Source organism: Zea mays, chromosome 9 (assembly GCF_902167145.1).
Source record: "Zea mays cultivar B73 chromosome 9, Zm-B73-REFERENCE-NAM-5.0, whole genome shotgun sequence".
NCBI classification, from domain to species: domain Eukaryota; kingdom Viridiplantae; phylum Streptophyta; class Magnoliopsida; order Poales; family Poaceae; genus Zea; species Zea mays.
The window spans coordinates 160,057,942-160,127,932 of NC_050104.1; the positions used below are offsets into that span (position 1 = coordinate 160,057,942).

Here is a 69,991-nt window from a genome sequence, read left to right on the forward strand (position 1 = left end):
GAAATAAAAATGAGCTTTTAAATATATGTATTTTCGTTTTGATATAACCATAAATAAGCTCAACTCTATTGGATTAACAAAACTAGGTGAACTGAACCTTGTGAGGAAGATCCCCTCTATGCTTCCTAAAAACAAATATGCAAGCATCATCACCATCATTCATAACATGGAGGACAAGTGAAATGATTCCAAGGCTTATTATTAACAATATTGTGGCATTGGAAATGTCACAAAAGATGGGTCACTAAGAAGTCACTTCATCAAGCAAAGGCATAGCTCTCATGCGTGAAGAGTGCAAGAAAATGAAGGTCAAGAAGCAAGTTAAAAGCTTAAGCTCAAGCTCCTCAAGTGAAGATGAAGATGAGGAAGATAGTTACGATGATGGTGAAGAAGATGATCAAGCCTCCACCTCATCCTCCAAAGTTGGTAAAGATATAGTTAGATAGTTGGAAAGATGATGAGTGTGATTTGCAAGGTAAACCTCATGGATGTGCCCAATCAAAATTTAAGACAACCTATTCAATATTGATAGATAGAAAAGAACAAAGAAAGAAAGAATGTTATATAGATGCAGTAGAAAGTGGAATTTTGTGGAGGATTGTCCAAACAAGCTCACACCCAAGGACAAGAAAAAGTGGTGCAAGCACAAGGCTCTCAGAACAATCAAGGATAACTAATTTTTCTCCTATCTACTTTTGTCATAATCTCTCTTCTAAATCCTATGTTGTTGTTCATTGTTTGACCCGATGATCCGGGATGACGTCTTAGTCTTGCTGGCTAGAGATGACAATGAGTACCTGAAACCCAAATAATCTGTGGGTTTTACTCGTATTGAGGTGGATATATGATAATTTCTTTACCCATAGGCATGTTAATGGGCAAGAACCTCTACTCATCAGGTAGTCGAGTACGGGTATGATTAGGTACTAGACATACCTAAATGCCCATGGGTGAATTATAACTGCATCATGCCACTATTACCATTTATAAAGCACATCTTAACTAAAACAAAAAATTTTCTTCGGCTATCATTTATTTAATTATCAAGTTATATAATTATATGGTTTGTTATATTCGAAGTTAAACTTATTTTTATGCATTTGTTTGGCATTTTGAGTGATTAACATATTAGTATTTAATACTTTTCTGGCGGGTACGGTACGCCGACGAGTAAAATTATCCGTGCGGGTATAAATGTGGGTAAGGTTCTATATCCGCAAGTAGATATGGGTAACCTAACTGATATAACTTTTTTGATAGGTACGGATATTAAATGGTATAATCTGACAGTTATATACTCCGTATTATCATCCCTATTGCTGACCAACCTTTGGACAAGAGCTTTGATAGTTCATTTACTAGTTCACCTGAAAACTTGTCGTTCTTTATCACACAAGTATAATTAATTGTCCTTTGATGGTTTGGTCGTAAACATCTCTATTCTTCACCATGTTGGTGCTGTTTGGTCTACTAGGTACTGTAGTGGGAATAATGGTATATTGGGATCAGCTGCAGGCCATGTTTTGCTTGGTTGGCTGGTGAGAGAGGCGGTTGACTGCGGGAACAGATGGCTCTGAAAGATGAGGGTCGTAGTTACTCCATAATCAATGGCACTGTGAACGGTTGCTGCATTCTGGCCCAAACAAACAACAATCAGGCCTTGTTTGGATAAAGAGGAATTGAAGTGGATTGAAGTGTATTTTAGAGATTGAAAGGAAAATTAGTTTATTTCAATACACCTTATACCACCTCAATCCACTCCAATCCAAGATTACCCAAACAAGCCCTCAATGGGATCAAATAATGTGTGTCATCTAATTTGATGTCAACAAAAATCCTTGAAATATAGCTAGTGCGTGAGAACTAGGAAACAATATTGGTGACATCGTCGTTAGTTGCTAATGACGACGAATCCATTAGTAACAGCCACACGTACGTGATCTCAAGGGACTTAAGAAAATAAATGACAAGCTGGTCGATCTGTTCTTGTTTTAGCATTTGAGGAACTTGCTTTACCGAACTTGCATTGGTCAAGATCGTATGTTCTTCTTGAAATACGTGTTCAACTCGTTTGCTTGTGTGCCTAATCTCGATTATGCATCTTATAGACTGGGTGTCGACGTACAAAACACGATAAAAAGTTAGGTAAAAAAAAACGTGCATGTGCAGTTCCACAGGTCCAAACAACAAGATGAATTATGTAATGCGTGCGTCATCCTCCTATATATATATATATATATATATATATATATATATATATATATATATATATATATATATATATATATATATATATATATATATATATATATATATATATATATATATATATATATATATATCTAGGTCTGCTGAGATTGAGTTTTTTATCCAAAACAGGAGGGGTGATTCGCTAATGTGCTTTGTTCTAAAAAAAGTACAGTAGTACAAAAGAGTCTACAACCATAACCACGAACTCAAACTTGAAAACTGATTTGTGGTATAGCATCGCTGATTTGCATAAATAGAGCGAACTCAAACTTGGAAACTGATTTGCATCGCTGCACTGAAGCGGGAATATTCGTGAGTATAGCATCATTTTTTACAGTCCAAATAGACCAGCACATGTCGATGATAATCTCAATGAAAAAAGCAATCTTAGTTGATTTCTGAAGCTGGCAATGACTTATAAAAAAAAATCAACCGAATATGTCACGTAGGCTCTGGAGGGAACGTAAAAGGATCGATATAAAGCTAGATTTGTGGTCAAATGGTTCACACAAAGAAAATGAGTAAATTATAATGAAATCTTCTCACCTGTCTCAAAAAAAGTTTTTGTTTCATTCGGAACATTCATGACATTAGCTACTCATTATGATTTAGACCTCCAACAAATGAATGTAAAGATAACATTTTTTAATGGAGAGTCGTTAGAAAATATTTATATGACATAACCTAAGCCTAAGGATTTTATCATAAAAGGGAAAATAAAATATTGGTTGCTACTTTAGAAAATCCATTATTTATGGATTAAAGCAAACTTTCTATGCCACGGTTAGGTGCTTGTTTTAGGCTATACAGAGATTTTAATAATTTACACACTTTTTCTCTTGACTATTTGCTACAAAACCATTAGGATAATCCATATAGATCTCTTCCTCAAGCTCTTCATTCAGAAAAGCTCTCTACTTTAGTAGCAAATTAATCCAAAAATGAAAATAAACATATTTATGAGATCAATTATTTGAACATGTCATATAAGCATGATGATAAAACTAACTAATATGAATTTGATATATTGAGAAAGAGAAACGTACCTAACGGTAGACAATGCTGATTAGTAGTGTAGTTGTCGTGCTTGGTGCAGTGTAGTGAGGTAGTTGTAACTATCGCCACCGTTCACCACTAGCACTAGAAAGAAGAAGACAAAGCAAGCAATCGTGCTGCTTGCGGACACTGTAAAAAGTGATTGTCGGTCTTTATGCAAGTAGGTGAGTTCTTGGACAACACTCGTTTCGAAGGCAAGAATCAGAATGAGGGTTGTTGGGGACCTTCTTCCTCCGAAGGTCCTCAAAACACTTACCCAATAATGGTTTTCTATCTTATTTCACATGTTGTAGGACTAATGTCGAGGGTAGGATTCAATCGAAGCTACCAATAGACACACTCCCTAAGGAGGAAGCTTCGGGCAGTTACCATGAAATCATGTACGACGAAGAAAAGTACGAAGCCTCCGAAGCTTAGTTAGGAGGTCAGAAGAAGGAATGGACACCCTCGCTGTTAGTATGTATAATAGACTAAATGTATATGCTTAAGAACATAATTGTAACTTCACCATGGTTGTACTCCGTGTCTATAAATAGATGAACAATGTCATGCATTATTTAGACTTTTCAACTTTCTCTGTACGAAGCTGTAATTTCCCTCTTTCCCTCTCTCAGTGAGTTTACGAAGGACAAGGTACTTGTACAAACCTTGTCTAATAATAGAAACATACAATGATATATTTTATTGTATATTTGAGTTATATACTTTCTTGTTATGCATTATCATTATTTGCACATTAATGTTTTATCAGTTTGTTTTAAAGTTTTACCTTCATCCTTTCTGTTTACCTCCCCTTCGAGGATGGTTGGCTAAGATCTAATTGTGTTTCCTTGACTTTGTGTTTACCTCCTTTTTTCAATTACTCCATGTAGACAGACAAAGTTCAACCCGATAAGCTATGTTAAGATTTTTAAAATCTCGTATGGTGCCAAACTATAATGTACACCTTATTTAATACGAGCTCTTATAATTTGTTTAACTATTAATATGGGTCAAGCACAGAAAATAACTATTTTTTGTGTGAACTTAAGCTTAGATTTATGTAACTTAATATAGCACTTGCATTGATAACCTCTCTAAGAGCTGTGGTATGGCGGGTTTTGTTTTGCGTGATTTCTTCGGCCTGGCTGAACAATTTTTAATATATTTTTCTTCTCTATCAAAATTTGTGATAAATTGTAAAGTGTTGAGTGTAACTCAAACATTTGATTCTGATCTTTGTTGTCCACACCGGTTCAAGTTCTCGCCTTGGCGTGGTTGTGTTAATCTTGAGGGGACAATGTATTTTAGAGGTGCTGATAGCAATAAAATAGATGCACGTCTAAACAAAAAAAAAAACTCGGCCGGAGAGGGAAAGACCGCCCTCCCGGTATTATATTAAGAAGAGACTGAAACATGGTCCCGGCCGAGAAAATCCCCGAACCCTGGCCCCCCATCACTAGCGGGCCGTCACCGCCCACTCTGCAACGGCCCAACCGGAGGGTGGCGCGCAGGACGTAACCCGGGAGCGGGCGGGGCACAGCAAAGGGATTTTTTTTAACCAAGCCAGAAATTCGTCCCCGAGGGGGATCGAACCCAGGACCTGGAGGTGCTACTCGAAAGCCTTAACCATTACGCTAGAGGCCCTTTCGCAAATGAAGTAAATTTTTTGATGTCTTTTGAGAAAAGAAAAGGGCGATGGAGTATATTATTCATTGCGGAGTCAAGATCCATGAGGATAACGATAATATAGCTTATCTAGTACGTACATCATGAGGAAAAATTAGGCCAACAGACTACTAAAACAAAACGCGCCCATGCGCCGCTTCACACCGTAAAGGAACAAGTGGACGTGACGTAGCGTTGCATGATCTTAATGAAATAAGTATGTGCTTAGGCACAATCTTATATATGAACAAAGATGTACATACACACGCTGCCGATAGAAGTCACCAAACTTTTTTTTTGGTTGACATGATAGGTCTATTAGCCATTGCTATACTAGAAAAAAGCGCGCGCTCTGCCATCTGAATCGCGCCATGTAAAGGCAAACAAACCAACCTTAGAGTATTCAAATATACCTGAATGCATGAGAAATTATTCAGTGTCCCAAACAATATTCAGACTAAAGTAAAATAACCACTGTTAGATATAATAATACCTTCTATTGCCTCCCAATCACTTTCTTCAAGTTTCTTCATGTTGTGATCACATATATCTAGAACATTACACAAGAGGATTCAAGTTCTAAGTAACAAACAGCAGCATGCCACCAATTGTGGATTAACCTGTGAGACAAAAATATCTAAAACACTAAGCTCATAGCTGTTGATTTGCAGCGGGGCCTGTTCTTCAACCGGCAAGCCCCAGAGATACTCTGGTAGCGCATCCATTGCCTGCATGATCGACTCCGTTCTTAATTCATGCAGGATCAACTCAAACATTTCAATGAGCAAATCCATTTCAGTTCCCCTTGCTGGAAGCACTTCACTTCTGCCAGCTAGAATATATATCAGTCCCATTTTCAAATGAAATGCTAGTGTTTCACAGGGCTGTTTGCACTGACTATTTTGTATATCTACTCAAATCTTGCAAAATCTATATGCATGCATATATTTTACTCAAAATATATAGGTCCAACAATCTAGAAGCAGCAGCAAGAAATTTTGAAAACATGAAATAAACTAATTGCCAAGAGACTATGTCAAATAAATTCAAGTTGACTACTTAAAGCGTGGCTGTAATGGCTATCAAGCATATTTGACAGATGAAGGTATTTAAAATGAAAATGTTCAGGACATCCATCAAAAAGGAAACCTGAACTGCATGGGTGGCCATCCTCGTGCAGAACCAAAAAGAAAATGAAAGAAATGGTCCACATAAACTTTCTTGTGGCGGAAAAAGAAAAGGCAGGATGCGGACAACGGGACATGAAAACATTTTCGATATTGTCACCAGTATTCAAAGCTACACAGTTTGCTCCCAGGACAGAAGGGCGTGGTATGCTATTCCACCTGTAGTTACTAACCTATTGCTAACAGTCAACAATTAAAATGGAGCAATTTCAGCAACAAGAACAGATGACATCATTGGCAGATTGTGGAAGTTTCTTGCATAACACTCACAAGGCCGTGTGGTGATCTCATAAATCATCACAGTATTGCGAAGTCTCGACCAAATAAGATGTCAGCTAATCACCATTCTATTTCTAATAAGCAAACAGATTGGCAAACTATATACAGAAGCAGAAACATAAACTGTCATGATCTGAGAGTGAAACATTATTGTAGATTGTCATTACTAGAGCAAGTGATGAGAAACTGAAGCGATCCACCCTTCTGGCTGTCAACAAGTAATCTGCAAATGGCCCCAGTAGCAAGAGTGACCCAGCTTGGGCTGGAGCAGTGTGGCCCCGTAGGTTAAATGAGTTCAGAGAGTACACAGAGTTCAGAGAGTACTTGTGTGTTGGGACACACGAAGTACTTCGCAGTGTTCTCACATGAGACAACATATCTTCACAATCGCACAAGAGTCTGAGATGGAGCTACAATTGTCTTTCTGTGGCTAAGTTCTTATTCTCATCTATCATTGGTGGTGGGTTCGGGATGTATTCCTTCCGCACAACCAATTAGCGAAAATGAGATATCGAGGGTCAAATTTATCATAACCGTCGATCCACTGGAAAAAACCTTTAAGTGATCCTACAGAAATGGAACAAAACATTAGTACATATGTAGTAAACATCAATAACACACAAGTCATAAACTACATACGTTAAAACCGGCACAAGTGTAGAAGCAGCGAGCAACCGTGTCTGGATGTTTGGATTGACATACCCAAGCCGGTCTGCCACAGTCACAATTAGGGACAGAAATATCAGGAGGAACAGGAGCATCCTTATTAGATACATCTGGATATAGCTCCCGAGAATGACCTCTCTTCTGCCACAATGACTCTCGATACATGTCTTTCATCTAACAAACGATTATATATTACCACAACTATATAGAAATAGCATAAATGATATTAACTTATAAATACATGTCTTTCACAAACTATCTAACAAACTGTAGTCATCATATGAACCATATATCCTAGGGATCATAACTAATAGCGATATGTGCAGCAATCAAAACTAATTGATCGAAACCATACAACGTAATATACGTAACAAACGAATCAATGAGACACTATACCTTGGTATACAAAGTTTTCCAACTCGAATACGAAGATTGGAACACCTTTGGGCGGTATGGAAGAAGATTCAAATGGTTGGGCGCAGCTCTAAGGAAACAACTGATTTATAGATCTTTCTAGCTCGGCGCCACAGATCTTGGTGTCAAGCTAGGTGCCACGCTGGTGTCGCGTCAGCCCTCGATGTCAGCGAGGCAAGTTACTCGACGTCATAGTCTACTGCGCCAAGTTGTGTTACCTCCGCGCCGTAGGCTGTGGCGCCGAGTAAAAGGTCCAAATATAGAAATAAGTCATTCAGGATTCTAAACGTGATTTTTTTCCAGAAAAGAACCAAAATACAAAAAAAATCGATTGATTTCTAAAGACTAATTTTTAGTCCTTATATTTTAGTTCATAAATTATCAAATGTATAGACTAAAATAAGAATTCTCTCTATTTTAATATTTATGTTTAACATTTTAGATTAGGTACTAAAATAAAGACTAAAAATTAGTTCCTAAAAATCAAACATACCCTAATTCTCTCAATTTCTCTCAATTTGTAACCATCCTTTTCCCAGACCAAAACAGAAGAAAGGAAAGTGCTACTGGGCATTGGCTACTGGCCTACTGCCAACTACCCGTGGGGTCCCGTGGAAGAGAAGAGAGCATCGCCGGAGTTGGGGTCGGCGCGCCGACGAGGAACAAAAGAAGACGGCGGTGGGGCGGAGATGGGGAGTCCTCTGGGCGGGTGGCCGTCTTACAACCCGCACAACTTCAGCCAGCTCGTCCCGGCCGACCCATCCGCACAGCCCTCGGTCAGCAACTTGCCCTTCCTGGCGATCTGGCCTCTAATATCATGCTGTGCTGCTTGGCTCCGTACTTCCTGATGAGCTTACACAAGCTTGAGTATGTTTAATTGGCCGTGCTCATCTGCGCTTGGCTTATTTCTTTTCTCTGGTTTATGGCGTCGTTGAGGAAAATATCTTTAAAAAAAAATCCGTAGTATCGTTTTCGGGCAGGAGGCAGTAATCGGTGATTCGGTGCCCGTGTTGTTAGTTTTTGCTTGGAATTTTAGTATGAATGGCTAGAGAAATGGAGCCTCGCTGTTTGATTTTAGTTCAATTGCCAGAGACCTGTTCAATTTGAGGGGACTGTCGGCCCAATGTCCAAATATCTGGTCTGGTTTTCTCATGGTCATGTCATGTCTACCTGAGTATATTCAGCTGATGTAGTGCTGATGGACTAACGGTAGTTCAGTATTTCAGTTCATGGGATGCTAATGCTACCAGTTAATTTTTATAACGTCAGAAATTCGTGCTAGCAACTTGTATTATGAGTGGTATATTCATTTAACATGGTGCTAATGTTGGTTCTTTTTTCTTTCCCTGTGCATTTCTCATCAGAATGTCACACCAGCCACTTATGTTGCGACCCACAGGACTGATCCGCCACCCAATCAAGGTAACCCCTTTCCATGTCCTTAAGCGGAGCCAACGATATTCTGCTCCACCCATCAGCGAGTTTGCCCCATCTGATTTTCTAGGTATCATTTGCATAAAATCCATGCCGTGCAATTGCTTATTCGCATTAAGCTAAGAATCCCTTTTTTATTATTCTAGTGCTTTGCGTGTTACATTGCAAAATAGGTTTCCTGGGCTGTTTCATCTAAGGCAACGACTGCTATGCAAGCAGTCCTTCTTTGCAAGCGTGCAAGCAAATCATCTGATCCATTAGATTACGATTCAACCACAGATACAACCATGATTTGTTAGGATTTTTTTATAAAGATTATTGAGCTGGTGGTGGAAGGGTTTAAGTGTTAAATGTGACCTACGGTTGGATCACGATCTAATGGATCAGATGGTTTGCTTGCACGTTTGCACAGAAGGACTGCTTGCATAGCAGTCGATGCCTTCATCTAAACCGACGTTCTTCAGGTAGATGACTCTCTTTGCCTTCAACGGAGCATTATTAGCCATAAGCTTTTGTGCATGGGGTTGAAATGTAGAACGTGTCTGCAAGTCACAGATTGTGGTATCAGCCATAGTGACAGAAGCTCTGAATACCGTATCCTACATAAACTGTGCCTCTGCAACTCTTCTGTGTTTAGTGTTTAACTGAACCCAGTAGCTCTAAACTTCCTCGTTGTTGTCAGTAACCAGAACTCAAAAGCTAATAGATATGGTAGATAATTCAGCAGTTGCTGTCTTTAGACATGTACTCCAGACAATAAATGCATAACCTTCCTTGCTGGCAAATTTACCAGTTCCAAGAGCTAACAGTTCCAGGCTACCAGCTTTGACTATATGGTTCTTATAACCTTCTCTCTTTGTTGCAAAATCCTGTACTAATTCTAGCCTATGCCTTCAAAACCACAACTAGAAAACATGGTCTGCTGTATTCAGAAAATTTTAGATTCTGAAAGCTAGCTTTCTTATTTTACTGAAAGTCTTCCGAAACACTGAATATTTAATCACAGCCTAAAATTCGCTCCCATGGGGAGTCGAACCCAGGACCTGAGGAGCGTTACTCAGACCACCTAACCAACTCGGCTAGATCCCCTTTCGCTTTTCAATGCCTCTCTAACCTTAGATTCTTGTATCACACGCACAAAGTACCTATTGGTATCATCAAAAGAGTCACAACTAAAAGGTCGTGTCCTCATCCTCCCCGTAACCCCATTGACCAGTTTGTCAAAATACTCTTGTCATATATATCTGGTCTCATCTGCCTTCACTAAGATGTGCTCTATTTTATCCTTAATGCACTTAACTTTGTTGAAGTCTCTTGTCTTTCTCTCACGGACCCTAGCCATCCTATATATGTCTTACTCACAAGTTGGTAAAGGTTATCGTATGCCCTATTCTTTGCCACACTTACAAGTCGTTTTGCGGTCTTCCTTGCTAGCTTATACTTCTCTATGTTGTCCACACTCTTGACATGGTACAAACGTTTGTAGCATTATTTATTCTCCTTAATAGCCCTTTGGTTTTCCTCATTCCAACTTCAAGCGTCTTTAGCTTCACCTCCACTCTCTTTGGTTGCTCCACACACCTCTGAGGCCACCTTCCGAATACAGGTTACCATCTTCTCCAATATGTTGTTTCTGTCATCTTCTTGCTTTCAAGTGTCCTCTTTGATGGCTCTTTCCTTGGAGACTCCTGATGTCTCTTATTTCAGTTTTTACCACTTTGTTCTCACAATCTTGGTTTGTTTATCCATATGTGCACACACCTAAAAAATGGAAGACCGCAACCACAAACTTATGTTGGTAGACATCACACTCCTTTGGTATCACCTTGCAGTCTAAGCATGCTCGTTTATCCTCTCTTCTTGTGAGGATAAAGTCAATCTGACTAGTGTTCTGGGCTTTTGGCCACTATTTTAGGTCAATAAATGGGATTCTCTCTTCTTAAAGAAACTAGTGGTTATCTGTCGAGAATCTTTCAACAGTTAATTTGTGTGGTGGTGTTTGCGAGATCAAAGAACTAAAAGTAAAAGCACAAGAGACAATATTTAGACTGGTTCGGGCTCTCGTCGTGAGATAATACCTCACGTCCAGTATTATGGTGGCTATGCTTACGATCTGTTGTGCTCTGCCCTCTTGGGGCGCCTCGCCCCTCCTTTTATAGTTGGAGGGGTGCGGTTACAAGAAAACGTGTGGTCGTACTAGACAAGGACTCGGACCTAAAAGTCCTCGGTTACAAGGATCCCTATCATCGCTATAATGGCTTCCCTTATAAATCGGGTATTACCGTTACAATGAAGATATGACCCATATATCGTACAAACCCTACAATCTTCCTTATTTGCTCGACCACGTAGACTTTATCCCGACATGTGGATTAGGTTCTCCTGAAAGTCTGAGACCGAGTCCAAGTCCTAGACTGAGTCCGAGTTGGGCCCACAAGCCAACACCTTTAGGATCAACGTACCTATGGTACCCCTTGTATATATTGTTTACACTATCAATAGGTCAAAAGCTACTACAAAGTTTAAGATTTCCTCTCCCTCTTGGTTTGTACTAGTATACCTAAAACCTCCACCTACATGTTCATTGTGATCTCCTATGCAAAGCTCCTCACTAATATGTAGAGCTCTAAACATGCCATCGAAGTCTTCCTACCACTCTCATCGTCGTCTACTTGAGAAGTATACTCGCTAATTACATTTAAGACCAAATCATCCATGGTAAGCTTGACTAAGATAATTGTATTTCCTTCCCTTTTCACATCCATCACACCGTTCTAGATGCTCTTATCAATTAAAACTCCCTACTTCATTTCTATTTGCAGCTATCCATATGTACCAAAGCTTAAAACCGGTATTGTCCACCCCCTTCGTCTTCTGACCCTTCCATTTAGTCTTATGGACACACAAGATATTTACATGTCTCTTAGTCATTATCTCAACTAACTCCTTTATAGCTCATTACCTGTAAGCGACCCTATATTCCAGCTGCCTAAAAAGATTATAGTTTGTTCCATCCACTAGCTTTCTTCCCCTTTGCACCTACGATGATGTGAAGACCCTTACATATTTTTTTACTATATCTGGGCACTTATCATAATCTTCCTTTGCCATGGTTTGGGACCTGCTATATTGAGACAACATAGGCGGATTTTATATACTTAATCTCCAAAAGACTTTGAATCTTAGAACCTGAGAAAGAGGAAGAAAAGTTTGAGTTAATTGGTTCTTTATGGGTCAGGGATGTTGGTGTTCAAAATGAACCCAAGGACCAGATAATGCATCCATCAAAGAGTGGAGCATCTAAGGCTTCGTCATAATGATCACACTGACTAGAAATTTTGCTTGAGCACTCTGGTTGTCGATCTCCGTAACATATGTCGCTGTTTGTTGCGGTCGTTTCCCTGGTCCTGAACAATTTACCAGGTTAGGCGAAGCCACAGGAAGTCCTTATTGAATTTGTGCCTTTTGGCACAGTCGATTCCACATCCTGTCGGTGGAAATATTATTGTGTGTGCTGCTGCCTACCATGTGCCAGCTGCATAAAAGGCCCCGAAAGGAACAAACTCTGATTGTGCCTTTTATCTGCGGCTGATGACATGTTTTTGGAAGATGTTATTTGTGAACAATTGAGTATATCCAAAACATCTGAAGGGATACTTAGGGGCTGTTTGGTTCGTGGCTAAATGTGCCACACTTTGTCTAAGATTAGTCGTTCGAATTGAAGAACTAACCTTAGGCAGAAAAGTTAGTTAAAGTGTGGCAAGTTAGCTATCAAACCAAACAGACCTTTAATCCTGGACTACCGCCGGCACTTGAGCCACAGACTTCTGGCGAATTGCAGGGATATCCCAATTTGTAGCAGAAAAATGAACTGAACAGATCGTTGGGTCCTTCAACTATATCCCTGAAAATTCTCTCTCTTTTAAATTTTCTTGTACCTATCAGTTATCACGCCACTGCATTGTTTTGTTTATATAGGCCCGTAGTTCACAGTAGTTCATGCTCAATAACTGGTTCCTACCAATTACTGTGGGGGCACTAATCCGTTCCTGTGGAATTGCAGTGATAACAACGGAGTCGAGGAACATCCTGCTGAGGCACTTCTACCAGAAATCCGAGAAGGTGAGCTGGTACTGCTAGCAAGTACCATGAAACCAGATGACCGAAACGAATCTAAGCTTGAAATCCTGTCCTGAACTGTAGCTGAGGCCCAAGAGACCTGCCCCGGACAACCTCGCTCCGGAGAACAACAACAGCAACAACAAGCAGCCCAGGGGACCGGTCGGCGACGTCGGTGGGCAGTCGTCGAGCGCGAGAAGCTGAAGCCACAGCTGGTGGCCGTCCACTCCTCCCCCTGCCTGCTTGTTTCTCATCTCTGGGTTTCGTCATGCAGAGGCAGAGGCAGATGCAGCCCTGTGTTGTCCTCTTCGCTCCTCACGTCTGTACGTACGACCCAAAGAGCTACTAACCTAATCTGAAGTTAGGGTTACATACATGGATATCGGATAGATGGGTGTACATAAGCACCTGAGAGCAGTGTTGTGTTATCCTAAATGCTAAACGGTAAACAGTCGTTCAACATCCTCTGTGTTTAGCGTATAATCGGACTACTCAGTGTTGCGCTGCGCTGCAGCCTCTCTGTGGAATCGTAGCATTAACGCATGCTGCTATATGCTAGTACTGGCCGAGGCAGCCGCAACGTAGCAGACAACGAACAGAGACAAGCTGCGGCCCATCCATTTCCGAACAGGTCACCGGGGGTACTCACAGTCACAGGTCACTCGCTACTAATACTCCAAACGATAGGGAGCGTCGATTGCTCTCGGCTCATGCTGCCTTGGTCCAATGTGATTTTACCATCGAGCTGGCATGAAAGAACTCGCTGGTTGCCTCCAGCTACGTTGTTGTGTGCCCCCCTGCCTGTCGTTTTCTTTTCTGCAAAATCCTCCAGGCCCTTGTTTTTGGACCCATCCACATCCACATCCACATCCACGACCAATCTGGAATTATTTTTATATACAAGCAAGCTAGCCGTTGAAAACGAAGGCGACTTCTCTTCTCTGTCGTCCATGTAAACAAACTGTAGGTTTTCGGCCTGGGCATGTTAAGTCACACAGCACCATCCTACCACTACATTGTGTGTGTGTGTGTGTGTGATTCAAGTATCGTCACAGAATGATGGTTGCTCCACATATATAATACAATCGAAGACCATTGAGAATCGATGGAACGAGTTGGGAAAGAATGTATTTACTGACGGGAAAAAAATAACATGGTTAATATCGCTACTCTCTAATGACAATCATCTCATCTGTACCGACGCTGGTGCTCGCGCTTGCTGAGGCTCCCTTCCTCCACCTAGCTTGGAGCTGTACCTATCCGGACCCTGGGGACGACGACCATCTCTCCCGGCCCCGGGCCTCTTATCCTGTTCATACCAACGCAATGAACAAATGTGAGACTACAAACTCTTCGGGGGAGGACGATGAGATCGTGAGAGAAGAAAAGACGGTTCATGCATGGTCCAGACACATACGTCTCGGAACTGGAGATCGTCCATTTCGAGCATGTGGATCACATGCCCCATCTTAGGCCGCTTGTTCGCGTCAGGGTCCACGCAGCGGAGCGCCACCAGGAGCGCCCGCTTCAGCGTCTTGGGAGGAGGCCTCTCGGCCATCTTACTGTCCACTACCTCCTCCGCTTTCCTCTCGGCCACCATGTTCTTGAGCCACTCCACCAGCTGCACCTGCACACACACATGCATGCATGGTAGTAGAGTTACTGAGCCACTCGACCCGGACAGATCAGAGTGAAGCTATCTATCTATAGAACACGGCACGGCACCTCTCCAGCCGCCCTTGTGTAATCCACAGGACATCTGCCGGTGATGATCTCCATTATCAGCACGCCGAAGCTATACACATCGCTCCTCTCGTTCAGCATGCCGGTGCTGGCGTACTCAGGCGCCACGTAACTGCAACACCACCAGTAATAATAGTTCAGTAACGATCGACGACGATCTTAGCTTCGTTTAGCGATATGGATGGATGGATGCATCGATGGAAGGAAAGGAATGTCGTCACTGCCGCACCCGAAGGTTCCCATGACACGGGTCGTAACGTAGCTTCTCTCCGAGCACAACAGCTTTGCGAGCCCGAAATCCGATACTTTGGCGTTCCACTGCTGGTCAAGAAGGATGTTGCTAGCCTTGATGTCGCGGTGGACCACCTTCGGTTCCAGCCCCTCGTGGAGGTAGGCCAGCCTGGGGGGATGTACACAAGTTGGATGTCAGTTTTCGGATGTTTCACTATCGTTTGCATCAATCAAAAAGCTAGGCTGTGATCGTTTCTGCAAAAGCCAATATTATTGCTTCCACGCATACATGTTTTGCTACTGCACACGATGCTTGAGTTTTAATTTTTACTCATAAGCATTTACAAAAGAGTGTGCCTATATGGACGAACCACAACAGCCCTGATGCTCTGGATAAAATAAAACAAGCAAGCAACAGGAAGCCAAGAAAGAACCATTCAAGATAAGCACATGCATTGCTACAGTAATCACATATTTTCTCTCTCTGTTCAAATGGTTGACTATAGGAATTGTTTACATAATCAAAAGAGTAATGTGCATAATAGAAAAAACTCTTCTTCATTTTTTTTTTGCATATGTACCAGACAAAGGTTGCAAATTGCAATGCACTGTCTCTTTCTATAACTTCTTAAAAGGGAATATGTGCATGCCAAGTAATATGTCCTAACAAACATGACCCTGTTTGTTTCGGCTTCTGGCAGCTTCTGACCACCAAAAGCTGTTGCGGACTGCCAAATGCTCAGCTTTTCAGCCAACTTCTATAAAATTCGTTGGGGCAAAAACCATTCAAAATCAATATAAACACATAATCGGTTGACTCGTTGTAATAGTAGTAATCCATCACTTTCTAGATCCTTAGCCCTATGAACAACTTTATATTCCTCCACACGTAATCGTAATGATAATCAGATTCTCCCCACAGCCATATTTTCAGAAAAGCTAGTCAGAAAAAAGCTGAACCAAACAGGCCCCATGTATAGCGCGCCGCGAAGCACCATAGTTCTGTCGACAACGAACTGTCACCTTAGCTAGGCTCCATCACCCCAACCCCAAGACACGTGACCCGTAACTGAACATGACATAGCTAATCATGCCAGCTCAGCTAGCGCCTGACGACTTCTTCTAAAATCTAAACACAAGCATCGCCACGAAGGATAATGTTACAAGCTAAACTAAGGAATCAATCTGAGGAATAAAACAAATTACCCTTTAGCTGTGGCAAGCATAATGTTCATCCTGATGTCCCATGTCAGTGGGCTCACTTCGCCAACATCACCATGAAGCCACTGGTCAAGATTACCATTGTCCACATACTCATACACGAGCATCCTGTTCAAGCATAGACCATAGTAGTGATATACAGAAGCAAGCTTCCATCATTGAGAACCCTAAATTGAGAGAAGCAACTAGGTGTCCACCGAACGAAGAAGAGATTGCAATGTGCCTGCCAACACACATACCTGTAAGCACCCTCTACGCAGTAGCCGAGCAACCTGACGAGATTTTTGTGCCGAACACGACCGATTGCTTCCACCTCCACCTTGAACTCCTTCTCGGCCTGCCCCCTAGTGGAAGCAGAATTTAAGAGAATGTTATCACTAGAAAGCAGGATGAAGCAAGGTGAATAGTGAAGGACATGAAACGGCAACACAATCCTAGAAAACAGTGTACAGTATTCAAATCTGGAGTGTCACAGAAATCGAGAGCAATGGAACGGGTGCGGGCACACAGAAAGAGAGAGGCCATTATTACAGCAATTTGAAATTTCTAGAGCCCACCACAAACCAACCTTTCGTCAGCAAAGCATCTCAACTCTCAAGAGCAGCAAACTTGCGAGACACGATACTGCCAGTATAGTAACACGATTGGAGTCGTTTCACGTTCCAATCCACAAATCTGCAGATTTTTTTTTTACTCGCCCGACAGTACCATCCGTTCGAACCTCACTAAGCCATGCCATTCAAGGAACGGTTAGATTAGAACCAGCAAAGAGATTGTTAGTTTTTTCCCTTCCAAATCAAATCCAGCATCTGAAATGCAAAGGTGCAAGAAGTGACTGACGTTCCTAGATCCTAGTTCAGCCCCCCAATCACAACCTTCGGTGTCGAAAATTCAAAAATCAAAATCCAAGGCAGCATGAATCGGAAGACAACACCCGAAGCAGCGTACCTATTATTGAGCAGGTTCTTGACGGCGACCAAAGTGGAGTCGTGCAAGGTGCCCTTGTACACGATCCCGTACCCGCCCTCGCCGATCACATTCTCCTCGGCGAGCCCGCCGGTGGCCTCCTCCAGCTCGCGGAGCGTGAACCAGTGGCCCCACCCGAGGTGCGAGACCTCCGGCAGCCCCGCGCCGCTGCCGGTGCTCCTAGGCGTGGCGCCGTCCCGCTCGCTCCCGCCGCTAGTCGTGGCCGACACGCCGCTGCCGGGCGTCTTCCGCGCCGGTGGCCTGTGCTGCGGAGGCGGCGGCGGCGGAGGAGTCTGCGGCTGCGGCTGCGGCTGCGGCACGGCCTTGGCGAGCTGCACCGCGGGCTCCTGCTGGCGGCGGACGATCTCCTGGATGTCCTTGGTGGGCGTGGGCGTGGGCGTGGCCTGCTGCTGCAGGTGCTTCTTGAGCAGCTTGGTGTCGGCGGGGTAGTAGGGGTTGGCGGCGAGGCGGCGGCGGCGGCGGCGGCGGGAGAGGCAGACGAAGATGAGGAGGAGCACGAGCACGATGGCGGCGCCGACGGCGATGCCGATGAGCACCCAGAGGCGGAGGCCGAAGACGGGCGTCGGCTGCGACAGCCACCCGTTGAGGTACCCGGCGCTCCAGTCCGGCGCCGGCGCGCCCTGCCTGTGGCGATGCCCCGGCGGCGCGTCTGCCTGCAGCCGCCTCCGCGCCCCCATCGCCGCCCGCCGCACCTGGTGGAACAGAGATGGGGGGAGAGACCCTTCCGCTTTGGATTCTTCTTGCCTGCTGCTGCTGCTGCTGCTGCTGTGCTTGTGCTGCTTACATATGCGATGCGACTGAAGAAGCAAGAGAACTGCGTGCGTGTCGAGGGAGACTTTGATGGGTGCGCGTAGCATTTTTCTGTGGGAAGGGGTGTGTGGGGTCGCGCGTTGCGGTGGCCGTTATCTCCGGGCCTCTTTTCTCGGCGCCGTTCCTCTGCCAATGGGGCCTGTTACCGGGCTGGCCCACCGACAGTGAGGCGTGAGCGCGGAGAGCGGATATGGCTTTGCCGTTGCGGAGCCTGGTCCACTCCAACTCCAACCTTGAGTGCGTGCGGCACTGAAATAAATTTGATAGTATCTTTATCTTCTTTTTCAGAAAACAAATCGTATGAAGAGTTTCAGGTTGCCAGCTTTATCGCTTTGGTGCTTTAGCAAAATGCCATGGCACACCAGTGACCACTGGTTGCTATCACGTCTTGGTGAAACGGTGGCTCTTCATAATAAATCTAACCGAGCTACGGTTCAGTTAGATGGATCGGCTGCATGAATTCATCGTCCGTCTGCCAACCTCGATCACAAGCGTCAGTCAGTCACAGCTATGCATGCAGACGCCAAGATTTGCATGGGATGTGTGACAGACAGCTCGGCGGCACGGGGACGGACGGGCTCACATGGAGATGGAGACGGAGAGGACGCGGCCACGGTCACAGTCACCGCGCGTCCGAATGCCAGGCCCAGGCGCGCTGCCACGCCATGGAGTCGAGTTGGGTGTGTGCTTGGGCTAGGAGAGAGACGACGACCTCGGTCTCCATCGCCGGTTCCCTGCCAATTGGCGTCTAGGCGCCGGCCCTCCAGGAACGAATTGGTGCGCGTTCCCCTCGCCAGCAGCGAAACGCCAATGAGGCCGACGAATCGCGTGAGGCAAGCACACGGCTGGGCTGGCTGGCTGGCAGCAATTACTACTACTACTACTAATCCCGTCGGGCGTCGGCAAGCGCTAATCAATCCCCGCCACCATTCCCATCGCTACTGGAAGTTTAGGCTGCGGCAAAAAAAAAAAAAAAATCACCAACGTACTACAAAAGCAGGGTGCTGTGGGTGCCATGGCATCAGGGGGGGCAGGGCGCTTTGTGACATCAACCCATCTCTCATCATTCTGCTTCGTTAATTTGTCAAGTAAAACAACGGGGATATGTACTCCTGATCCTGATCCCGATCCCTTGAGTGCTGAGTGATTTTTTTTTTTATGCTGAGTGATTTTTTTTACGGCGGTGACGAAGAGAGCAGTTTCTCTAAAATCTCACCATACTGAAGAACCCGCACATGTTCGACAAATCGGGTTTTTTTACCGATCACGCTACTCATCGCCAAGTTGATTTGTGCTCCAACATCTACAGAATTCAAAAACACCACAAACTCATATTCGATCAGGCTATACCGTTAGAGCAAATTCCCGCTAAGAGAATTGTTGCTTTATTAAGAATTAATTTAATCTTAAAAAAATACACAATTATCTGGCACCAGGAACCAAACTAGAACATAGAGCAAACAATCTACAAAGGGATTGGATTCTGATATGTTGCGGAGAGGCTTCTTTCATTGGGTCTAAGGCCTTCTGGACTGGACTGGACCTGACCTGATAACATCGATCAATATTTGTGATCAGACGGGCCGAAGCTTGTAAAATGCGTAGTCACCTATTTTCTCTCCATCCTAGTATATGGGAGATTGTAAATAGTGGAATGCACTTTAATAGTTCAGATAGTCCTATATTCATTAATGAGCAAATCCATAAGAATGCACAAGCTACTACTGTTCTTCTAGCTTCATTGTGCAGGGATGAATATAACAAAGTGAGTGGCTTGGATAACGCCAAGCAAATCTGGGATACCCTCAAGATCTCTCATGAGGGAAATGACGCTACCTTGCTCACCAAAATGGAGTTGGTGGAGGGCGAGCTTGGACGGTTCGCGATGATAAGGGGCGAGGAGCCAACTCAAACATACAACCGGCTCAAGACCCTTATCAACAAAATAAGGAGCTACGGAAGCACGCGATGGACGGACCACGACGTCGTCCGACTAATGCTAAGGTCCTTTACCGTTCTTGATCCTCATTTGGTGAATAATATTCATGAGAATCCCAGGTACACCAAAATGTCGCCCGAAGAAGTCTTAGGAAAATTCGTCAGCGGGCGAATGATGATCAAGGAGGCAAGATACGTGGACGACGCCTTGAATGGACCGATCAACGAACCACAACCTTTTGCTCTCAAAGCATCAAGAAGTAAGGAGGCGCTACCTAGCAAGGTGGCACAAATTGAGGCGGTCGGACTTAATGATGAAGAGATGGCTCTCATCATCAAACGCTTCAAGACGGTGCAAAAGGGTCACAAGGGGCAGCCAAGCAAGACCAAGACGAAGGGAAAGCGCTCATGCTTCAAGTGCGGTAAGATTGGTCATTTTATCGCTAACTGCCCCGATAATGATAGTGATCAGGAAAAGGGAAACAAGAGGGAAAAGAAGAAGCATTACAAGAAGGCAAAGGGCGAGGCGCATCTAGGCAAGGAGTGGGACTCGGATTGCTCCTCTTCCGACTCCGACAATGAAGGACTCGCCGCCACCGCCTTCAACAAATCAACCCTCTTCCCCAACGAGCGTCACACATGCCTTATGGCAAAGGAGAAGAAGGTATGTACTCGCAACTCTACCTATGCTTCTTCAAGTGAGGACGAATCTAGTGATGAGGATGAAGTAGATTATTCATGTTTGTTCAAGGGCTTAGATAGATCTAAGATAGACAAAATTAATGAATTAATTGATGCCTTGAATGAAAAGAATATACTTTTAGAAAAGCAAGAGGATTTGTTGTATGAAGAACATGATAAGTTTGTAGAGGCTCAAAAATCCCTTGCATTAGAAATTAAGAGGAATGAAATGCTTGCTTGTGAAGTGTCAACATGCCATGATTCTATTTCTAACTTAAAGAGCATAAACGATGATTTAAATGCTAAACTAGTAGAAGCAAATAAATCCAACTCTTGTGTTAAATATGTTGAAATTTGCACTAGGTGTAAGGATATTGATATTAATGCTTGTAGCGAACACTTAATTTCTATTTCAAAATTGAATGATGAATTAGCTAGTCTTAATGCTCAACTTAAGACTAGCAAGAGTAATTTTGATAAACTAAAATTTGCTAGGGATGCCTACACGGTTGGTAGACACCCCTCAATTAAGGATGGGCTTGGCTTCAAGAGGGAAGCCAAGAACTTAACAAGCCATAAGGCTCCCATTCCCACTAAGGAGAAAGGGAAGGCCCCTATGGCTACTAGTGCTAAAAAGAACCATGCCTTTTTATATCATGATAGGAGACAAACTAGAAATGCTTATAAGAGTTATAATGAGTACGATGATTTTTCTCATGCTATGTTTGCTTCTAGCTCTTCATATGTGCATGATAGAAATGTTGGTAGAAGGGATGTTGTTCATAATATGCCTAGGAGAAATGTTGTTAATATTCCTAGGAAAGTTAATGAGCCTTCTACAATATATCATGTTTTGAATGCTTCCTTTGCAATTTGTAGAAAGGATAGAAAGGTAATTGCTAGGAAGTTAGGGGCAAGATGCAAGGGAGACAAAACTTGCATTTGGGTCCCTAAGAATATTTGTGCTAACCTTGTAGGACCCAACATGAGTTGGGTACCTAAGTCCCAAGCCTAAATTTTCCTTGCAGGTTTATGCATCCGGGGGTTCAAGCTGGATTATTGATAGCGGATGCACAAACCATATGACGGGGGAGAAGAAGATGTTCACCTCCTACGTCAAGAATAAGGATTCCCAAGATTCAATTATATTCGGTGATGGGAATCAAGGCAAGGTAAAAGGGTTAGGTAAAATTGCGATTTCTAATGAGCATTCTATCTCTAATGTATTTTTAGTAAAGAGTCTTGGATATAATTTGCTATCTGTTAGTCAATTATGTCATATGGGGTATAACTGTCTATTTACAAATGTAGATGTGTCTGTCTTTAGAAGAAGTGATGGTTCACTAGCTTTTAAGGGTGTATTAGACGGCAAACTTTATTTAGTTGATTTTGCAAAAGAAGAGGCCGGTCTAGATGCATGCTTAATAGCTAAGACTAGCATGGGCTGGCTGTGGCATCGCCGCTTAGCACATGTGGGGATGAAGAACCTTCACAAGCTTCTAAAGGGAGAACACGTGATAGGTTTGACTAACGTGCATTTCGAAAAAGATAGACCTTGTGCAGCTTGTCAAGCAGGTAAACAAGTGGGAGGAGCGCATCACAGCAAGAACGTGATGACCACTTCAAGACCCCTGGAGCTGCTGCATATGGACCTCTTCGGACCTGTCGCCTATCTGAGCATAGGAGGGAGTAAGTATGGTTTAGTTATTGTTGATGATTTTTCCCGCTTCACTTGGGTGTTCTTTTTGTAGGATAAGTCTGAAACCCAAGGGACCCTCAAGCGCTTCCTCAGGAGAGCTCAAAATGAGTTTGAGCTCAAGGTGAAGAAGATAAGGAGCGACAACGGGTCCGAATTCAAGAACCTTCAAGTAGAGGAATTCCTTGAGGAGGAAGGGATCAAGCACGAGTTCTCCGCTCCCTACACACCACAGCAAAATGGTGTGGTAGAGAGGAAGAACAGGACGCTAATCGATATGGCGAGGACAATGCTTGGAGAATTCAAGACCCCCGAGTGTTTCTGGTCGGAAGCCGTGAACACGGCTTGCCACGCCATCAACAGGGTCTACCTTCATCGCCTCCTCAAGAAGACTTCGTATGAGCTTCTAACCGGTAACAAACCCAATGTATCTTACTTTCGTGTATTTGGGAGCAAGTGCTACATTCTAGTGAAGAAAGGTAGAAATTCTAAGTTTGCTCCCAAAGCTGTAGAAGGGTTTTTGTTAGGTTATGACTCAAATACAAAGGCGTATAGAGTCTTCAACAAATCATCGGGTTTGGTTGAAGTCTCTAGCGACGTTGTATTTGATGAAACTAATGGCTCTCCAAGAGAGCAAGTTGTTGATTGTGATGATGTAGATGAAGAAGATGTTCCGACGGCCGCTATACGGACCATGGCGATTGGAGAAGTACGGCCACAAGAACAAGATGAACGAGATCAACCTTCTTCCTCAACTATGGTGCATTCCCCAACCAAAGATGACGAACAGGTACCTCAAGTGGAGGCGCTTGATCAAGGGGGAGCACAAGATGATCAAGTGATGGAGGAAGAAGCACAACCGGCACCTCCAACCCAAGTTCGAGCGATGATTCAAAGGGATCATCCCGTCGATCAAATTCTGGGTGACATTAGCAAGGGAGTAACTACTCGATCTCGATTAGTTAATTTTTGTGAGCATTACTCCTTTGTCTCTTCTATTGAGCCTTTCAGGGTAGAGGAGGCCTTGCTAGATCCGGATTGGGTATTGGCCATGCAGGAGGAGCTCAACAACTTCAAGCGCAATGAAGTTTGGACACTGGTGCCTCGTTCGAAGCAAAATGTTGTGGGAACCAAGTGGGTGTTCCGCAACAAACAGGACGAGCACGGGGTGGTGACGAGGAACAAGGCTCGACTTGTGGCAAAAGGTTATGCCCAAGTCGCAGGTTTGGACTTTGAGGAGACTTTCGCTCCTGTAGCTAGGCTAGAGTCCATTCGTATCCTGCTAGCATATGCCGCTCACCATTCTTTCAGGTTGTACCAAATGGATGTGAAGAGCGCTTTCCTCAACGGGCCAATCAAGGAGGAAGTGTACGTAGAGCAACCCCCTGGCTTCGAGGATGAACGGTACCCCGACCACGTGTGTAAGCTCTCTAAGGCGCTCTATGGACTTAAGCAAGCCCCAAGAGCATGGTATGAATGCCTCAGAGACTTTTTAATTGCTAATGCTTTCAAGGTTGGGAAAGCCGATCCAACTCTTTTTACAAAGACATGTGATGGTGATTTGTTTGTGTGCCAAATTTATGTCGATGACATAATATTTGGTTCTACTAACCAAAAGTCTTGTGAAGAGTTTAGCAGGGTGATGACGCAGAAATTCGAGATGTCGATGATGGGCGAGTTGAACTACTTCCTTGGGTTCCAAGTGAAACAACTCAAGGACGGCACCTTCATCTCCCAAACGAAGTACACGCAAGATCTGCTAAAGCGGTTTGGGATGAAGGACGCCAAGCCCGCCAAAACTCCGATGGGGACCGACGGACACACCGACCTCAACAAAGGAGGTAAGTCTGTTGATCAAAAAGCATACCAGTCAATGATAGGTTCTTTGCTTTACTTATGTGCTAGTAGACCGGATATTATGCTTAGCGTATGCATGTGTGCTAGATTTCAATCCGATCCTAAGGAGTGTCACTTAGTGGCGGTGAAGCGAATTCTTAGATATTTGGTTGCTACGCCTTGCTTCGGGCTCTGGTATCCAAAGGGGTCTACCTTTGACTTAGTTGGATACTCAGATTCCGACTATGCTGGATGTAAGGTCGATAGGAAGAGTACATCGGGGACGTGCCAATTCTTAGGAAGGTCCCTGGTGTCATGGAACTCTAAGAAACAAACATCTGTTGCCCTATCCACCGCTGAGGCCGAGTACGTTGCCGCAGGTCAGTGTTGCGCGCAACTACTTTGGATGAGGCAAACCCTCCGGGACTTTGGCTACAATCTGAACAAAGTCCCACTCCTATGTGACAATGAGAGTGCTATCCGCATGGTGGAGAATCCTGTTGAGCACAGCCGCACAAAGCACATAGACATCCGGCATCACTTTTTGAGAGACCACCAGCAAAAGGGAGATATCGAAGTATTTCATGTTAGCACCGAGAACCAGCTAGCCGATATCTTCACTAAGCCTCTAGATGAGAAGACCTTTTGCAGGTTGCGTAGTGAGCTAAATGTCATAGATTCGCGGAACCTGGATTGAATTGTAGCATACATGTACTTATGCTTTTGATCATGTTCCTTTTTGCATTTTGTTGCTTGTTATGGTGCTCAAGTTGTACCAACACTCCCTGGACCTCACAAGTCCGTTGCAAAATGATGCACATGTTTAGGGGGAGATGTGTTACAACTTGACCCTTTGAGACTAACCATGTGCTTGAGTTTGATAATTTAGTCTCGAAGGAGGATTGAAAGGGAAAAGGTGGACTTGGACCATGAAAGACTTCCACTGCACTCCGATGAGAGGGTAACTAATTCCAAGTTCATCTCATGAAATCTTATTGCCATTTGCTCTTAATTGAAGACTTTGGTGAGGCAATGGGGTTAAAAGGCCAAGATTGATCCCGTTTTGGTGCTTCATGCCAAAGGGGGAGAAAATAAAGGCCAAAGTGATAAATGGATCAGCTACCACTTGAGAGATTTTGAAAATAGTAGAATAGAGTTTTTTGTGAGTTTTTGTTTTGTCAAAAGCTTTTATTGTCTCTTATTGTCTCTATTGTCAAAAGTGGGCTTCTTGTGGGGAGAAGTGTTGATTATGGGAAATAGGGGGAGTTTTTGAAATCCTTGATCAATCTCTTTTGGAATGACTCTCTTTATGCCTCAACATGTGTGTTTGACATAGAAATAGAGATTTGAGTTTGATTTGCAAAAACAAACCAAGTGGTGGCAAAGGATGATCCATATATGCCAAAATTGACTCAAAACCAATTTGAGTTTTTATTTGAAGTGATTTTGCACTTGTTCTATCTACTTTATGTTGTGTTGGCATAAATCACCAAAAAGGGGGAGATTGAAAGGGAAATGTGCCCTTGGGCCATTTCTAAGTATTTTGGTGATTGAGTGTCAACACAAGTGCTTAGATGTGAATCAATACCCATGGATGAACAAAGTGCAAATCTAGAGCAAAGGTATGTTTCTAAGTCTTAGTACATTGGTTTTGTGTACTAATATACTTGTCTAAGTATTAGAAACAGGAAGAAGAAGAAGAGAAGAAAGTTGGCTGTGTACAGCCAACAGGCTGTTTCGGTCTGGGGCACCGGACTGTCCGGTGGTGCACCGGACAGTGTCCGGTGGTGCACCGGACAGTGTCCGGTGCGCCAGGCTATCTCGGCCGAAGAGGCCGCTCTCGGGAATTTGCTGACGGCGTACGGCTAAAATTCACCGGACTGTCCGGTGTGCACCGGACTGTCCGGTGAGCCAACGGTCGGCCAGGACCAACGGTCGGCCGCGCGATCAGCGCAAGTCACGTGGCCGAGCCAACGGTCGGAAGGGGGCACCGGACTGTCCGGTGTGCACCGGACATGTCCGGTGCGCCAACGGCTCCCGCATCTGCAACGGTCGGCTTCGTCATTTAAGGAAAGGAATCGGGCACCGGACACTGTCCGGTGTGCACCGGACTGTCCGGTGCGCCCGACGACAGAAGGCAAAGATGGCCTTCCAGATTTGTTCTCAACGGCTCCTAGCTGCCTTGGGGCTATAAAAGGGACCCCTAGGCGCATGGAGGAGTACACCAAGCAACTCTTGAGCATTCTTGATCATCCACACTCAGTCTTTGCGCATCCGTTTGTGATTCTAAGTGATTCGAGCTCTGTTCTTGTGAGAAACTGTGAGATAGTCTTTGAGCTCGAATCTTGGCTGTGTGTGTGCGCGTTTCGCTGTGGATTTGTGTGTGTTGCTTCCCTCCCTTACTCCGTGCTTCTTTGTGAATCTTAAGTGTAAGGGCGAGAGACTCCAATTTGTGGAGATTCCTCGCAAGTGGGATAAAGATAAGCAAGGCAAAATACTGTGGTATTCAAGTGGGTCTTTGGACCGCTTGAGAGGGGTTGATTGCAACCCTCGTCCGTTGGGACGCCACAACGTGGAGTAGGCAAGTTTTGTACTTGGCCGAACCACGGGATAAATCACCGTGTCTCCTCTGTGTTGAATTCTCTGTGATTGTCGTATTGTGCAAGATCTTCTCTTTAGCCACTTGGCAATTATTGTGCTAACCCCTAACAAGTTTTTGTGGCTATAAGTTAAGTTTTTACAGGATCACCTATTCACCCCCCCCCCCCCCCCTCTAGGTGCTCTCAGTCCCGAGAATGTGAAGAGAGGTAGAGGTCGACCAACCTTGACGTGGACAGAGGCTGTGAAGAGGGACCTGAAGGAGTGGAATATTGATAAAGAGCTCGTCGTGGATAGGAAGGGGTGGAAGTGTGCAATTCACGTGCCAGAACCTTGATTCATAGTTTCGCTTTTCCTCCTTAACCGTTTGACCTTTTCTTGTGCCCATTTAGATCTTGCTGGTTCTTGTGGGTTTTATCTCTTTTTATGTGTTTTCCCGTTTCGTCGTTTTTCGGTTCTCCTTTGCGTTTGTTTCCCTTTTCTTTTCTTTGGGGTTGAGCTCTGAGGTTTTTATACGGGGTTTCATCTCTAGCCTACCCCAACGTGCTTGGGACAAAAAGGCTTTGTTGTTGTTGTTGTTGTGATGTTTCATTGTGTTTTTGATTTTTCTAAATATTTCCTATTTTTCTTTGATTTTTTCTGATTTTTCTGAAGTATTTTGTATAAGAGAGGTTTTTAGCCCCTTGGTTGCCAAATTGTGGTAGAGAAATACACCCGAGTGGAAAAAATCCTCCCATGGAATTGAAGTGTTATTTAAAATCCCCTTGGTAGATTAATTCCCTAGATTTTTGTCTATTTGTTGTCAAACTAGCCCTAATAAAAAAGTGTGGTTCTCTATTTGGACCCTCCATCACGCCTGTCTAGTTTTGATGTTACTTCTGCAAAAAAAAGATTAAATTGTGATGACATAAAAATATAGTGGATTAGATAATTCATATAATTTCCACAAGACAATGATGCTGTTAAAGACCAAGTCCCCTCTTCTGAAGCCTAAATCAATGTACAAGGTGGGACATATGCTCGATAAAATGCCAATAGCTAGCTTAAGATAGCACTCGGATGTTTTGAGTGGCTTTGCCAGACTGTTCGTTTGTTTTCTGGGTAGCTGAAGGAGGAGTAGATGTACTAGACTTGCTGCTTGCTAAGATCTTCTTGAAATCTGTAAGCTGGATTCCCCAACACTGGATCATTGGTCTTTGTTGAGCTTTCTAATAAAGCTGGGTGAATGCCTTTGATCTGAAGGAAGTTTATCGTTTCTCTTAAACTAAGAATACAACAATCGCTTGGTTCTGTTTAAAGCATAGTATGTACAACTTTAGGGCTAGTTTGACAACTCTATTTTTTCAAGAAATTCTTATTTTCTCATGGAAAATGAACTAATTTCCATTGGAAAAAATGGAAATCCATTGGAAAAACAGGGATGCCCAAACTAGCCCTTAATAGGAAAAAGGCATGCTTGTTCCATAAAAAAACATTTAAAGGCAGACATAGCAGTATAGCACTTTAATCAAACACAATAAAAAGAAGGTATCAAGAAAGAAACCTCTCACAATTCGATCAATTGCGACACGAGGATCATTTGTCCTAGTAAAAATAAACAACAATAGAAATTTACAGAAAATAAAGGTTAACAAATAATCAAGCCATATGTAGATTATGTGGGAAAGGAAACAAATATACCAGCCAAATGTCCAAGCAAAATCTGAGCCAGTTCCAAGTGGAATGAGCTGTCAGAGGACAAGGTACTTCACTACTAAACAAACCCCAGTGTATAGAAGAAACAATGTTCCTTTCCAAAAGAAACCATAGGCACCTACATATTCAAAATAGCATCCTCAACTCTATAACGGTATCACAATATCACTGAAAAATTAAACTGTTTGTAGCATGGTTGAGCAAATAATGTACAAATGTGCAAAGAAAGCACCTCATGAAGCGTACCATCACCTCCAACAGCGATCACAGCATCAGCCCCATCCTTTATAGCCTAGAGTAAGCATATCATCACCAGTGCTTAGAGTAAATAGTCGCCGAGGGGAACCCAGTATTTGACAAGGGAACACGCACGCACCTCCCTTGTGACAAGGGAACACACGCGCACCTCCCTTGTGAATATCCCTTGTGATGCACTCGCAAATCTGATGAGACAATACCAACAAATGTAAACATTCTGTGAGATGAGAGTGGGACCGCCTAACTGCCACCGAATCTGAGACCAAGTGCGGGTTTCACATGGCAAATACAAATCCAGAGTGGAAGAAACTATCATCTAGTGCTCTGCAAGTGCAAGCTATGGACGACAAGGGCTTACGTTGCACTGGTCAGCGAGACGGGTTCGGACTTCGGAGGAGCGGCAGCAACTGCTTCCACTGCTTTCCTCCCGTGCGGCCATTGGCGCCTGCGCCGCGAAGAGAACAGCATTTAGCGCGCAGATTCACAAGGGTTTTATCGGGAGCGAAGGCGTAAAGGAGTAGGGGTGACGGAGCGTACAGGAGGGGTTGACGACGAAAACGAAATCGCGGCGCCGGCGACGGGAGGCGGCGACGCAATCGGAGGTGAGGCCGACAGCGCTGGGCTGGGAGTGCGAGGATGCACGCGGGAGGATCAGCGACGACCTTGGCGTCGCCGGCGCAGCGCAGCCAGCCATGCCGTCTCCTGTCGCTTATTATGTCGATCCCCGACTGTGACTCTGGGGTCTGGGCTGGATGGAGAAGCCGCCTACTGCACGACGAAGCAGATTTTGTGAAATCACGTGTCCGTCCGGGGCTGTCCTGCTGATCAGCAAGCAGTATGTTTTTTTAATCCGGCACGCCTATAACCATGCGTTTGCCATGTTGATATTAACTTTCAGAACTGAGATGAAGGTTTCTCTTCTTCAAATGCATTATATGTAATATTAAGAGCTGCTATATTTTAGGCAGCTGAATTTCCAAGCAACAATTTGACAACCAACCAATACAATTCAAAAGGACCTCTCATATTTTTTTTCTATATAGTCCGATCAAACAATGACAAAATTATATATTGCCGAAATAAAATAGAAGTGCATAAAATTAATGGAAAAGACATGGGTATATATGCTAGATACGTGTAATACGAAGTCTTCATTATGTGTGATGTGTGTATTAAAACTTGCGAGCAGTGCTTAAATTGTTAGTTTGGGATTATAATCTATTCAGATTATATAATCTAACTTATTTTAAATTAACACTTAGTTCAAAATAAATTAGATTATGAAGATGTTTATTTTGGATTATAATCTGCCAGATTATTTAGAGGGGTATAATAAAGTTTATATACATCTAATTTAAAGTTACTCATGTGATGATGCATATAGGCTATAGTATATTAGTTGACAAACAATTAGCCAGGGTATATTTGTAGTGTTGTAAAGCATGGTAATATCTATGTGGATTGAGTGAGATTGAGTCGGTTTAAATTTATAGTAAGTCAAAATCCGTCTCAATCCTATCCAGTACACTCCAATTCACATGGGTTGGAAATAACAAGGTATCTTTGGAAAATATGATTGGACTTCCTTTTCAATTTGTGCGGTGAAGTTGATTATTATTGAATTTGCTCATACCTTGTACTGTGCAAGTGCTAGTGGAGACTAAGTATAGAAGAAGCCAACCCAGATATGCCAGATACTACCTCCGCTCTAATTAGTTTATAACTGGTTTGACTTTTTTACTCTATAGTTTGCTTAATTCATACCGTGTAATTTTCTTATTTTCCAATCTGTTGTTGTGAACTTGTGATGGTACGCAAGGAAGCTGCAAAAAGAATGAACGCAACTACTCCTTCAAAGACACTGCTGATGATGAGGTGGTGATCGATTCCCTCCTTGACGTAATTAAGGGCTTAATGATCGTGTCACGTGGCATGAAAGGAAAGGGTTGAGCGCATGCATCATATCCCATCCAAATCAACGAAAAGTTACCGAGTCCTCGTTTAGTCGTTTTGACCATGGATACGGAGGGATGATGGCGCTACGTGGAAGAAGAATTCGTTATCCTGCACGGCAGTCGGCAGGCGAGCTACGTGTCGGCGAGCCCGAGAAAACGCGGCGGGGGCAGGCCGGTCGGTCGAGTCGGGCTCGCTGGACCTCGCGTCGCCGTCGCAGTCGCCGTCGCTCACCATGAAGCACTCAAGGCACTCGCTTTCTCGATCTCTCGTCCCAGCCGCGCCTCGCCACCACTCTAGCATCCACCCGTCCATCTCGCCAGGTGTCCGGACGAGGGAGTACCTTGTATATTCGCCATGAGGGAAGTGTGGGCGTCGGCAAGTGGGATGGGATCGGCATAGTGGGGCGGCGGCAGAGCACCGGAGAGGGCAGGAGGAACACGAACACCCCCCGTGCTGACACGTTGCTCGCCTCAGCCGTCTCAGACTCTGCAACGCGGAAGAAAATGGTGCATTGCTTGGAACTTAGAAGTGGCGTGTCATGCATTGTTGTCATGTCCACCTACTGGAAAATGGGCAAGAGTACGTGTTCTAGTTTTGTGCGTGCGAAAATGAGTGCCGTATTACTGGAACACAACTGTACCCTGATGCCATATTTTCTTGGTTACGACTGGCTTCGCATAATACTACAAAGTTTAATTAAATTGTAAAGAAATATTTGGAACACGATTCATTACAAAATCGCTTAGCTCCTACCAAGGAGCCCCTCCAAACGAGTTGATAAGAAGATAGAATTTAGATGACGAGCCCTCTATTAACAGGGTGTCAAAAAAAAGCATTAGAGTATGTTTGAGAGCAAGGTAAAATCTCCTTATTATTTAAAATTGAATACCCGCGATCTCTTTGATTTTTCTGGCTCTCAAACAAGCTTTAGGGCTAGTTTGGAAACTACATTTTTTCAAGGGATTTCTATTTTCTTAAGAAAAATGAATTAATTTTTATTTGGAAAATGAAAAATCCGTGAGAAATTAGAGTTCATAAACTAACCCTTATAGTGGGCCAGAGTTGCTTAGGATAGTATATGAGAAACCGCGTTATGACTTATGAAGGCAGGGTGAGGTAAAAATAATTCAACGAGCCATAGTGTGGGTTATTTTAAGACTCAATGTTGGAAGGGACAGGCGACAGAGAGATTTCACAGCCTATCTTGACATTTCACCCATCTTGGATTCAGTCTTGTACGTGAGCCGTGCGGTGCAGTTTCAGGACTGCTTTCTGCGGCCAAAGTGCTTGCGTTGCGTAGAGGCAGAAGACACCGTGGGATGGAATATGGATCAACGGGAGACGAGGGAGAGAAGGATCGGCGGGCAGCCTAGCATGTCGGCATGCAGATGCAGTGGTGCGCGCGGGGACAGGACAGGCTCCCCGTTCCGGCCATGCGCCCGCGGTACGGTGGCTGCCCGCACCTACTCTACTCGGGATGGGATGGCCCTGGCCTCCGGGACACGCCGCTCTCCAATGGCCCTCGCCGGGCGGCCGAAGCGCATGCAGCCGCGGAGGACATCGGCCGGGACAGCGACACGTACGATTTACACCATAGCCTGACGAACCAGGCACTATTACGAAGGGAAGGAGAGAGCGACGCGTGTGAGTCAGCTCGCTCGCTCGCTCGCACGCACGCACGCACAGCAATGGGCAGCAGTACAAAGGAAGCGTGCACTGGAGCGTCACTCTCGTCGCTCGCGATTTTCCAGTATAAAAGGAAGTGCCGCTCCCGCTCCCTCTCCGGCCGGCGCACGTCTCGCGGATGTCCATGCGCGCAACTTGACTCCCACCACTACCACCATCCACCGACTGACGACTCCGGCCCACTTGTTCGTCCTCGTCCTCGTCCCCGTCCAGTGCCCCTCCCGTGCGCCGAGGCCGCCACACCCACACGTATACCCAGGCCGGCCAAAACGAATCGGGTCCGTCGGACCGGACGGCTTGAGAGCAACCATGGCCGTCGCGAGGCTGGTGTCCGCCCCGTTCCCTCTCGCCCCGCTCCGCGTCCGGGCCCCCCGCCCGGCCTTGCCCCCCGGCGCGCACGCGGGCCCACGGCCGCCGGTCCTGGCGCTCGCGCCTCCCGCTGCCTCGGCGGCGCCCCGGCGCGCCGTGCCCGCGCGCGCGGCGCCGGAGGACGGCGGCAGAGGGGACGCGGCGGCGGCTGCGGCGCGCGCGGCGCGGAAGCAGTCGGAGCGGCGGACGTACCTCGTGGCGGCCGTCATGTCCAGCCTCGGGATCACGTCCATGGCCGCCGCCGCCGTCTACTACCGCTTCGCATGGCAAATGGAGGTACGGTACGTCGTCGCACGTAACGAGGGGCGTCGCGTCGCGTCGCGCCGGTCCGTGTGTGTCCATTCCCGCTCATGGGTCGATTCTGTGCGGTGCTTGGCCAGGGCGGCGGCGCGATCCCGGTGACGGAGATGGTCGGCACGTTCGCGCTCTCGGTGGGCGCCGCGGTGAGTTCGCCCACTCGTCCTCGGCATGCCGCGGGCCGCGCCGTGTGGTGGGTTCATGGATGGATGGATGGATCGATCTGTGGCGCGGACTGACGTGTTGGTGGGTGGTTTGCGTGCAGGTGGGGATGGAGTTCTGGGCGCGGTGGGCGCACCGGGCGCTGTGGCACGCGTCGCTGTGGCACATGCACGAGTCGCACCACCGGGCCCGCGACGACGGGCCCTTCGAGCTCAACGACGTGTTCGCCATCGTCAACGCCGTCCCGGCCATGTCCCTCCTCGCCTACGGCTTCTTCAACCGGGGCCTCGTCCCGGGCCTCTGCTTCGGCGCGGTGAGTCTCTCTGCCGACGACGATCCACTCTTTGTGCACACGCTAGCTTGGCCGGTTCTTCTCTGACGTGCCTCGCGGCGTCGCTCGCAGGGGCTGGGGATCACGCTCTTCGGGATGGCCTACATGTTCGTGCACGACGGCCTCGTCCACCGCCGTTTCCCCGTCGGCCCCATCGAGAACGTGCCCTACTTCCGGCGTGTCGCCGCAGCCCATCAGGTCCGATCGCCTTCTCTTCTGCCCCACCCCTATCATCCTGCCCCCGTCTGCCTGCCTGTGTTGTTGTAACTGCTGCTGTTTGCTGCTGCCTGCATGCAGATACATCACATGGACAAGTTCCAGGGCGTGCCATACGGCCTGTTCCTGGGGCCCAAGGTTAGTCTCAACTGAACTGAACTGTGCAGATCCATTCCATGTAGAACCTGTGCAGAAACTTATAATAAATCTTTTGGCATACATTCCTGTTGAATCTGCAGGAGCTGAAGGAGGTGGGAGGGACCGAGGAGCTGGAGAAGGAGATCAAGAGGAGGATCAGGAGGAGGGAGGCGCTAGACGCCACCCAATAAGACCTGCTTGCTATTGCTATACACACAGTGCTTTGGCTACTGAATCCCACTGTGTTCTAGCGTTCCCTTTTTTTTTATGTAGCCTAGATGTATAGTATACGAGTGCTAGCGTGTGCACGTAAAAAACCAGGTTGCGAGGGTCTCAACAGGCGACCTGCAGGACCAGCGTCGTCGTGGCGCTGTTTGTCGTCGCCGGAACAGTGACCGTGCAGCTGCCGCCGCCAGTCGCCGGTGGAACAAGACACGGCACAGCCGAAGCGTGAAGACACAAGACAAGCGGCTGGGGGACCTTCCGAATCAGGTCCGGGACACGCATGTGCATGTGACGAGGGATCGTCCTCGTGATACTGTTTCTCCTTTTTTCATGACGATGAACATGGGATGGGATGGGATGGGACGGGACTATGAATCTTGTAAAATTGTCGCAGCCGCTGTCAGAGTCTGCGGCGGATTGTCGGTCCACCTGGCGTGCTCGGCGCAGGCGGCGGCGGCGGCGAAGAGCTGTGCGGGGAGGCCTCCTCGGAAGGAGTTCAGAACCACAGCCAGCAAGGGGATTGAAGGCCCGGGACCCAGGTGATGGTGATATGGCTCAATGGCTGTCGTCAGCCCATGTGCCCAACCTAAGAAAATGTGATAATGTTAGCAATTAGTAAGAGGTTAGAATCATCATGTTTTTCTTATTTCATTAAATTGCATGTAATATCATCATGTTTTTCTTATGTGTCATGTCATTTAATGAGGATAAAACTTCCATAAAAACTCACACTGAGAGTGACCTAAGTAAGTAGGACTCGTGCATCATTTGGAGATAACCCAAGTCTTCAGCATAAACGATCCATGATATGTGAGGACTGAAGACGGCTAAGGGTACTGTTACACATCCGATATCTAATTCAGTATCTAGCGTGTTAAAAAGACATGTAGCGAATATGGGTTTAATAGAGCACCTATAATTCTGGATTAAGGTGCCATAAATGCAATTATCTTGTTAAAGAATAAGTTTTCTCCTTTGAGATATAAAAAATGTTCATTAAGTTTAGTAGCATACAACTGGCTGTTGTAACACTTTGATCTTAGTGTACTAATCTTTTGAGAGTGAGAATTACAAGCTTTTTTTAAAAAAAAAGTTGTTAACATAGTAAATTTAAAGTACAATCAAGTAAAGGTAAGATAAGGGGGAGAATTTTATGTTGATCTCATATGGTTCGGTCAAGAGATCGAATCGGACTCCAACTCCATGCTCTGATCGGCACCCCGTATATAAGCAGGGACAAGGTTTAATCTATCTCCAACTACCCATAAGATTTAATCTATCTCCCACATGGTCAATGAAGAAAAAGATCATCGACGTGCTACCTCTGTCTCTCTGTGTGGAGCTACACTAAAAATATATTCTACAAGTTCTAACACATCTAGTAGCTAGATATGTACAAAATTCTACTGGTCTTAACAAAAACGTCATGCCTTCCATCATCTTTCGACGGATTAACAAGGGCACCAACAATAAAAACGGTAGATTAACAAGGGTAACAACAATTACAACGAGTAAACGATATGTGGAAACAAGAAGGTGCAAAAAGAAAGGCACCATCATTAGGCAGTAATCAAGTCTCTCCTACAAAAAAAGATGTTACTGGAGCCTTATTGGGCATGGCTTCGCTCCACCTTAGAGCAGGTCTACTTCATCTAAAATAAGGTGGTGCATTATGAGTCTATTCCTTAAACTTGGTGGAATGATCTTATTTCTCATATTAGTACTAACTATAAGGAATGAAGTGGTGATGGATCAACTCATTCCATTTCACAAATCAAACAAAAAAAGTGAGAAGTGAGAAGATGATAAAATAGCTCATTGCTACAAATGAAAATGGTGAATTCTTAAAAACTGGTTTGACTACTACAAACAGCACTGCTATCGATGTCAATTTTTTGTATTCGATTTTATGTTGGATCACTTGCATCCGAATGAACTTGTTGGAGTGTTGGACTACTCTACAAGGAGCGATCTGGGGTTCGTTATTAGCAAAACAAGGCCGTGCCATGATGTTAGGCTTAATGGTCCATTAAGCAATCTTAGTTTGGGCTAGATGGGCCTTGGTCTACTCTGTCTGTTCAATGGTCCCAATTTCAGAGCACACGGGTAACCAAGGCTTGGACCATTGGATTGGCTAGCGGCACTGCCGACCATATTTTTTTTTGTAATTTAGTCCATTTTTTGAAAAAAAAATATGGCATTGGTCTTCTCTGTCTGTTCAATGGGCCTAATTTCAGAGCACGCGGGTAACCAAGGCTTGGACATTGGATTGCCTAGCGGCACTGCCGACTATATTTTTTGTAATTTAGTCCTTTTCGAAAAAAAATATATTTAAATCAATGAACGACTTAATATTTTTAGACCATTTTCTCAGCGCCATAAGTCACGCCAAAATAACATGGCTCGACGCTATAAGCCGAGATGACTGGTACGCTGACGTTTAAATACATACAACGTTACGTGATTACTCCGCTCGTGGCAAGCCGACTTTTTTGAACTGTTTGGCTTGCACTAATCGCAGAATACGCCATTCTTCACTGTCATTTCATCGAACAACGTGTGCTTCAGCTTCGACATCAGGTGTCGGGGATCATAATTAAGGGTACCCCCAAAACTCCTAATCTCAGCTGGTAACCCCCATCAGCACAAAGCTGCAAAAGCCTGATGGATGCGATTAAGTCAAGGCTCGGTCCACTCAAAGGACACGATCTCGCCTCGCCCGAGCCCAGCCTCGGGCAAGGGCAGCCGACCCCGGAGGATTCACGTCTCGCCCGAGGACCCCCTCAAGCGACGGACACACCTTGGGCTCGCCCGAGGTCCAGTCTTCGCCGAGAAGCAACCTTGGCCAGATCGCCACGCCGATCGACCGTATTGTAGGAGCATTTAACGCAAGGATGGCCTGACACCTTATCCTGACGCGCGCCCTTCAGTCGACAGAGCCGAAGTGACCGCAGTCACTTCGCCGCTCCACTGACCGGCCTGACAAGAAGACAGCACCGCCTGCGTCGCTCCGACTGCTGTGCCACTCGACAGAGTGAGGCTGTCAGCAGCCAAGTCCGGCCTCGGGCGCCATAGGAAACTCCGCCTCGCCCGACCCCAGGGCTCGGACTCGGCCTCGGCTCCGGAAGACGACGAACTCTGCCCCGCCCGACCCTAGGGCTCGGACTCGGCCTCGGCCCCGGAAGACGACGAACTCCGCCTCGCCCGACCCCAGGGCTCGGGCTCGGCCCTGGAAGACGACGAACTCCGCCTCGCCCGACCCCAGGGCTCGGACCCAGCCTTGGCCTCAGACGATAGTCTCCGCCTCGCCCGACCCGGGGCACGGACTCGACCTCGACCTCGGAAGACAGACTCGATCTCGACCTCGGAGGAGCCTCCACCTCGCCCGACCTAGGGCTCGGATCGACCACGTCACAAGAGGGGCCATCATTACCCTACCCCTAGCTAGCTCAGGCTACGGGGAACAAGACCGGCGTTCCATCTGGCTCGCCCCGGTAAACAAATAATGATGGCGCCCCGCGTGCTCCGTGATGACGGCGGCTCTCAGCCCCTTACGGAAGCAAGGAGACGCCAGCAAGGACTCGACAGCCCTGACAGCTGTCCTTCCGCAAGGCTCCAGCACTCCTCCGACGGCCACGACATCACATGAACAGGGTGCCAAGACCTCTCTGGCTGCCACGACGGCATGTACTTAGAGCGCTAGCTCCTCTCTGCTAGACACGTTAGCACACTGCTACACTCCCCATTGTACACCTGGGCCCTCTCCTTACGCCTATAAAAGGAAGGTCTAGGGCTCTCTTACGAGAAGGTCGGCCGCGCGGGAGGACGGGACGACGCGTACAGGCCTCTCGCCCCCTCCCACGCGGACGCTTGTAACCCCCTACTGCAAGCGCACCCGACCTGGGCGCAGGACAACACGAAGGCCGCGGGTTTCCCATTCACGCCTGTCTCCCTCTGGTTTCCCCCCTTCGTGCTCTGAAAGGGAATTAGGCTTACACCTAGTTCCTAAATAATTTTGGTGGTTGAATTGCCCAACACAAATACTGGACTGACTAGTTTGCTCTAGTGTATAAGTTATACAGGTGTAAAAGGTTCACACTCAGCCAATAAAAAGACCAAGTTTTGGATTCAATAAAGGAGCAAAGGGGCAACCGAGGGCACCCCTGGTCTGGCGCACCGGACTGTCCGGTGTGCCACCGGACAGTGAACAGTACCTGTCCGGTGCACCAGGGGACTCAGACTCCAACTCTTCACTCTCGGGAATTCTCGGAAGCCGGCGCGCTATAAATCACCGGACTGTCCGGTGTGCACCGGACATGTCCGGTGCTCCAAGGAAGCTCGGCCTCCGGAACTCGCCAGCCTCGGGTTCGCGCGGCAGCCGCTCCGCTAAAATTCACCGGACTGTCCGGTGTGCACCGGACTGTCCGGTGAAGCACGGAGCAACGGCTACTTCCGCGCCAACGGTCACCTGCAAGCGCATTTAATGCGCGCTCTGCGCGCGCAGTCGGCAGGCGCGCCCATACCGGTGCACCGGACATCAAACAGTGCATGTCCGGTGTGCACCGGACACCCAGGCGGGCCCACAAGTCAGAAGCTCCAACGGCTAGAATCCAACGGCATTGGTGACGTGGCAGGGGCACCGGACTGTCCGGTGTGCACCGGACTGTCCGGTGCGCCATCGAACAGAGAGCTCCCAGCAACGGCCACATTTGGTGGTTGGGGCTATAAATACCCCAACCACCCCACATTCATTGCCATCCAAGTTTTCCACTTCTCAACTTCTACAAGAGCTCTAGGCATTCAATTCTAGACACATTCAAAGAGATCAAATCCTCTCCAATTCCACACAAAACTCTAGTGACTAGAGAGAGTGATTTGCCGTGTTCATTTGAGCTCTTGCGCTTGGATTGCTTCTTTTCTTTCTCACTTGTTCTTGAGATCACAACTCCATTGTAATCAAGGCAAGAGGCACCAATTGTGTGGTGGCCCTTGCGGGGAAGTTTTGTTCCCGGCTTTGATTAGAGAAGAGAAGCTCACTCGGTCCGAGGGACCGTTTGAGAGAGGGAAGGGTTGAAAGAGACCCGGCCTTTGTGGCCTCCTCAACGGGGAGTAGGTTTGCAAGAACCGAACCTCGGTAAAACAAATCTCCGTGTCTCATTTGCTTATTCGCTTGGGATTTTGTTTTGTGCCCTCTCTTGCGGACTCATTTATTGTTACTAACGCTAACCCCGGCTTGTAGTTGTGTTTATATTTGTAAATTTCAATTTCGCCCTATTCACCCCCCCTCTAGGCGACTATCAATTGGTATCAGAGCCCGGTGCTTCATTAGAGCCTAACCGCTCGAAGTGATGTCGGGAGATCACGCCAAGAAGGAGATGGAGACCGGCGACAAGCCCACTACAAGCCAAGGGAGCACCTCATCGGAAGAGTCCCGCACCAAGAAAAGGGAGAAGAAGAAGAACTCCTCCAAGCGGAAGGAGAAAAAATCTTCCTCTTCTCACCACAAGGAGAAGAAGGAAAAATCTTCTTCTCACAAGCCGCATCGGAGTGGGGACAAGCACAAGAGGATGAGGAAGGTGGTCTACTACGAGACCGACACTTCATCAACATCTACCTCCGGCTCCGACGCGGCGTCCGTCACTTCTAAACACCAAGAGCGTAAGAAGTATAGTAAGATTCCCCTACGCTATCCTCGTGTTCCTAAACATACACCTCTACTTTCCGTCCCATTAGGTAAACCACCAACTTTTAATGGTGAAGATTATGCTATGTGGAGTAATTTAATGCGATTTCATCTAACCTCTCTCCACAAGAGTATATGGGATGTTGTTGAGTATGGTGTACAGGTACCATCTATAGGGGATGAGGACTATGACACAGACGAAGTGGCCCAAATCGAGCACTTCAACTCCCAAGCCGCAACCATCCTCCTTGCCTCCCTAAGCAAGGAGGAATACAACAAAGTACAAGGGTTGAAGAACGCCAAAGAGATTTGGGATCTTCTCAAGACGGCGCACGAAGGTGATGAACTCACCAAGATCACCAAGCGGGAAACGATCGAGGGGGAGCTCGGTCGCTTCCGTCTTCGCCAAGGGGAGGAGCCACAAGACATGTACAACCGGCTCAAGACCTTGGTGAACCAAGTGCGCAACCTCGGGAGTACAAAGTGGGATGACCACGAAGTGGTTAAGGTTATTCTAAGAGCTCTTATTTTCCTTAACCCCACACAAGTTCAATTAATTCGTGGTAATCCAAGATATCCACTAATGACCCCCGAGGAAGTCATCGGGAATTTTGTTAGCTTTGAATGCATGATTAAGGGTTCCAAGAAGATCAACGAGCTTGACGAGCCCTCCACATCCGAGGCGCAACCGGTGGCCTTTAAGGCAATGGAGGAGAAGAAGGAGGAGTCTACACCAAGTAGACAACCAATTGACGCCTCCAAGCTCGACAATGAGGAGATGGCCCTAATCATCAAAAGCTTTAGGCAAATCCTCAAGCAACGGAAGGGGAAGGACTACAAACCTCGTTCCAAGAAGGTTTGCTACAAGTGTGGTAAGCCCGGTCACTTTATTGCAAAATGTCCTATGTCTAGTGACAGTGACAGGGGCGACGACAAGAAGGGAAGAAGAAAGGAGAAGAAGAAGTATTACAAGAAGAAGGGCGGCGATGCCCATGTTTGTCGGGAGTGGGACTCCGACGAAAGCTCAAGCGACTCCTCCGACGACGAGGACGCCGCCAACATCGCCGTCACCAAAGGCCTTCTCTTCCCCAACGTCGGCCACAAGTGTCTCATGGCCAAGGACGGCAAAAAGAAGGTAAAATCAAGGTCCTCCACTAAATATGAAACATCTAGTGATGAGGATGATGATAAAAATGAGGAGGATAACTTGCGCATTCTTTTTGCTAACCTTAACATGGAACAAAAGGAAAAATTAAATGAACTAATTAGTGCCATCCATGAAAAGGATGATCTCTTGGACTCCCAAGAGGACTTCCTAATCAAGGAGAATAAGAAACATGTTAAGGTTAAAAATGCTTACGCTCTACAAGTTGAAAAATGTGAAAAATTGTCTAGTGAGCTAAGCACTTGCCGTGAGATGATTAACAACCTTAGAAATGAAAATGCTATTTTAAATGCTAAGGTTGATTCACATGTTTGTAATATTTCAATTCCCAATCTTAGAAATGATGACGTTGACTTGCTTGCTAAGATTGATGAATTGAATGCATCTCTTGCTAGCCTTAGATTAGAGAATGAAAATTTAATTGCTAAGGCTATAAATTTTGATGTTTGCAATGCTACTATTTCCGACCTTAGAACTAAGAATGAAATGTTGCATGCTAAGGTTGTAGAACTTAAATCTTGCAAACCCTCTACATCTAATGTTGAGCATGTTTCTATTTGCACTAGATGCAGAGATATTAATATTGAGGCTATCCATGATCACCTAGCCTTAATTAAAAAACAAAATGATCATATAGCTAAACTAGATGCTAAAATTGCCGAGCACAACTTAGAAAATGAGAAATTTAAATTTGCTCGTAGCATGCTTTATAATGGGAGACGCCCTGGCATCAAGGATGGCATTGGCTTCCAAAGGGGAGACAATGTCAAACTTAATGCCCCTCCTAAGAACTTGTCTAACTTTGTTAAGGGCAAAGCTCCCATGCCTCAGGATAACGAGGGTTACATTTTATACCCTGCAGGCTATCCTGAGAGCAAAATTAGGAAGATTCATTCTAGGAAGTCTCACTCTGGCCCTAACCATGCTTTCATGTATAAGGGTGAGACATCTAGTTCTAGGCAACCAACCCGTGCCAAGTTGCCTAAGAAGAAAATTCCTAATGCATCAAATGATCATGCCATTTCATTTAAAACTTTTGATGCATCTTATGTGCTTACTAGCAAATCCGGCAAAGTAGTTGCCAAATTTGTTGGGGGCAAACACAAGGATTCCAAGACTTGTGTTTGGGTACCCAAAGTTCTTGTATCTAATGCCAAAGGACCCAAAACAGTTTGGGTACCTAAAGTCAAGAACTAAATTTGTTTTGTAGGTTTATGCATCCGGGGGCTCAAGTTGGATACTCGACAGCGGGTGCACAAACCACATGACCGGGGAGAAAAGGATGTTCTCCTCATATGAGAAAAACAAAGATCCCCAACGAGCTATCACATTTGGGGATGGAAATCAAGGGTTGGTCAAAGGTTTGGGTAAAATTGCTATTTCACCTGACCATACCATTTCCAATGTTTTTCTTGTTGATTCATTAGATTACAACTTGCTTTCTGTTTCCCAATTATGTCAAATGGGCTACAACTGTCTTTTTACTGATATAGGTGTCACTGTCTTTAGAAGAAGTGATGATTCAATAGCATTTAAGGGTGTGTTAGAGGGTCAGCTATACTTAGTAGATTTTGATAGAGCTGAGCTCGACACATGTTTAATTGCTAAGACTAACATGGGTTGGCTCTGGCACCGCCGACTAGCCCATGTTGGGATGAAGAATCTTCATAAGCTTCTAAAGGGAGAACACATTTTAGGACTAACCAATGTTCACTTTGAGAAAGACAGGATTTGTAGCGCATGTCAGGCAGGAAAGCAAGTTGGAGCCCATCATCCACACAAGAACATCATGACGACCGACAGGCCGCTTGAGCTACTCCACATGGATCTATTCGGCCCGATTGCTTACATAAGCATCGGCGGGAGTAAGTATTGTCTTGTTATTGTGGATGATTATTCTCGCTTCACTTGGGTATTCTTTTTACAGGAAAAATCTCAAACCCAAGAGACCTTAAAGGGATTCTTGAGACGAGCTCAAAATGAGTTCGGCTTAAGGATCAAGAAAATAAGAAGCGACAACGGGACGGAGTTCAAGAACTCTCAAATTGAAGGCTTCCTTGAGGAGGAGGGCATCAAGCATGAGTTCTCCTCTCCCTACACGCCACAACAAAATGGTGTAGTGGAGAGGAAGAATCGAACTCTATTGGACATGGCAAGAACCATGCTTGATGAGTACAAGACACCGGACCGGTTTTGGGCCGAAGCGGTCAACACCGCCTGCTACGCCATCAACCGGTTATATCTTCACCGAATCCTCAAGAAGACATCATATGAACTCCTAACCGGTAAAAAGCCCAACATTTCATATTTTAGAGTTTTTGGTAGCAAATGCTTCATTCTTATTAAAAGAGGTAGAAAATCTAAATTTGCTCCTAAAACTGTAGAAGGCTTTTTACTTGGTTATGACTCAAACACAAGGGCATATAGGGTCTTTAACAAGTCCACTGGACTAGTTGAAGTCTCTTGTGACGTTGTGTTTGATGAAACTAACGGCTCACAAGTAGAGCAAGTTGATCTTGATGAGATAGGTGAAGAACAGGCTCCATGCATCGCGCTAAGGAACATGTCCATCGGGGATGTGTGTCCTAAGGAATCCGAAGAGCCTCCAAGTACACAAGATCAACCATCCTCCTCCATGCAAGCATCTCCACCAACTCAAAATGAGGATGAGGCTCAAAATGATGAAGAGCAAAATCAAGAAGACGAACCACCTCAAGATGATAGCAATGATCAAGGGGGAGATACAAATGATCAAGAAAAGGAGGATGAGGAAGAACCAAGACCGCCACACCCAAGAGTCCACCAAGCAATCCAACGAGATCACCCCGTCGACACCATCCTCGGCGACATTCATAAGGGGGTAACTACTCGATCTCGGGTTGCTCATTTTTGTGAACATTACTCTTTTGTTTCCTCTATTGAGCCACACAGGGTAGAGGAAGCTCTCCAAGATTCGGATTGGGTGGTGGCAATGCAAGAGGAGCTCAACAATTTCACGAGGAATGAGGTCTGGCATTTAGTTCCACGTCCTAACCAAAATGTTGTAGGAACCAAATGGGTCTTCCGCAACAAGCAAGATGAGCATGGTGTGGTGACAAGGAACAAAGCTCGACTCGTAGCCAAAGGGTATTCACAAGTCGAAGGTTTGGATTTCGGTGAAACCTATGCACCCGTAGCTAGGCTTGAGTCAATTCGCATATTATTAGCCTATGCTACTTACCATGGCTTCAAGCTTTATCAAATGGACGTGAAGAGTGCCTTCCTCAATGGACCAATCAAGGAAGAGGTCTATGTTGAGCAACCTCCCGGCTTTGAAGACAGTGAGTATCCTAACCATGTTTATAGGCTCTCTAAGGCGCTTTATGGGCTCAAGCAAGCCCCAAGAGCATGGTATGAATGCCTTAGAGATTTCCTTATTGCAAATGGCTTCAAAGTCGGCAAGGCCGATCCTACACTCTTTACTAAAACTCTTGAAAATGACTTGTTTGTATGCCAAATTTATGTTGATGATATTATATTTGGGTCTACTAACGAGTCTACATGTGAAGAGTTTAGTAGGATCATGACACAGAAATTCGAGATGTCGATGATGGGGAAGTTGAAGTATTTTCTAGGATTCCAAGTCAAGCAACTCCGAGAGGGCACCTTCATTAGCCAAACGAAGTACACTCAAGACATTCTTGCTAAGTTTGGGATGAAGGATGCCAAACCCATCAAGACACCCATGGGAACTAATGGGCATCTCGACCTCGACACGGGAGGTAAGTCCGTGGATCAAAAGGTATACCGGTCGATGATTGGTTCATTGCTTTATTTATGTGCATCTCGACCGGACATTATGCTTTCCGTTTGCATGTGTGCAAGATTCCAATCCGACCCTAAGGAATCCCACCTTACGGCCGTAAAACGAATCTTGAGATATTTGGCTTATACCCCTAAGTTTGGGCTTTGGTACCCTCGGGGATCCACATTTGATTTACTTGGTTATTCGAATGCCGATTGGGCGGGGTGCAAAATCAATAGGAAGAGCACATCGGGGACTTGCCAGTTCTTGGGAAGATCCTTGGTGTCTTGGGCTTCAAAGAAGCAAAATTCGGTCGCTCTTTCCACCGCCGAAGCCGAGTACATTGCTGCAGGACATTGTTGCGCGCAATTGCTTTGGATGAGGCAAACCCTGCGGGACTACGGCTACAAATTAACCAAAGTCCCTTTGCTATGTGATAATGAGAGTGCAATTAAAATGGCCGACAATCCCGTCGAGCATTGCCGCACTAAGCACATAGCCATTCGGTATCATTTTCTTAGGGATCACCAACAAAAGGGGGATATCGAGATTTCTTACATTAATACTAAAGATCAATTAGCCGATATCTTTACCAAGCCACTTGATGAACAATCTTTTACCAGACTTAGGCATGAGCTCAATATTCTTGATTCTAGAAATTTCTTTTGCTAAGCTTGCACACATAGCTCTTTTGAATACCTTTGATCATATCTCCTTTATATGCTATGACTAATGTGTTTTCAAGTCGATTTCAAACCAAGTCATAGGTATATTGAAAGGAAATTGGAGTCTTCGGCGAAGACAAAGGCTTCCACTCCGTAACTCATGCTTCGCCATCACTCCGAGCAACTCTCTCGTCTTTGGGGGAGAAATGAGCATCAAGGAAAAGGACTTCATCCTTGGGGGAGAGAGTAAAAGCTCAAACGCAAAAGGACTTCGTCTTTGGTATAATCTTAACTCACTTATTTATGACCAAAGGGGAAGATTGCACTTCGAGGGCTCTAATGATTCCGTTTTTGGCGATTCATGCCAAAAAGGGGGAGAAATGAGCCCAAAGCAAAAGGACCGCACCACCACCACCAAATTCAAAAACTTAGTGCTTTCCAAAAGTCTTTATCATTTGGTATCCTATTGTGTTCAAAAGGGGGAGAAAGTAGTATTTCAAAAATGGTATATCAAAACCCTCTTGAACACTAAGAGGTGGATCTCTTTTAGGGAGAGTTTTGTTTAGTCAAAGGAAAAGCATTTGAAATAGGGGGAGACAATTTCAAATCTTGAAAATGCTTTGCAAACTCTTATTCATATACCTTTGACTATTTGCAAAAGATCTTTGAAATGGATTTACAAAAAGAATTTGCAAAAACAAAACATGTGGTGCAAACGTGGTCCAAAATGTTATATAAGAAAGAAACATTCCTTGCATATCTTGTAAGTAGTTATATTGGCTCAATTCCAAGTAACCTTTTCACTTACATTATGCAAACTAGTTCAATTATGCACTTCTACATTTGCTTTGGTTTGTGTTGGCATCAATCACCAAAAAGGGGGAGATTGAAAGAGAATTAGGCTTACACCTAGTTCCTAAATAATTTTGGTGGTTGAATTGCCCAACACAAATACTGAACTGACTAGTTTGCTCTAGTGTATAAGTTATACAGGTGTAAAAGGTTCACACTCAGCCAATAAAAAGACCAAGTTTTGGATTCAATAAAGGAGCAAAGGGGCAACCGAGGGCACCCCTGGTCTGGCGCACCGGACTGTCCGGTGTGCCACCGGACAGTGAACAGTACCTGTCCGGTGCACCAGGGGACTCAGACTCCAACTCTTCACTCTCGGGAATTCTCGGAAGCCGGCGCGCTATAAATCACCGGACTGTCCGGTGTGCACCGGACATGTCCGGTGCTCCAAGGAAGCTCGGCCTCCGGAACTCGCCAGCCTCGGGTTCGCGCGGCAGCCGCTCCGCTAAAATTCACCGGACTGTCCGGTGTGCACCGGACTGTCCGGTGAAGCACGGAGCAACGGCTACTTCCGCGCCAACGGTCACCTGCAAGCGCATTTAATGCGCGCTCTGCGCGCGCAGTCGGCAGGCGCGCCCATACCGGTGCACCGGACATCAAACAGTGCATGTCCGGTGTGCACCGGACACCCAGGCGGGCCCACAAGTCAGAAGCTCCAACGGCTAGAATCCAACGGCATTGGTGACGTGGCAGGGGCACCGGACTGTCCGGTGTGCACCGGACTGTCCGGTGCGCCATCGAACAGAGAGCTCCCAGCAACGGCCACATTTGGTGGTTGGGGCTATAAATACCCCAACCACCCCACATTCATTGCCATCCAAGTTTTCCACTTCTCAACTTCTACAAGAGCTCTAGGCATTCAATTCTAGACACATTCAAAGAGATCAAATCCTCTCCAATTCCACACAAAACTCTAGTGACTAGAGAGAGTGATTTGCCGTGTTCATTTGAGCTCTTGCGCTTGGATTGCTTCTTTTCTTTCTCACTTGTTCTTGAGATCACAACTCCATTGTAATCAAGGCAAGAGGCACCAATTGTGTGGTGGCCCTTGCGGGGAAGTTTTGTTCCCGGCTTTGATTAGAGAAGAGAAGCTCACTCGGTCCGAGGGACCGTTTGAGAGAGGGAAGGGTTGAAAGAGACCCGGCCTTTGTGGCCTCCTCAACGGGGAGTAGGTTTGCAAGAACCGAACCTCGGTAAAACAAATCTCCGTGTCTCATTTGCTTATTCGCTTGGGATTTTGTTTTGTGCCCTCTCTTGCGGACTCATTTATTGTTACTAACGCTAACCCCGGCTTGTAGTTGTGTTTATATTTGTAAATTTCAGTTTCGCCCTATTCACCCCCCCTCTAGGCGACTATCATGCTCCGTCTCGCGCCGACCCATCTGGGCTGGGGCACGCGACGACAATTTACTCGTCGGTCCAGGGACCCCCCCCGGGGTCGAAACGCCGACAGTTGGCGCGCCAGGTAGGGGCCTGCTGCGTGTTGACGAACAACTTCCCGTCAAGCTCCACATGGGTAGTCTCCAGCAACCTTTCCAGCCCGGGACGGTGCTCCGTTTCGAGAGCCTCGAGTTCATGTCCCTCGACGGCAGCTACGACATGATACTCCTCCCTCCGCCGCGCGACGGCGACAATGGCGGCCGACAACCCGCCCGCCGGCGGCGGAATCAACGGCGTCTTCCCCACATGGCGGAAGAACAACATCCGGGTTTGTCCCGTCGCCTCCCCCGCCGACGGAGGAGGCGGCGGGGCAACCAAGGCCAAGCAGGAGGCGGCACCTCGTCGGCTGTCGAGCGAGTCGACGGCGTCGATGCCCCAACGGGGGACACGTCGGGCGTCGACCTCGCGTCTAAGACGAAGACGAGCGTCGTTTCCCCGCAACACGCCAACTCCAAGCGGACGGACGACGCCAGCACACTCGCGAGGGATTTGCTGGGCGTCACCATCGTACCTGAGACGACGGTGCAGTCTGCCCCTGACGCGACTACGTCACCGCCCGTCGACCAGGAGGTACCGACCGATTCCCATCTCATGCCTTTTGGATTCAGCCTCGACCCACCAAGCGACTTCGCTTCGGTGGAAGCCTTCATAGAGGCATGTCCAAACCCTCCGGGGTACGGTATGCGGTCACCCTGGGACCGGCTGACGGTCGTCTCGACCTACGGACTCTCGGGTTCCGAGGAAGATGACGAGCCCGACTTTTATTGGGATTTCTCCGAACTCGGTAACCCCAGTGCCATGCGGGACTTCATGACCGCATGCGACTACTGCCTTTCCGATTGTTCCGACGGAAGCCGCAGCTTCGGCGACGAGGACTGCGGCCCAAGTCGTGAATGTTTCCACGTCGATCTAGGGGGTCCCGGCAAAGGCAACCATCTTGGTATACCGGAAAACGGTGATCCCCCTAGGCCTGCGCCTCGCGTTGACATCCTTCGGGAGCTAGCTGTAGTCCCAGTCCCTGCGGGGGGTCAGGACACACAGCTCGAGCAAATCCGCGAGATACAGGTCAGGCTCGACGAGGGAGCAGGAACACTTGAGCCGTTCTGGCGGAACATTGGGCAGGAATGGGCGAACCAAGCTCTGGCCGGAGAAGCGCGACATCAACCCTAGGGCATCCAACACCGCATCGCTGACGATGTCAGGGCAAGGCCGCCACCGGCTTCCAGTGGGGTCGGCTAGAACCTGGCTGCAGCAGCGATACTTCTCCGCGCGATGCCGGAGCCATCAACCACCGAAGGGCGGCGTATCCAGGGAGAGCTCAAGAATCTCCTGGAGGATATCGCGGTCCGACGGGCCGAAAGCTCTGCCTCCCGAAGGCAGGGATACCCCTCGGAGCATCACGCCGCGACTTCCCGATTCATGCGGGAAGCCTCGGTCCACACCGAGCGCACGCGCAACACAGCGCCTGCGGCCCCGGGTCGCCTCGGCAACGAGCACCACCACCGCAACCAACGAACCCACCTCGACGAGAGGGTGCGCCGAGGCTACCACCCCAGGCGTGGGGGACGCTACGACAGCGGGGAGGATCGGAGTCCCTCGCCCGAACCACCTGGTCCGCAGGCTTTCAGCCGGGCCATACGACGGGCGCTGTTCCCGACCCGGTTTCGAACCCCGACTACTATCACAAAGTACTCGGGGGAGACGAGGCCAGAACTGTGGCTCGCGGACTACCAGCTGGCCTGCCAACTGGGTGGAATGGACGATGACAACCTCATTATCCGCAACCTCCCCCTGTTCCTCTCCGACACCGCTCGAGCCTGGCTGGAGCACCTGCCTCTGGGGCAGATCTCCACCTGGGACGACCTGGTTCAAGCCTTCGCCGGCAACTTCCAGGGCACGTACGTGCGCCCTAGGAACTCCTGAGATCTCCGCATCTGCCGCTAGCAGCCGGGAGAGTCTCTCCGGGACTACATCTGACGATTCTCGAAGCAGCGCACCGAGCTGCCCAACGTCACCGACTCGGATGTCATCGGCGCGTTCCTCGCCAGCACCACCTGCCGCGACCTGGTGAGCAAGCTGGGTCGCAAGACCCCCACCAGGGCGAGCGAGCTGATGGACATCGCCACCAAGTTTGCCTCTGGCCAGGAGGCGGTTGAGGCTATCTTCCGGAAGGACAAGCAGTCCCAGGGCCGCCAGCCGGAAGATGTCCCCGAGGCGTCCACTCAACGCGGCACCAAGAAGAAAGGCAAGAAGAAGTCGCAAGCGAAACGCGACGCCTCCGACGCGGACCTTGTCGCCGCCGCTGAGTACAAGAACCCTCGGAAACCTCCCGGAGGTGCCAATCTCTTCGACAAGATGCTCAAGGAGTCGTGCCCCTATCATCAGGGGCCCGTCAAGCACACCCTCGAGGAGTGCGTCATGCTTCGGCGCCACTTTCATAAGGCCGGGCCACCTGCAGAAGGTGGCAGGGCCCACAACAACGATAAGAAGGAGGATCGCAAGGCAGAGGAGTTCCTTGAGGTCCACGACTGCTTCATGATCTACGGTGGGCAAGTGGCTAACGCCTCGGCTCGGCACCGCAAGCAAGAGCGTCGGGAGGTCTGCTCGGTAAAGGTGGCGGCGCCAGTCTACCTAGACTGGTCCGACAAGCCCATCACCTTCGACCAGGGCGACTACCCCGACCGCGTGCTGAGCCCGGGGAAATATCCGCTCGTTGTCGACCCCATCATAGGCAACGTCAGGCTCACCAAGGTCCTCATGGACGGAGGCAGCAGCCTCAACATCATCTACGCCGAGACCCTCGGGCTCCTGCAGATCGATCTGTCCTCGGTCCGGGCAGGCGCGACGCCTTTTCACGGAATCATCCTCGGGAAACGCGTCCAGCCCCTTGGACAACTCGATCTGTCCGTCTGCTTCGGGACTCCCTCCAACTTCCAAAGGGAAACCCTCACGTTCGAGGTGGTCGGGTTCCGAGGAACCTACCACGCAGTGCTGGGGAGGCCATGCTACGCCAAGTTCATGGCCGTCCCCAACTACACCTACCTCAAGCTCAAGATGCTGGGCCCCAACGGGGTCATCACCGTCGGCCCCACGTACCGACACGCGTACGAATGCGACATGGAGTGCGTGGAGTATGCCGAGGCCCTCGCCGAATCCGAGGCCCTCATCGCCGACCTGGAGGGCCTCTCCAAGGAGGCGCCAGACGTGAAGCGCCATGCCGGCAATTTCGAGCCAGCGGAGACGGTCAAATCTGTCCCTCTCGACCCCAGCAACGACGCCTCCAAGCAGATCCGGATCGGCTCCAAGCTCAACCCCAAATAGGAAGCAGTGCTCGTCGACTTTCTCCGCGCGAACGCCGAAGTCTTTGCGTGGAGTCCCTCGGACATGCCTGGCATACCGAGGGAAGTAGCCGAGCACTCGCTGGACATCCGAGCTGGGGCCCGACCCGTGAAGCAGCCTCTGCGCCGATTCGACGAAGAAAAGCGCAGAGCCATAGGCGAGGAGATCAACAAGCTGATGGCTGCAGGGTTCATCAAAGAGGTATTCCATCCCGAATGGCTTGCCAACCCCGTGCTTGTGAGAAAGAAAGGAGGGAAATGGCGGATGTGTGTAGACTACACTGGTCTAAACAAAGCATGTCCGAAGGTTCCCTACCCTCTGCCTCGCATCGATCAAATCGTGGATTCCACTGCTGGGTGCGAAACCCTGTCTTTCCTCGATGCCTACTCAGGGTATCACCAAATCAGGATGAAAGAGTCCGACCAGCTCGCGACTTCTTTCATCACACCTTTTGGCATGTACTGCTACGTTACTATGCCATTTGGTTTGAGGAATGCGGGTGCGACATACCAAAGGTGCATGAACCACGTGTTCGGCGAACACATTGGTCGAACGGTCGAGGCTTACGTCGATGACATCGTAGTCAAGACGAGGAAGGCCTCTGACCTCCTTTCCGACCTTGAAACGACATTCCTGTGTCTCAAGGCGAAAGGCGTAAAACTCAACTCCGAGAAGTGTGCCTTCGGGGTCCCCTGAGGCATGCTCTTGGGGTTCATCGTCTCAGAACGGGGCATCGAGGCCAACCCAGAGAAAATCGCGACCATCACCAACATGGGGCCCATCAATGACTTGAAAGGCGTACAGAGGGTCATGGGATGCCTTGTGGCTCTGAGCCGCTTCATCTCACGCCTCGGCGAAAGAGGCCTACCTCTGTACCGCCTCTTAAGGAAGGTCGAGTGCTTCACTTGGACCCCTGAGGCCAAGGAAGCCCTCAGGAACCTGAAGGTGCTCCTCACGAACGCGCCCATCTTGGTGCCCCCCGCTGCCGGAGAAGCCCTCTTGATCTACGTCGCCGCTACCACTCAGGTGGTCAGCGCCGCGATTGTGGTTGAGAGACGAGAAGAGGGGCATGCATTGCCTGTCCAGAGGCCAGAATACTTCATTAGTGAGGTATTGTCCGAGACCAAGATCCGCTACCCACAAATTCAGAAGCTGCTGTACGCGGTGATCCTGACGCGGCGGAAGTTGCGACACTACTTTGAGTCTCATCCGGTGGCTGTGGTGTCATCCTTCCCCCTGGGAGAGATCATCCAGTGCCGAGAGGCCTCGGGTAGGATTGCAAAGTGGGCGGTGGAAATCATGGGCGAGACAATCTCGGTCGCCCCTCGGAAGGCCATCAAGTCCCAAGTCTTAGCGGACTTTGTGGCTGAATGGGTCGACACCCAGCTTCCAGCAGCTCCGATCCAACCGGAACTCTGGACCATGTTTTTCGATGGGTCGCTGATGAAAACAGGGGCAGGCGCGGGCCTGCTCTTCATCTCGCCCCTCGGAAAGCACCTCCGCTACGTGCTGCGCCTCCATTTCCCGGTGTCCAACAACGTGGCTGAGTACGAGGCTCTAGTTAACGGGTTGCGCATCGCCATCGAGCTAGGGGTCCGACGCCTCGACGCTCGCGGCGACTCGCAGCTTGTCATCGACCAAGTCATGAAGAACTCCCACTGCCGCGACCCGAAGATGGAAGCCTACTGCGACGAGGTTCGGCGCCTGGAAGACAAGTTCTACGGGCTCGAGCTCAACCATGTCACCCGACGATACAACGAGACTGCGGACGAGCTGGCTAAGATAGCCTCGGGGCGAACAACGGTTCCCCCGGACGTCTTCTCCCGAGACCTACATCAACCCTCAGTCAAGAACGACGACACGCCCGAGCCCGAAAAGGCCTCGGCCCAGCCCGAGGCACCCTCGGCCCCCGAGGGTGAGGCACTACGCGTCGAGGAAGAGCGGAGTGGGGTCACGCCTAATCGAAACTGGCAGACCCCGTACCTGCAATATCTCCACCGAGGAGAGCTGCCCCTCGACCAAGCCGAAGCTCGGCGACTGGCGCGGCGCGCCACGTCGTTCGTCTTGCTGGGGGACGGGAAGGAGCTCTACCACCGCAGCCCCTCAAGCATCCTCCAGCGATGCATATCCATCACCGAAGGCCAGGAGCTCTTACAAGAAATACACTCGGGGGCTTGCGGTCACCACGCAGCGCCTCGAGCCCTTGTTGGAAATGCCTTCCGACAAGGTTTCTACTGGCCGACCGCGGTGGCCGATGCCACTAGAATTGTCCGCACCTACCAAGGGTGTCAATTCTACGCAAGACAGACCCACCTGCTCGCTCAGGCTTTGCAGACAATACCCATCACCTGGCCGTTTGTTGTGTGGGGTCTAGACCTCGTCGGTCCCTTGGAGAAGGCACCCGGGGGCTACACGCACCTGCTGGTCGCCATCGACAAATTCTCCAAGTCGATCGAGGTCCGACCCCTGAACAGCATCAGGTCCGAACAGGCGGTGGCGTTCTTCACCAACATCATCCATCGCTTTGGGGTCCCGAACTCCATCATCACCGACAATGGCACCCAGTTCACCGGTAGAAAGTTCCTGGACTTCTGCGAGGATCACCACATCCGGGTGGACTGGGCCGCCGTGGCTCATCCCATGACGAATGGGCAAGTAGAGCGTGCCAACGACATGATTCTGCAAGGACTCAAGCCACGGATCTACAACGACCTCAACAAGTTCGGCAAGCGATGGATGAAGGAGCTCCCCTCGGTGGTCTGGAGCCTGAGGACAACGCCGAGCCGAGCCACGGGCTTCACACCGTTCTTTCTAGTCTATGGGGCCGAGGCCATCTTGCCCACAGACTTAGAATACGGTTCCCCGAGGGCGAGGGCCTACGACGACCAAAGCATTCGAACAAACCGAGAAGACTCACTAGACCAGCTGGAGGAGGCTCGGGACATGGCCTTACTACACTCGGCGCGGTACCAGCAGTCCCTGCGATGCTACCACGCCCGAGGGGTTTGGTCCCGAGACCTCCAGTTGGGCGACTTGGTGCTTCGGCTACGACAAGACGCCCGAGGGCAGCACAAGCTCACGCCTCCCTGGGAAGGGCCGTTCGTCATCGCCAAGGTTCAGAAGCTCGGGACATACAAGCTGGCCAACAGTCAAGGCGAGGTCTACAGCAACGCTTGGAACATCCGACAGCTACATCACTTCTACCCTTAAGATGCTTTCAAGTCGTTCGTACACCTCGTTCACATACAAAGTCTAACCATCAAGGAAGGGTCAGCCTTGCCTCGGCAAAGCCCGACCCTCCCTCGGGGGCTAGAAGGGGGGACCCCCTCTGCGTCAAAATTTTCCTCGAAAAGATCTTTTCTGCTAGAACGTCTTTCGTGCTTTTCGGCTACTTCGAAAGTGGGATCCTGAAAACGATGGAGTACACGTAAGTAGCCAAGGCTGACTGAGCCGAGGGACTCCTACGCCTCCGGGATACGGATACCTCACTCATCACCTTCTGCGATAAGTAACTCACGCTCGGATAAGCGATTCTACGGACCGAACAAGTCTTAACGCTCGAAAACTCTTCTGCCGAAACGATTTTTCGTGCCTTCTCGACTATATTGATAGCAGAATCCTACGGACGAGTAAGAGTACATGTAAGCGGCAAGGCCGACCGAGCTGAGGGACTCCTACGCCTCCGGGATACTGATACCTCACTCGTCACCTTCCGTGAGAAGTAACTCTCACTCACACAAACAATTATGTTACCGACAAATAAGTCCAGATACTCGAAACAAGAGGCAAAGAAACGCAGCTTTACAACACGACAACAGTATGTTCGGGCCTCGGCGGCCGCAGAAAACATACGCACACTACAAGATGAACCGATCCTGCCGGCTCAGACGTCGACGGAAGGGGAGCAGCAGCACCCTCGGCGTCAACTCCACCTTCGGTGAAGTCCGACCGAGCCTCGGGCGGCAACGCGGTCGGAGGATCTCCACTCCGAAGGACGACGTCAGCACCGCGCCCGGGCCATCACCGCCAGGGTCTCCTCCAGGAATTCGGCCCGAGCGGACGGCTCGGTCGGCCGCCCCGAAGCCTCAGCCAGCTGTCCCCCGAGGACATCAGCTCGGCTCATGGCCTCGGCAACTCGACTCCGGCGTCGGTCCTGCCAGCGGCCCGGCTAGGCTCCGGCCGACGAAGTCTTTTTTTCGAGCCAACTCTGCCTCTGTCCGTGCTGGCACCGCTGCCTCCGGCTCCAGCTCATCGCAGAGCGGCCGAGGGTTCCTTTAACTAAGCAAGAGAAGCCTCGGGCGGCAAGGCCGACCGAGCTGAGGGACTCCTACGCCTCCGGGATACGGATACCTCACTCGTCACCTTCGCACGAGGCAACTCACGCTTGGCAAAGCGGTCCAGCTAGCCGACAGGCGAGTCCTAGCGCTCGAAATGAGGAAAAAACACGGCTCTGTGCCAAAAACACATACATGTTCAGGCCCCGACAGCCACAATGAACAGACACCGGCACTCAAGGTGCCATTACAAACGGAATTTCGGTTCCGTCCCCGCGGGTATGAACAACCTCCACACCGGGGAGCCCGCGGGGCAACAAGCTCCGGGCGACCTGCCGGCGGCCTCTCGCAGCAGTAGCCATGGTCCCAGAACGGACACAGCCACCGGAAGGCTCTCGTTCGTGTCCCCACTCAAGGGACGCGAACCAGCTATCAAAGCCAAAGAGCAGGAGGCCCGGAGCGCGGATGGTGGCGGTGATCCCGTCGGCGACGAGGACTTCTTCAGCCGCCACCACCTCAGCGCCGACGACGGAAGCCATCCGCCCACCGGCAGATCCCCACTCGGATCCTCCCAGACAAGCGCAGAGGCGACGTACCGGGGCAAAGGCAGGACAGCCCCAGAACACGAACGCCGCCCTAGCAGCGCGCGGCGTCTTGGGCGGTCCTCCAGTGCGCACGGCGCGACGACCGCTCCCGCGGCAGGAGGGGGCACCGGGAGCCGAGCCAGAGCCAACTGAGCCAGCGAGCCCAACACGCTGAAGCTGACGACGCTCGCCGTCGACCGGCCCCGCGTTGTCGAAGTCCGACCCTCCCGCTAGGCCGATGAGCGCCCTCTCCCTTGAATGCTGAGGGAGAAGGTGACCCACGAACCCGCGCGGGAGGTAGAGCTCCGGCTCAGCCCGGCCTCCGCCCCAGCCAGGATGATGAAGATCCTTGAAGCTGAGGGCGGGACCAAGATCGCAGCCCGACTCGCTTCTCCCCACCATCGAACTGGTGGTCACCGTCTTGGGTGACCACCGGCGAGGGGATGCGGCCGGGCTGTCTGATGAAAATCCTTGAAGCCGAATGATGGCTGAAAGGTACCAACTTCCGCGAAGTTGCGTTCCTCCAACGATGACAAGGCGGAAGAACCGCGGGCGCCCCCCATCCGGGGGCTCGGAAGGTGAAAGGACGCGATGCATGAGGGGAGTGCGAAGACATGGTTGCCTTCCAAGGGGGTCACCCTCCTTTTAAAGGCAACTCTCCCCACTTGCGTCCTCAACCGTCGCGGGCCGAGTCTTCTCCAACACGCTCCAAGGTCTTCCCCCTACGACACGGGGGCTAGGTCCCGCGCACCATGCAAGTTGGCCCGGCACGGAAGGAGCCAAAACCGCCGTGCGCGGTGCGCGTAACTGCCCAGCGGTTACAAGCATTCCTCCACTTTCGCCTAGATCAGCGGGCGAAAGGGCGAACCGCCATGTAGGCGGCATGCAACCGCACCAAGGGGGCGCACCCTTTCGACTTCGACGCGTCCAGCATGGAGGCCCAGGCCCACACGTCATGTAACCGGCGCGCCGGTTACTACGTGCGAGAAACTGCACCGCCACTTGCACCAGTACCGCGCCTCCTCGACTGCGGAACCAGTACCGCGACTCGAGGCGACCCTGCGCACGGCCCTACAGTGCCAACCGAGCACATCGGTCATGGGTCAGTCAACCGCGGGAGAAGACGCGACGGTCGATACGGCCAGAAATGGGCCGGTAGTAATGGCGGTGGCAGGTGGGCGGAAGCAGCGGTCAAGTCGTCAGCAAGCTCATGTCCCCTCCTGGGACAGCGAGAGAACCCTCTCCCACGACGTGAAGACGACGCGCTCGTGTTCCGTTCCTCGAACAGCTCGCGCACGCACAACGGCCGCCCCACGAGCCACTCGTCCCGTCGCATTAACTCCGCGGCAGGACAGGTGACACCTTTGGCAGGCGAAGCAGGCGACGCTTCACCTCCTACATAATGACCGCGTCAAAAAAGGTGCGCCACGTCGTTTGATTTCGTATCCTTTTCCTTTTCCTCTTTCTCTCTCTTACAACAGGGACCGGGAAAGGGGATATTCCGAAAGGGATCCTTCTCCGCGAAGGAAGCGGGCCCCGAGTCCCCCTACTGATCAGAGGTTCGAAGGCTGGCCCCTCGGAAGGGTTCAACAGCCGCCTCAGAGCACTCGGGCTCCGCGCCCACTACTTGTCAGAGGTTCGAAGGCCGGCCCCTCGGAAGGGTTCAACGGCTGCCTCAGGCCAATCGGGCTCCGCGCCCACTACTGGTCAGAGGTTCGAAGGTCGGCCCCTCGGAAGGGTTCAACGGCCGCCTCAGGCCACTCGGGCTCCGCGCCAACTACTTATCAGGGGTTCGTAGGCTGGCCCCCGAAGGGTTCGACAGCCGCCTCAGACGTAGAGCGAGGGATGACCCTGGGTACGTTCGATACATAATCGAGGCTCGGGCTACGCTCCCGAGGTACCCTAGGACATTTCTGAGACCAACGGGAACGATTTTGTAACGGAATCCCACCAGAGGGAGGCATCGAGCCCTCGGACCCCGTCAAAAGGGGACCGGGTCCGACAAATCACCCTCAGGTACTTTTGGAGCGCGCCTCCAGGCCACTAGCCGACCCCTAACAAATGGGGCACGGGCGTCCACTCGGATTACCCGTTAGCAACTCACTGGAGATACCATGTTCGGCGCCCTCCGAGGGCAACGTGGCGCTTTCCCCCCCTCCTCCTTGCGGAAAGGCAACGCAGGGGCGTATGTAAAAAGCCGAGTCTGTCCCTGACCGTTCTCTCGCTCTGTGCGGAGGCTTGGGGGCTACTCTCGCAGACCCGGCTCCGGCCAAACCGTTGACAGCGTCAACATACCAGCCCAAGAACTTGGGACTCGACTGTGCACCCGGGCTACGACCAGTTCGTATAAGGGAACAACCAGACCGACCGAAGCATTACGAAACGTACTAAGACCTCGGAGGTGTCAAACTACTCCTCCGAGGCCTCGGGGGCTACACCCGGCGGGTGCGCTCGCGCGCACCCACCGGAACGAAACGCAACCGAGAAAGGCCGGTCCCCTTGCAAAAAAGTGCGACAAAAGCCTCCAAGCGAGTATCAACACTCCCTTCGAGGCTCGGGGGCTACTGTCGGGGATCATTAAAAGGGAATTAGGCTTACACCTAGTTCCTAAATAATTTTGGTGGTTGAATTGCCCAACACAAATAATTGGACTAACTAGTTTGCTCTAGTGTCTAAGTTATACAGGTGTCAAAGGTTCACAACAAGCCAATTAAAAAGACCAAAGTTGGGTTCAAAATAGAGTGCTAAAGGCATCCCGATAGGCTCCCTGGTCTGGCGCACCGGACTGTCCGGTGGCGCACCAGACAGTGTCCGGTGCACCAGGGGACCTCGCGCATAACTCCTCAGCCTCGGGAATTGTCAGTAGCCGGCGCGCTATAAATCACCGGACTGTCCGGTGTACACCGGACAGTGTTCGGTGCTCCAAGAAGTCGCGGCTCTGGAACTTGGCAGCCTCGGGAAATCATAACGGCTGCTCCGCTATAATTCACCGGACATGTCCGGTGTACACCGGACTGTCCGGTGCAACTGCGGAGCAACGGCTACTTCGCGCCAACGGTCGCCTGCAACTGCAATAAATGCGCGCCAGAGCACGCAGACGTCAGGCACGCCCATACTGGCGCACCTGACACTCAACAGTTCATGTCTGGTGCGCCACCGGACATTCAGGCGGGCCCAGAAGTCAGAACTCCAACGGTCAAATTGCAACGGCTTTGGTGACGTGGCTGGTGCACCGGACATGTCCGGTGTGCACCGGACTGTCCGGTGCACCATACGACAGACAGCCTCCACCAACGGTCATGTTTGGTGGTTGGGGGCTATAAATACCCCCAACCACCCCACATTCAAGTCATCCAAGTTTTCCACTTCTCAACTACTTACAAGAGCTCTAGCATTCAATTCTAGACACACCAAAGAGATCAAATCCTCTCCAAATTCCACACAACGCCCTAGTGACTTGTGAGAGAGATTTGCTTGTGTTCTTTTGAGCTCTTGCGCTTGGATTGCTTTCTTCTTTCTTGATTCTTTCTTGCGATCAAACTCACTTGTAATCGAGGCAAGAGACACCAATCTTGTGATGGTCCTTGTAGGAACTTTGTGTTCCAAGTGATTGAGAAGAGAAAGCTCACTCGGTCCGAGGGACCGTTTGAGAGAGGGTAAGGGTTGAAAGAGACCCGACCTTTGTGGCCTCCTCAACGGGGAGTAGGTTTGAGAGAACCGAACCTCGGTAAAACAAATCCGCGTGTCTCACTTCATTATTCGTTTGCGATTTGTTTTGCACCCTCTCTCGCGGACTCTATTATATCTCTAACACTAACCCGGCTTGTAGTTGTGATTATTTTTGAGAATTTCAGTTTCGCCCTATTCACCCCCCCTCTAGGCGACTTTCAATTGGTATCGGAGCCCGGTGCTTCATTAGAGCCTAACCGCTCGAAGAGATGTCGGGAGATCACACCAAGAGGGAGATGGAGACCGGCGACAAGCCCACTACGAGCCACGGGAGCACTTCATCGGAAGAGTCCCGCACCAAGAGGAAGGAGAAGAAGAAGGACTCCTCCAAACGGAAGGAGAAAAGAGCTTCTTCTTCTCACCACAAAGAGAAGAAGGAAAAATCTTCTTCCCACAAGTCGCATCGGAAAGGCGACAAGCACAAGAGGATGAGGAAAGTGGTCTACTACGAGACCGACACTTCATCAACATCGACCTCCGACTCCGATGCACCGTCCGTAACTTATAAGCGCCAAGAGCGCAAGAAGTTTAGTAAGATCCCCTTACACTATCCTCGTACATCTAGACATACTCCATTACTTTCCGTTCCATTAGGCAAACCGCCAACCTTTAATGGCGAAGATTATGCTATGTGGAGTGATTTAATGAAATTTCATCTAACCTCACTCCACAAAAGTATATGGAATGTTGTTGAGTTTGGAGCACAGGTACCATCCATAGGGGATGAAGACTATGACACGGACGAAGTGGCCCAAATCGAGCACTTCAACTCTCAAGCTACAACCATACTCCTCGCCTCTCTAAGCAAGGAGGAATACAACAAGGTACAAGGGTTGAAGAATGCAAAGGAGATTTGGGACCTACTCAAGACCGCGCACGAAGGTGATGAACTCACCAAGATCACAAAGCGGGAAACGATCGAGGGGGAGCTCGGTCGTTTTCGTCTTCGCCAAGGGGAGGAGCCACAAGATATGTACAACCGGCTCAAAACCTTGGTGAACCAAGTGCGCAACCTCGGGAGCAAGAAGTGGGACGACCACGAGGTGGTTAAGGTTATTCTAAGATCTCTCATTTTCCTTAACCCCACTCAAGTTCAATTAATTCGTGGTAATCCTAGATACACACTAATGACTCCCGAGGAAGTAATCGGGAATTTTGTGAGCTTTGAATGTATGATCAAGGGCTCAAAGAAGATCAACGAGCTTGATGAACCCTCCACGTCCGAAGCACAACCGGTGGCATTTAAGGCGACGGAGGAGAAGAATGAGGAGTCTACACCAAGTAGACAACCAATTGACGCCTCCAAGCTCGACAATGAGGAGATGACTTTAATCATCAAAAGCTTTCGCCAAATCCTCAAGCAACGGAAGGGGAAGGATTACAAATCCCGTTCCAAGAAGGTTTGCTACAAGTGTGGTAAGCCCGGTCACTTTATTGCTAAATGTCCTATATCTAGTGACAGTGACAGGGGCGACGACAAGAAGGGAAAGAGGAGAGAAAAGAAGAAGTACTACAAGAAGAAAGGCGGCGATGCCCATGTTTGCCGGGAGTGGGACTCGGACGAGAGCTCCACCGACTCCTCCTCCGACGAGGATGCCGCCAACATCGCCGTCACCAAGGGACTCCTCTTCCCCAACGTCGGCCACAAGTGCCTCATGGCAAAGGACGGCAAAAGGAAGAAGGTTAAATCTAAATCCTCCACTAAATATGAATCCTCTAGTGATGATAATGCTAGTGATGAGGAAAATAATTTGCGTACCCTTTTTGCCGACCTAAACATGCAACAAAAAGAAAAATTAAATGAATTAATTAGTGTCATCCATGAGAAGGATGATCTCTTGGACTCCCAAGAGGACCTCCTAATCAAGGAAAATAAAAAGCATGTTAAGGTTAAAAATGCTTATGCTCTACAAGTTGAAAAATGTGAAAAATTGTCTAGTGAGCTAAGCACTTGCCATGAGACCATTGACAACCTTAGAAATGAAAAATGCTAGATTAATTGCTAAGGTTGATTCTCATGTATGTGATGTCTCAATTCCCAATCTTAGAAATGATAATGATTTGCTTGCTAAGATTAATGAATTGAATGATTCTCTTGCTAGCCTTAGAGTAGAAAATGAAAATTTGATTGCTAAGGCTAAAGATTTTGATGTTTGCAATACTACTATTTTCGACCTTAGAACTAAGAATGATATGTTGCATGCTAAGGTTGTAGAACTAAAATCTTGCAAACCCTCTACATCTACCGTTGAGCACACTTCTATTTGTACTAGATGTAGAGATGTTGATATCAATGCTATTCATGATCACATGGCTTTAATTAAACAACAAAATGATCATATAGAAATATTAGATGCTAAAATTGCCGAGCATAACTTAGAAAATGAAAAGTTTAAATTTGCTAGAAGTATGCTCTATAATGGGAGACGCCCTGGCATCAAGGATGGCATTGGCTTCCAAAGGGGAGACAATGTCAAACTTAATGCCCCTCCTAAGAACTTGTCTAACTTTGTTAAGGGCAAGGCTCCCATGCCTCAGGATAACGAGGGTTACATTTTGTACCCTGTCGGCTATCCTGAGAACAAAATTAGGAGAGTTAATTCTAGGAAGTCTCACTCTGGCCCTAACCATGCTTTTATGTATAAGGGTGAGACATCTAGCTCTAGGCAACCAACCCGTGCCAAGTTGCCTAAGAAGAAAACTCCTAATGCATCAAATGAGCATGACATTTCATTCAAAACTTTTGATGCATCATATGTGCTTACTAACAAATCCGGCAAGGTAGTTGCCAAGTTTGTTGGGGGCAAACACAAGGGCTCCAAGACTTGTGTTTGGGTACCCAAAGTTCTTGTTTCTAATGCCAAAGGACCCAAGACCGTTTGGGTACCTAAAATCAAGAACTAAAATTGTTTTGTAGGTTTATGCATCCGGGGGCTCAAGTTGGATACTCGACAGCGGGTGCACAAACCACATGACAGGGGAGAAGAAGATGTTCTCCTCATATGAGAAAAACCAAGATCCCCAACGAGCTATCACATTCGGGGATGGAAATCAAGGTTTGGTCAAAGGATTGGGTAAAATTGCTATATCACCTGACCATACCATTTCCAATGTTTTTCTTGTAGATTCTTTAGATTACAATTTGCTTTCCGTTTCGCAACTATGTCAAATGGGCTACAACTGTCTATTTACTGATGTAGGTGTCACTGTCTTTAGAAGAAGTGATGATTCAATAGCATTTAAGGGAGTGTTGGAGGGTCAGCTATACTTGGTAGATTTTGATAGAGCTGAACTCGACACTTGCTTAATTGCTAAGACTAACTTGGGTTGGCTCTGGCACCGCCGACTAGCCCATGTTGGAATGCAGAATCTTCATAAGCTTCTAAAGGGAGAACACATTTTAGGACTAACAAATGTTCATTTTGAGAAAGACAGGATTTGTAGCGCATGCCAAGCAGGAAAGCAAGTTGGCACTCATCATCCACACAAGAACATTATGACTAGTGACAGGCCACTGGAGCTCCTACACATGGACCTATTCGGCCCGATCGCTTACATAAGCATCGACGGGAGTAAGTACTGTCTAGTTATTGTGGATGATTATTCTCGCTTCACTTGGGTGTTCTTTTTGCAGGAAAAATCTCATACCCAAGAGACCTTAAAGGGATTCTTGAGACGGGCTCAAAATGAGTTCGGCTTAAGGATCAAGAAAATTAGAAGCGACAATGGGACGGAGTTCAAGAACTCGCAAATTGAAGGCTTTCTTGAGGAAGAGGGCATCAAGCATGAGTTCTCTTCTCCCTACACACCACAACAAAATGGTGTAGTGGAGAGAAAGAATCGAACTCTATTGGACATGACAAGGACCATGCTTGATGACTACAAGACACCGGATCGGTTTTGGGCCGAGGCGGTCAACACCGCCTGCTACGCCATCAACCGGTTATATCTACACCGAATCCTCAAGAAGACATCCTATGAACTCCTAACCGGTAAAAAGCCCAATATTTCATATTTTAGAGTTTTTGGTAGCAAATGCTTTATTCTTGTTAAGAGAGGTAGAAAATCTAAATTTGCTCCTAAAACTGTAGAAGGCTTTTTACTAGGATATGATTCAAACACAAGGGCATATAGAGTCTTTAACAAGTCCTCAGGACTAGTTGAAGTTTCTTGTGACGTTGTGTTTGATGAAACTAACGGCTCTCAAGTAGAGCAAGTTGATCTTGATGAGATAAGTGAAGAACAGGCTCCATGCATCGCGCTAAGGAACATGTCCATTGGGGATGTGTGCCCTAAGGAATCCGAAGAGCCTCCACATGCACAAGATCAATCATCCTCCTCCATGCAAGCCTCTCCACCAACCCAAAATGAGGACGAGGCTCAAGTTGATGAAGGAGAAGATCAAAGAGATGAGCCTTCTCAAGATGATGACAATGATCAAGGGGGAGATGCAAATGATAAAGACAAGGAGGATGAACAACCAAGACCGCCACACCCAAGAGTCCACCAAGCAATCCAACGAGATCACCCCGTCGACACCATCCTAGGCGACATTCATAAGGGGGTAACCACTCGATCTCGGGTTGCACATTTTTGTGAGCATTACTCTTTTGTTTCCTCTATTGAGCCACACAGGGTAGAGGAAGCACTCCAAGATTCGGATTGGGTGATGGCGATGCAAGAGGAGCTCAACAACTTCACTAGGAACGAGGTATGGCATTTAGTTCCACGTCCTAACCAAAATGTTATAGGAACCAAGTGGGTCTTCCGCAACAAGCAAGACGAGCATGGTGTGGTGACTAGGAACAAAGCTCGACTCGTGGCCAAGGGGTATTCACAAGTCGAAGGTTTGGATTTTGGTGAAACCTATGCACCCGTAGCTAGGCTTGAGTCAATTCGCATATTATTGGCCTATGCTACTTACCATGGCTTCAAGCTTTACCAAATGGACGTGAAGAGTGCCTTCCTCAACGGACCAATCAAGGAGGAGGTCTATGTTGAGCAACCTCCCGGCTTTGAAGATAGTGAGTACCCTAACCATGTCTATAGGCTCTCTAAGGCGCTTTATGGGCTCAAGCAAGCCCCAAGAGCATGATATGAATGCCTTAGAGATTTCCTTATTGCTAATGGCTTCAAAGTCGGCAAGGCCGATCCTACTTTGTTCACTAAAACTCTTGACAATGATTTGTTTGTATGCCAAATTTATGTTGATGATATCATATTTGGGTCTACTAACGAATTTACATGTGAAGAATTTAGTAGGATCATGACAAAGAAATTCGAGATGTCGATGATGGGGGAGTTGAAGTATTTTCTAGGATTCCAAGTCAAGCAACTCCAAGAAGGCACCTTCATTAGCCAAACGAAGTACACTCAAGACATTCTAACCAAGTTTGGAATGAAGGATGCCAAGCCCATCAAGACACCCATGGGAACAAATGGGCATCTCGACCTCGACACGGGAGGTAAGTCCGTGGATCAAAAGGTATACCGGTCGATGATTGGTTCATTGCTTTATTTATGTGCATCTCGACCGGACATTATGCTTTCCGTTTGCATGTGTGCAAGATTCCAAGCCGACCCTAAGGAATCACACCTTACGGCCGTAAAACGAATTTTGAGATATTTGGCTTATACTCCTAAGTTTGGGCTTTGGTACCCTCGGGGATCCACATTTGATTTGATTGGTTATTCGGATGCCGATTGGGCGGGGTGTAAGATTAATAGGAAGAGCACATCGGGGACTTGCCAGTTCTTGGGAAGATCCTTGGTGTCTTGGGCTTCAAAGAAGCAAAATTCGGTCGCTCTTTCTACCGCCGAAGCCGAGTATATTGTCGCAGGACATTGTTGCGCACAATTGCTTTGGATGAGGCAAACCCTGCGGGACTACGGTTACAAATTAACCAAGGTCCCTTTACTATGTGATACTGAGAGTGCAATCAAAATGGCGGATAATCCCGTTGAGCATAGCCGCACTAAACACATAGCCATTCGGTATCATTTTCTTAGGGATCACCAACAAAAAGGGGATATCGAGATTGCATACATTAATACTAAAGATCAATTAGCCGATATCTTTACCAAGCCACTTGATGAACAATCTTTTACCAAACTTAGGCATGAGCTCGATATTCTTGATTCTAGGAACTTCTTTTGCTAATTTGCACACATAGCTCATAAGTATACCTTTTGATCATGTCTCTTTTATATATGCTATGACTAATGTGTTTTCAAGTGTATTTCAAATCAAGTCATAGGTATATTGAAAGGGAATTGGAGTCTTCGGCGAAGACAAGGCTTCCACTCCACTCTACTACTCATCCTTCGCCGTCGCTCCGCGTCACTCTCCATCTTTGGTATAATCTTCACTCATATGTTTTATTTGCCAAAGGGGAGAAAGTAGTCTTCAAGGGCCTATACTTCATTCCAAGTATCCGTTTTTGGCGATTCATGCCAAAGGGGGAGAAAGTATTAGCCCAAAGCAAAAGGACCGCACCACCACCCAAATTTTAAAATTAATGGTTTTCAAATTGGAAAATTTCAAATTGGTATCTCTTTGTGTTCTAAAGGGGGAGCAAGTAGTATTTTCAAAACTTGATATCTCAAAACCCTCTTGAACACTAAGAGGAGAATTTATTTGAGGGGGAGTTTTGTTTAGTCAAAGGAAAAGCATTTGAAACAAGGGGAGAAAATTTCAAAACTTGAAAATGCTTCGTAAAATCTTATTCATTTACCTTTGACTAACTGCAAAAAAATTTGAAAAAGATTTACAAAAGAATTTGCAAAAACAAAACATGTGGTGCAAGCATGGTCCAAAATGTCAAAAACAAAGAAACAATCCATGCATATCTTGTAAGTATCAATATTGGCTCAATTCCAAGCAACCTTTGCACTTACTTTGTGCAAACTAGTTCATTTATACACTTCTATATTTGCTTTAGTTTGTGTTGGCATCAATCACCAAAAAGGGGGAGATTGAAAGGGAATTAGGCTTACACCTAGTTCCTAAATAATTTTGGTGGTTGAATTGCCCAACACAAATAATTGGACTAACTAGTTTGCTCTAGTGTCTAAGTTATAAAGGTGTCAAAGGTTCACAACAAGCCAATTAAAAAGACCAAAGTTGGGTTCAAAATAGAGTGCTAAAGGCATCCCGATAGGCTCCCTGGTCTGGCGCACCGGACTGTCCGGTGGCGCACCGGACAGTGTCCGGTGCACCAGGGGACCTCGCGCAGAACTCCTCAGCCTCGAGAATTGTCAGTAGCCGGCGCGCTATAAATCACCGGACTGTCTGGTGTACACCGGACAGTGTCCGGTGCTCCAAGAAGTCACGGCTCTGGAACTTGGCAGCCTCGGGAAATCATAACGGCTGCTCCGCTATAATTCACCGGACATGTCCGGTGTACACCGGACTGTTCGGTGCAACTGCGGAGCAACGGCTACTTCGCGCCAACGGTCGCCTGCAACTGCAATAAATGCGCGCCGGAGCACGCAGACGTCAGGCACGCCTATACTGGCGCACCGGACACTCAACAGTTCATGTCCGGTGCGCCACCGGACATCCAGGCGGGCCCAGAAGTCAGAACTCCAACGGTCAAATTGCAACGGCTTTGGTGACGTGGCTGGTGCACCGGACATGTCCGGTGTGCACCGGACTGTCCGGTGCACCATACGACAGACAACCTCCACCAACGGTCATGTTTGGTGGTTGGGGGCTATAAATACCCCCAACCACCCCACATTCAAGTCATCCAAGTTTTTCACTTCTCAACTACTTACAAGAGCTCTAGCATTCAATTCTAGACACACCAAAGAGATCAAATCCTCTCCAAATTCCACACAACGCCCTAGTGACTAGTGAGAGAGATTTGCTTGTGTTCTTTTGAGCTCTTGCGCTTCGATTGCTTTCTTATTTCTTGATTCTTTCTTGCGATCAAACTCACTTGTAATCGAGGCAAGAGACACCAATCTTGTGGTGGTCCTTGTAGGAACTTTGTGTTCCAAGTGATTGAGAAGAGAAAGCTCACTCGGTCCGAGGGACCGTTTGAGAGAGGGTAAGGGTTGAAAGAGACCCGGCCTTTGTGGCCTCCTCAACGGGGAGTAGGTTTGAGAGAACCGAACCTCGGTAAAACAAATCCGCGTGTCTCACTTCATTATTCGTTTGCGATTTGTTTTGCACCCTCTCTCGCGGACTCTATTATATCTCTAACACTAACCCGGTTTGTAGTTGTGATTATTTTTGAGAATTTCAGTTTCGCCCTATTCACCTCTTTAAGCGACTTTCAACCATAAGTTAGGCAAAATATGGCAAGCTAGGCAGCAAATCAAACATGCCTTAAGTCTTTTGCTACTTCATCAAAACGGTGGAGTTCACTCCAACTTCATTTTTTTTCAAGAAACAGAATTAGTGGAGTTTAAACCGTTTGACAACTAGAACCGTCCTAAACATTCCTAATTGCCAATTGGAGCCAGAGCGCAGAGCGCGAAAGGCGAGCGGCGACTCCCTGGCGTTGACCAGAGCCCCACCCCACTCGCCGTCTCGCCCTAAACCAAATCCTCCCCAAAGGCAAATACGAAGGTACAGTGCCCCAGCCCCGCGCCCCCTAGACCAAAGCAGACCAGAATCCGCCCTACCAATCGCCTCCCCAGATCGGCGGTCCACCCGGAGGCGGCGATGGCGTCGTCGCAGGCGAACCTCGACAAGATGCAGCTCCGCCAGAGCTACCGCAACGTCTGGCACACCGACATGACGAACGCCATCCAGGCCGACTTCCCCTGTACGTAGCCGCCCCCCACCCTCAACCGAACCTCTGCCGGGTCCTGATCTGGTCGTTGCCCGCGGGGGAGCTCGTCTTGTGTACCGTCCTGACGGTTTTCTCTTCTCGATGTGGTTGCAGACTGCTGCCTCGCGCTGTGGTGGTGAGCCATCCATCGACCCTGCCTAGCAGATCTCACCGTCACCGTCTTCTGCGGGCTTTGAGTCTCGAACCCCTAGCCTTCCGTAGATCCGAGGACACTTAATTTGTCGCTGTGGCTAGGGTTTTTGGGGATTTTGGTCTCCAAGGGTTCCGCGTTGTGCATTGCCGCTTTTTCGAGGAGCATATCCTGAACTAAATTGTTGCAGTATAAAAGCTCATTCTACATTATATTATATACATTTTAGATTAGGGGAGGCTGTAGGGGCTCCATGGTATCCGAAGCGGTAGGGGGGGCTCGAGCCCCCTGCCCCACCGCTGGATCCGTCCCTGATCCTGAATTTGTTATTCCATCTGCGTTTAAAGTTTATTCCGCGGCAGCAAGACGACTAATGAAAGTACAAATGAATGGATGATGATAGCGGAATCCGCTGGGCCTGCCAGATTGTCTCTAGGATTTTGACAAGTGCACGTAGCCCATGTAGTAGCTGCCGCAAACCCACAAGAGGATAGATGTGAGATGTCAGTTTCATCTTCCTCCCTGGAGCCAGTTAATGTATAAACCATAAACAGGAACATGGAAATGATCCCCCACCCCTACATCCCTCTGTTAGATGCACCAGGTTAATTGGGCTAATGAGCATTGAAAGAGTGCATCATTTTTGTTTCTGATGGGTCCTGACCAATAATGTCGGCTCCCTGCCTTCAAGTTCATTCCAGAGTATGCATAGCCAAACCATGTAAGGATTTCATTTCTGTTCCAAAAAGAAGGGACCAAGTCTAATAAAAAAGATCACTGTATTTCCATTGTTTCTATGATAGGTCTAATTTGGTTCCACCGTTACCATGTGGCGCTAGTCTATCATGCGTGACAAAGCTTTTAATGTGCTTGCATTGGTAGACATCGACATAGGTCACCATTTGGAAATGTGAACAATTTTACCCGTTCGTTAATCTGCTGCATTCTCCTGTTTCTGTTCAGTGGACCTTGCGTGTCGTACATGCTTCGCAAAAGGGCTCTCTACAATGACATGTCAAGGTACTGCACACCATTTTTTGTTTTGTTATGGTTATCACTGGAACATTTTTTAATACCCCATTACTTAGCCCTGCCGCTCTTCTTTGTGATGTAGATATGTCTGTTGCGCTGGCTACATGCCATGCAGTGGAAAGTGTGGCGAGAGCCGGTGCCCAGAGTTCTGTCTTGCAACTGAGGTACAAGGACAAGGCTCACTCAAGTTTCATTTTACCTTGGTGTCTATTTGCACTATACTTAGTATATGGTTATGTGCTTGAATTCCATGTATAGCATGTCTAATGTTTCATATGCAGACTTGAAAACTGATGGTTCCTATTAATGCCTGTAGTTTAAAATGATCTTATTGAATCTTCCGTTTCCTGTTCTCAGATTTATTTATTCATGGTATGCCTGAAA

The 69,991-nt window shown here is 48.0% G+C and overlaps 5 protein-coding genes across 8 annotated transcripts in view; 3 read left to right on the forward strand and 2 right to left on the reverse strand.

Annotated features, from left to right (window-relative positions):
- Positions 1 to 8,046: 8,046 nt before the first annotated feature.
- LOC100276556 (Det1 complexing ubiquitin ligase) lies at positions 8,047 to 13,453 on the forward strand. The gene is made up of 4 exons (NM_001150317.1): positions 8,047 to 8,275; positions 8,864 to 8,921; positions 12,997 to 13,055; positions 13,137 to 13,453. The coding sequence occupies exons 1-4, from the start codon at positions 8,189 to 8,191 to the stop codon at positions 13,254 to 13,256; spliced, it is 324 nt and encodes a 107-aa protein (NP_001143789.1). The 5' UTR covers positions 8,047 to 8,188; the 3' UTR covers positions 13,257 to 13,453.
- A 649-nt stretch (positions 13,454 to 14,102) lies between these two features.
- LOC100501687 (putative protein kinase superfamily protein) lies at positions 14,103 to 17,994 on the reverse strand. Its single transcript, NM_001196363.1, has 7 exons — positions 17,196 to 17,994; positions 16,487 to 16,591; positions 16,233 to 16,355; positions 15,025 to 15,195; positions 14,778 to 14,907; positions 14,470 to 14,679; positions 14,103 to 14,361 (listed from the first exon to the last, which is right to left on the reverse strand). The coding sequence occupies exons 1-7, from the start codon at positions 17,909 to 17,911 to the stop codon at positions 14,236 to 14,238; spliced, it is 1,581 nt and encodes a 526-aa protein (NP_001183292.1). The 5' UTR covers positions 17,912 to 17,994; the 3' UTR covers positions 14,103 to 14,235.
- Positions 17,995 to 27,677: 9,683 nt separating this feature from the next.
- LOC103640455 (uncharacterized) lies at positions 27,678 to 31,255 on the reverse strand. Its single transcript, XM_023301104.1, has 7 exons — positions 31,043 to 31,255; positions 29,284 to 29,564; positions 29,105 to 29,191; positions 28,865 to 28,931; positions 28,721 to 28,780; positions 28,474 to 28,520; positions 27,678 to 28,377 (listed from the first exon to the last, which is right to left on the reverse strand). The coding sequence occupies exons 1-7, from the start codon at positions 31,253 to 31,255 to the stop codon at positions 28,269 to 28,271; spliced, it is 864 nt and encodes a 287-aa protein (XP_023156872.1). The 3' UTR covers positions 27,678 to 28,268.
- Positions 31,256 to 32,375: 1,120 nt separating this feature from the next.
- On the forward strand, positions 32,376 to 34,851 carry LOC100281693 (beta-carotene hydroxylase). 4 transcript variants are annotated; one of them, XR_002749182.1, is made up of 7 exons: positions 32,376 to 33,038; positions 33,138 to 33,200; positions 33,320 to 33,529; positions 33,620 to 33,745; positions 33,845 to 33,901; positions 34,003 to 34,393; positions 34,521 to 34,851. XR_002749182.1 is itself a non-coding variant. In XM_023300983.1 (6 exons), exons 1-6 carry the CDS (start codon positions 32,391 to 32,393, stop codon positions 34,090 to 34,092), a joined length of 1,194 nt encoding a protein of 397 aa, XP_023156751.1. In that variant the 5' UTR covers positions 32,376 to 32,390; the 3' UTR covers positions 34,093 to 34,845. The 4 variants fall into 4 exon arrangements, 2 of the variants coding, with proteins under 2 accessions (XP_023156751.1, NP_001148085.1); XR_004852461.1 differs by having other exon boundaries at positions 32,493 to 33,033; XM_023300983.1 differs by having other exon boundaries at positions 34,003 to 34,845.
- A 33,259-nt stretch (positions 34,852 to 68,110) lies between these two features.
- Positions 68,111 to 69,991, forward strand: part of LOC100381408 (PLAC8 family protein) — a 3,504-nt gene continuing 1,623 nt past the window's right edge. Inside the window, exons 1-4 of the mRNA NM_001174249.1 lie at positions 68,111 to 68,418; positions 68,539 to 68,560; positions 69,539 to 69,595; positions 69,690 to 69,771. Of these exons, the coding sequence (NP_001167720.1) occupies positions 68,316 to 68,418; positions 68,539 to 68,560; positions 69,539 to 69,595; positions 69,690 to 69,771 (264 nt within the window). The 5' untranslated portion in view covers positions 68,111 to 68,315. The remainder of the gene's footprint in view (positions 68,419 to 68,538; positions 68,561 to 69,538; positions 69,596 to 69,689; positions 69,772 to 69,991) is intronic.

Bases quoted from the DNA above. Each gene is read 5' to 3' on its own strand.
- LOC100276556 (NM_001150317.1), top strand. From the start codon at position 8,189: ATGGGGAGTCCTCTGGGCGGGTGGCCGTCTTACAACCCGCACAACTTC. The intron at 8,922-12,996 runs GTAACCCCTTTC...GTGGAATTGCAG, and splicing joins TGATCCGCCACCCAATCAAG to TGATAACAACGGAGTCGAGG. The intron at 13,056-13,136 runs GTGAGCTGGTAC...CCTGAACTGTAG, and splicing joins TCTACCAGAAATCCGAGAAG to CTGAGGCCCAAGAGACCTGC.
- LOC100501687 (NM_001196363.1), bottom strand. From the start codon at position 17,911: ATGGGGGCGCGGAGGCGGCTGCAGGCAGACGCGCCGCCGGGGCATCGC. The intron at 15,196-16,232 runs GTAATTTGTTTT...ACATCCCCCCAG, and splicing joins ATGCTTGCCACAGCTAAAGG to GCTGGCCTACCTCCACGAGG. The intron at 14,908-15,024 runs GTGCGGCAGTGA...GTGGTGTTGCAG, and splicing joins CGTGTCATGGGAACCTTCGG to TTACGTGGCGCCTGAGTACG.
- LOC103640455 (XM_023301104.1), bottom strand. From the start codon at position 31,255: ATGACAACAATGCATGACACGCCACTTCTAAGTTCCAAGCAATGCACC. The intron at 29,565-31,042 runs GTACTCCCTCGT...GCTGATCAGCAG, and splicing joins CCTCATGGCGAATATACAAG to GACAGCCCCGGACGGACACG. The intron at 28,521-28,720 runs GTGCTTTCTTTG...GTCCTCTGACAG, and splicing joins GTGATGGTACGCTTCATGAG to CTCATTCCACTTGGAACTGG.
- LOC100281693 (XM_023300983.1), top strand. From the start codon at position 32,391: ATGGGCAGCAGTACAAAGGAAGCGTGCACTGGAGCGTCACTCTCGTCG. The intron at 33,201-33,319 runs GTGAGTTCGCCC...GTTTGCGTGCAG, and splicing joins CGCTCTCGGTGGGCGCCGCG to GTGGGGATGGAGTTCTGGGC. The intron at 33,902-34,002 runs GTTAGTCTCAAC...TTGAATCTGCAG, and splicing joins GCCTGTTCCTGGGGCCCAAG to GAGCTGAAGGAGGTGGGAGG.